Here is a 72,089-nt window from a genome sequence, read left to right as displayed (position 1 = left end):
TTGAAAAATGCTTTTTGTGCATTTTCAATGGATGTGCAAATTACCATCAACTTGAAGCTGAAGGTAATCAGCGTTTTCTAAATGCACAGTTCGCATTTAGGCTACGTGCATCAGCATTAGGGAATGACAAATTGCAATTTCCTGAATGCAAATCCCCAAATAGCAAAGAAAGCTTTGGGGATTTGTGGGTAGGTTAACAATAAAACACTTTAAAATATAAGCTCTTCGTACAGAAGAAAGAACGGAAAGAGGATAAAGGCATTCAAGCGCTGCTCGATCCAGAGCCAATACTCCAGGGGATTTAACTTGACCCTACCAGGTAGGTCGCTCCCCCTCCACACAGCCCCTGCTGTGTCCCTGCCCCAGCCGCCGCTGCTGAGGAAGTTTGAGGCCCCCCTCAACCCGCAGGCTACCACCTGTGCCTCATTCCTGATGGCCAGTGGTAGGCCATAGGTTTGTTCATCTCTGCTATTTTTACGCTATTTATTGTATTGTATTCACTGTATTGCCGTTATTGTCATTGTTGTGCCTGTGACTGATGTTCTCTGTCTTCCCCCGCTGCCAGTACTTGATCTGTGCCGTATTTTCCCTCTGTTCCCCTCGCTGTCCCCGTGTCTCTCTGCTCAGTTTTTCCTTCTGTACCCCTCGCTGTCTCTGTGTCTCTCTGCCCGTCTTTGCCTTTTGGTCCTTAAGCCGCCCCTGTAACCCTCTGCCCTTTTTTGCCTTCTGTTCCATTCATTGCCCCTGCATTTCCGTGCCCTTTTGCCTTATGTTCCACTCGCTGCCCCTCTATTTTGTGCCCTTTGCCTTCTGTTCCCTTAGTCGCCCCGCTCCTGCCGCTGCGCCCCCTGTGGCCCGGCCCCCCTGACTGCCCATTCGCTGCCCCCACCTCTTAGCTGCCTCCTCCCTCCCATCTCCCCATATATGCCGGCCGCTGAATGGCCGCACGCAGCGGGCGCGCCACTGGAGCGCCAAAGGCTGGCCTAAGGCAAGCCCGTCTGTGCCCGTCCGTGCCTGGACAATGCCCAGTGCCAGAACCCCTGGTCCCCGCACCCACCACAAGGAATGCTGCCACTACGATGCCAGCACTTTTCACGCCCTCAACCCCGGACGGACTCACACCTGCCTTAAGGCCGCCCCGAAACGCACATACGGCCCATTCACCTGCCAGAACTACAGCTACACCACCCTCAGACCCAACAAACCACCCGCCAAGAAAGACCTCAACCACCTCTGATGCATTCTACTAAACACCTGCTCTGCACGCAAACACACCGTCGAGCTCTGGGACCTGCTCGACACAACATCCCCGGACATTGACTTCCTGACAGAGACGTGGATGAACGACTCCTCCGCACCCGACATCGCCATAGCCATCCCAGACAGCTACAAGATCACCCGCAGAGACCGCACAAACGGAGTCAAAGGAGGAATTGCCATCATCCACAAGAACACCATCAGCATCTCGACCAGCACTGATGACACTCTCAGCACTGCCAAACACATGCATTTCCAGAACCACACAGACCCCAACTCCACCCTCAGAGGCCCCCTCGTCTACCAACCCCCAGGACTCCGCCCCCAGTTCAGCGACTCCATCACCAACTTCATCAGCACGCACACCCTGACCTCCTCTGACTACATCCTCCTCGGAGACCTGAACTTTCACCTTGAGAACAACAACGACAGCAACTCCACAACCCTGATCGATAACCTCACCAACCTCGGACTGAGATGACTCGTTACAATGCCCACCCACTCCGCCGGCCACACGCTCGACCACGTCTTCTCCTCTAGCCTGCACGTCTCATTCAACCACACCACCGAACTCCTCTGGACCGACCACCGCTGCATCCACTTCACCTTTCAGAAACCCACCACTCACCACCGCATCCAACAGATCCCCCACCGCTGCTGGAGCAATATCACCGAGGACCAACTACATGCAAACCTCGCTCTCAGCCCACCCACTGTACCCTCCAACACCGACGACGCTGCCCACAGCCTCAGACGCTGGATCGAGGACTGTGCCAACACCCTCGTCCCACTGAAGACACCCCCCACAGAGACACCAACAAGAGGGCCAGCTGGTTCGCCCCATAACTCCTTGCCTCCAAGCGAGCTTGCCGGAAACTAGAGAAGAAATGGCACAGTGAACAGACCCTGGACAGCCACTCAGCACACAAGGACGCCATCTGCAACCACCACCATCTCATCAGGGCTGCCAAGAGGACATCCTTCAAAGACCGACTCGACAACAATGCACACAATAGCAAAGAGCTCTTCAACATCGTGAAGGAACTCTTTAGCTCCAGCTCCAACACAAACGACACACCACCGTTGCAAGCCCTGTGCGAATCCCTCGCCACTTTCTTCCACCGCAAGATAGCAGACATCCACGACAGCTTTAACACCCAGACAGCCCCAACAGACAGCAACACAACAGACTCTCAGCACATCATCGACCACGACCCCATGCTAGCCTGGGCCAGCGTGAGCACCGATGACACCATCAAGACCATGAGCACAATCCACTCAGCTCTCCGTTAGACCCACTCCCGCACCACGTCTTCAACAAAGCAAGCAGCTCCATCACACCCCATCTGCGCAACGTCATCAACCTCTCCCTCAAGACCGTGACCTTCCCAGAGAGCTGGAAACATGTCGAGATCAACGCCGTGCTCAAACAACCTAAGGCAGACCCAAGGAACCTCAAGAACTTAAGGCCCATTTCTCTGCTCCCGTCATCGAGAAGATCGTCAACAGACAGCTAACTCGATACCACGAAGAAAACAGAATCCTGGACCCTTCCCAGTCAGGGTTCCGCAGCAACCACAGCACTGAGACCGCCCTTATCGCCGCCACCGACGACATCAGGACCATGCTGGACAACGGTGAGACTGCAGCACTCATCCTCCTAGACATCTCCCCTGCCTTCGACACCGTCTGCCACCGCACACTACGCGCACGCCTCCACGTTGCAGGGATCTGAGACAAGGCTCTAGAATAGACCACCTCCTTCCTCTCCAGCAGAACCCAGAGCGTCTGCCTCCCCCATTCCGATCCGCAGCCTCTGAGATTATCTGCGGCATACCCCAGGAAACCTCCCTCAGCCCGACACTGTTCAACGTTTACATGGCCCCACTCGCAGACGTCGCCCGACAGCACGACCTCAACATGATCTCCTACACCAACAACACTCAGCCAATCCTCTCCCTCACCAAGGACCACATCACCACCAAAGCCAACCTCCACGAAGGAATGAAGGCCGTCGCCGACTGGATGAAGATCAGCCGCCTGAAGCTGAACTCAGACAAAACGGAGGTCCTCATTCTCGGCTCCAACCCTTCAGCCTGGGATGACTCCTGGTGGCCGACGGCACTGGGGGCAGCCCCGACACCCACCGACCATGCACGCAACCTGGGAATCATCCTCGACTCAACGCTCTCAATGATCAAGCAAGTCAACGCAGTCTCCTCCTCCTGATTCAACACCCTCTGCAAGCTCCACAAGATCTACAGATGGATTCCGACAGATACGAGAAAGACAATCACCCTGGCTCTCGTCAGCAGCAGACTCGACTATGGACACACCCTCTATGCAGGAGCCCCCACCATCTCATCAAACGACTACAACGCATCCAAAACACATTGGCACGACTGATCCTCGACATACCATGCCAAGGCCACATCACCACCCACCTGAGAGACCTGCACTGGCTCCCCGTCAACAGGAGGATATCCTTCAAGCTCCTAATCCACGCATGCAGGGCACTCCACAAAACTGGTCCAGCCTACCTCAAAAGACGACTTTCCTTCTACACCCCAAACGCCAGCTACGCTCCGCCAACCTCTCACTCGCCACCGTCCCGCGCGTCCGAAGAGCAACCACCGGCGGGAGATCCTTCTCCCACCTCGCCGCCAAGACATTTAACACCCTCCCACTGAGCCTACATCAGACCCAAGACCTGCTGACCTTCGGGAGGGCACTGGCTGTTCGATCAGTAGCCACCCTCGCAGCGCCTTGAGACCCTCGCGGGTATGTAGTGCGCTTAACTAATGACTGATTGATTGATTGATTGAACTTGCAAGAAAAAGTTGGGCAAATGCCAACCATTAACCAATTGTAGGCTATGATTTTGGAATGACACAGACATAAACCAATCCGAGCCAGTGGGATGGGCCAAAAAATCTCCACGAACACGCGGAATTTCGCGTGCTCTCAGAGATTTCTTTGTGAGTTCACATGCCTCTCTTGTGTTTATAAAAGGTCAGAGACCGATCAGAGCAGCAGATGAGGAGAAAGAAGCTCCTGGATACAGGAACTGCACGTGGATTGTGCTTGTGAAAGTCAAGGATGCAAAGGCCTCCATCAAGCATCACTGCTAATTTTCGAGGGTAGATATGGGGAGAAAGCACACCTGCCCAGACTCGACAAAGCTCACAATTTGTTTGGGCTGATTAATGAGTTACTGAATTTGAGCTTAAACTCTGGCACCTCCTTTTTTTTATATCTGGACTGTAAGTGCTTCCTGTTGACCATTAATTTTTGTGACAGGAGAATCGTGCCAGAATGAATCCTGCCCTGCATATTTATCCAAGAAGACGCCACCGTTTTGTGCGATACCTCTACTCAACTGGAGTACTTTCTACTGGCTAATCAGTAAGTGCTACCTTGGTAAATGTATAGTGCTTTTCCCACACTACAGCTGCATAAGGGCCAGAAGAGTTGTCTCCAGTGACCATGTGTGTGTAACTTTGCCATCGCGCCGAAGGGCGCCGGGGTCCCTTGAGTGAGCTGTCCATCATAATGGGTAAAGGGTCGAAAAATGGTGCACACCGCTAGTGTGTGTGGCGGGGCCAAACGGGCAGGTTTCTTTGCGAGTTCAGTTGCCTCTCTTGTGTTTATAAAAGATCAGAGACTCATCAGAGCAGCAGATGAGGAGAAAGAAGCTCCTGGTGACAGGAACTGTGCGGGGATTGCGCTCATGAAAGTCAAAGATGCAAAGGCCTCCATCAAGCATCACAGCTAATTTTAGAGGGTAGATATGTGGAGAAAGCACACCTACCCAACCTGGACAAAGCTCACGATTATTTTGGGCTGATTAATGAGTTACTGAATTTGAGCTTAAACTCGGGCACCTGCTTTATTTATATCTGTAAGTGCTTCCTGTTGAGTTTTAATTTTTGTGACAGGAGCACTGTGGCAGAAAGAATCTTGCCATTCATATTATCAATGAAGATGCTTCCGTTCCGCTGCGGATCGCGGAAGTTTTGACATTTTCGTGTTCCGCGCGCGGAACGGAATTTGCCGCCCACCCCTACTTTTTTGTACTGATGTGTACGTCTACTCCGTTGCTTCTCATCGGTATTCTAATGGATCACCTGTGACTGCTTGGCTTCCAGGAGAATATTGAATTTGCAGTTTTTCCAAAGAAAATCGGAAAAATACAAGCGCTATAGAAAGACTACTATTGGTTTTTTGAGAGTAAGCAAACTGGGGTGAATATTTTAGACTAATGTGTTACGGAAGAGTTTTGTTATTGTAACAAATACTGCTTTTTGCCATCTTTACACATTGTTTTTATTTAGCCCCATAAAAGGTGTCCAAATCAAGATGGTTCGATTCTTAGGGTGAACCTACTTTCTTTGCACACTTTAAACACGCACCGTTTTGGTTGCTAGCTTTCAGCATCACACTGGCAGGCAGCTCAAAAATATACATTGTTCCATATTCTATTAGGTTATCACCGTATTCACCTGTATACAGTCCTTATAAGAATCAATCTCAGTGCTGTAGATGACTTTTTATCATCGATTGATTCTGCGCAGTGAAGTACGGGCATTGAAATTTGACCCGGTGCATGCCACGTTGTAGTTTGAGAGAGATACAGGAATGTCTTTCGTCTTCCGAACAGGGTTTCTGGAGAGTGGAACACTTTATTGGGCCACAATGACCGGTCTATGCTCAGATTGTTTCACCGGCCTTTAGCTCTTGTATTCGCTGAGAGGTAGCTGGTATGACAAGCAGCTGAGGTAAAATGCGGTGACTCATGGTGGCTATCACTCCATATACCAGAAATGACCTTATCAGGGCAGGTCTGGCATATTGAGGCAGTGTTTTAATTCACACCCAGAAAGCACACGCCCCACCCCCTGCCCCCTCCTTTAGGCTGCTGCTGCTGCTGTGCACTCATGATAGTTTAAGATAGGAGATGCCTTACGAAATCAGTGAAACTTTACACCCCACCCCCACCTGCACTGGAAAAATAAAACCTGTGTCTTTTCCACTTTAGAGAAGTGCGCACAGCATGTACAGTGCTGAGTCTTGTATAAGGTTACAAAGAAACAATAGAGTTGCCAACCTTCACTTCTGTTCTTAAATATGATAGGTCTGGGAGCGGAAACGTATCTGGCGTATTGGAATAATGACAAACAGGATTGGGACTGTATAGGGAAATTGTGAGGATGAATGCTAGAGAGCAATGGAATGGGACGTGGAAGGAGGACAAAAGAGACCCAAGGGAAGTGTATGGGACATCACATGACTGACACACACCTAAAACCAGCCAAGACTTCTGGTTGGTTTAATATAAATTAGTAATAGCAATTATTTTGTTCTCAATAATTAATATTGGAAATATTTTAATCCTGAAATTGTGAGATGAATTAAAGATTACTGAGGACTGTGGAAGGGGTAGCGGTCGTCAGAGTGACTCAGTCTCTTCTGTTCTGTTCACTGTGTGTTGGAGGTGTATGCGCTTTTTCCACCACAGCTCCTTCATCTGCATATCTTACTCCCCATCTATTTCCTTTTCATCACCCTCTTTTCACTCTTAACTAAAGGCACTTCCTCGCATCTTCTTCACTTCACCACCCCAAACACAGCGCACCCACTCACCTGGAAGTACTGCATTTTCTTTTAATTTCTCCATATGCAATATTTTAACAACTGTATACCACCATCACACACATTTGGACTGAATCACAATTACAACTAACATATGTGACCATTGTCTGTGTGACCTGCAGAGGGGCCAAGGATTGGATGACCACGCATTCTGAACACCTGTTTAACCCACTGACGAGCACCGTCAAAACAAGCGCTGCATTCAGCCTCCAATCCAGACTTATCAATTGTTGCCCATTATGAGCACATGGAGAGCTCTGTTTAAAGTAGGAACTATAGAAGAGTAATCTGCTACACTGAAAAAATACAAAAACAACACCCTGGAATTAGATAGCACTCTTACGGAATGCAAGATTAAGTAAAATACATAAAATAAAAGAAGCATTGGCATAGCCAAAAGGTCTTGCCTTTGGAACCTTATAAGTATTTAGTTCCGCAGTACAATATCCTTGGTGCAACAGCATCAACTGTTGCATGGCTAAACACTTATAAGGTCCCAAAGGCGAGACCTATTGGCTATGCCAATGCTTGTTCTCTAGGGCAGCTGTGCCCCCGCGGTGGGCATTCCTTTTCATCGCCCAGTGGTTTCTGGGAGCTGTAGTTCTAGGTCACCTCATTGGAACGCGCTTCGGATGACTTAGTTGGTGATGCTTTGGATGTAGAAACATAGAATAGAGGGGACAGTAGAGAAACTCGTAAGAGGCGTGACCGTAAAGGGACACGTTAACATGTTATAGCAGGAGAGCTGGACAATGGGCATTGGAGGGGAATGAGCTCAGTGGTATGTAGTGAAAGTCGTAAGGTAGCTCGGAGAGGAAGAAAAGTGTACTGTGGGGAGGGAGCCAGAAGGGTGGCAGGGGTGGCCCTTAAAGGAAGCACTGAAAGAGTATAGCAGGCGGGTAAAGAGGATCATGAGGAGGAAACTTAAGAAGAGATTATAAAAGCCGGGGTAACAGGTGGAGCAGTGTCGACTGCAGGCGTCTGAAAAAATGGATGTCAGCAAGAAAGTCGAGTTACGAGAAAGCGGAGATTTGAGCGTAAAGCCCTAGTGGCCTTAGTGGGGATGGTGAGCGGATTGTGTTATGCTTTTGACACTGGAATGAAGACGGGGGCGCAAAGTGGAAGATAAATAAATGAGTGATAAGGGGAGAGGTAGACTTAACAGGGGCATTAAAGTCAGTATAGGTTTTGGAAAGTGGAGAGAGAGTTCCGAAGGGGAATAGGTAAGGAAGTGAGGTGAGAGTATATGGAGGAGGTTTGGTGGACAGAAGAAGTGAAGAGAATGGTAGATAACCACAGCGAGAGTAACTAGGCTTCCACAAACATGAGCATTTACGATATTGGAAGAATCCTTCCTTATAAAGCCAAACTCAAAGTTAAGGGGGAGGAGGTTTTCTGACGCGTCCCTTGACAAAGGGTGCATAATGCTGCCCCCATAGACGAAGGATAGCAGGATGTTCCTCCCAGTACGTACTATCAAGGGAGCAAGCATCAATTACTAGAGAGACCTTAGTCTAAGTTATGCTGTTGATCTCTGGGTCTGGCGCTTCCTTCCAGTCTCTTGCTGTGGAGCTTCAACATGTGGGCTGTTGGCAAAAGGATAGAAGAGAGGCTCGTAATAGCATTCACACGTTTAGGGCCTCATTGTGAGTGTTCCACTTTTTTAACTGTTAATGCCACATCTGGCAAACACTGGTTGTAGGAAGCCATGGGTTCCTCAGTTAAAGCCCTACAAGATTTACCATGAAATATTTCTTTTTGTGTCTGTTGTTTGCCAAAACCATTTGTTTTTAATACTCTGTACATAATGCACAACAAGATAGATAATGTATTTTTTTGTAGGGGCCTCATTAATCCGGCCCTCTTCATCCATTCAAATTCCATATTCCACTATATTAATTCACCACTAATCCTTTATGAGTTCCAGAGTAGCGTGCCACTCACCAATAAAGTGTATCAACGCCCCAACAGGGTTACAAGCGCTATATAAATGCAAACCTTTTTCCCTTTCAACCCCTCCCCAACCTTCTCAATCCATATAACTGACTAACATATCCACCACTCAAACTACTTTCATATTTCACTATACTAATTCAACGCTAATCCTTATAGGTTCCCAAGTAGCGTGCTACTTGACAAAAAAAGTGCTTCAAAATCCCATCACGGGTTTCAGGCGCTATATAAATACAAACCTCTTTCACTCTTCTATCCCACCGCCTTCCCTTCTATAGCCAAAAAACTGAATAACATATCCACCACACAAATTACTGGCACTGTGGAAGGAGGCCGGTTGCCCCAGTTTCCTAACATATATTAGCGTAGCTTTGCTGTGGTTGCAGATGCCTGCACTGCACTTTCTCATTTCGAACATAACACAACCCCCCCCCCCCAACTGGACTGGTCTTAGCAAGCAAAAATTTAGAGGGAACATTGGTTATAAGCTGGAGGCAAACCGGGAGGCATGGCTTTTAACTGGTAAAGCCAGGTTTTTAGGCCTCTACAGAAGGTGTTCTAAGATTTTTATGCACGCAGCAACGGTGGTTGAGTGTTCCAATTAATCCAATCCAAATAAACTTTATTCGGGCACACAAAGGCAGCCATGAAAGTTAAAATTTTACAATACATAGAAAGATTCAGACATTAAAAACAGCATAAAAAAACGAGCCCACTCCAAAATACTACTCGATATAAAGTGCGAGATGCCAAAAATATCAAAATATACAATGCTACTAATTCATAAAGAGGAGACGCCCCATAAAACATCATACAAGTTAAAAAAGTTAAAAATGGGCCTGCTTTTCTTTTACACCTTAAAGAAAGCTAGGTTAACATACCATGAAATGCCCGTGGTCCAACGGCCCACACATTATACATCCATACAAGCCCTTGATTTCATTGTAGATTTTAGAAACTCCACAACAAAGAACTAACAGTCATCATTCAACAGTTGTAGGTACAAGAGGGCTGGGCGAACTTGTCTAAAATTCAACTTTTTCAAGAGAGGTACCAGGAAATGTTTCCGTGGAACAGAGTAAAATTTGCAGAAGAACATAAAGTGCAGCAAATCCTGTGGAGACGAGCCGTTGCACCCACAGGATGCTAACACTTGACCTCTGTGACAGCCCTTGGGTCTAGCCAGCAAAAAATGAAACAAATTCATCCTGAACCTGGTTAGAAGAAACTTCTCGTGAGTGGACAGGGACCCCAGGAGGTCGGGCTCTGTAAGTGGGTTGTTTTGAGCTTTATAAATCTGCGGACACTTACTTTCTTGAGTTCCTGCTCGTGCCTATCTAGTTTCTTTAAAGACAAATAGGATAACTTTACTGACTCCACATCTCTCCTGGTGATTGTTTCAGGCTTATGAAATAGCTCTACACGTCCTATCTCTTCCAAGCTTCCTTTGATGAAATTAAGCCATGGAATCTGGAGGGCTTTATCCAGAGTCAAACACTCCCTCAATATATTGTGAGTGAGATTTAGCTCACGATTCAGCCAGCATTTTAACCAGAATACAACAGGGCGCGAGGCTAGAGTATCACACAAAAACAGAACCCCAAGTTCTTCGCAGGCCGACAAATTAGAAAGGCTTTGTGGGGCGCATATCAGGCGCTTTAAAAATGTGTTCTCTGCCACCTGTAAGGGGCTTACCATAGTGTGACCCCCGATTTCACTCCCGTAACTGGCAATAGCTGTGGTAATTTAGCAATAATTAGATTAAGCATTAGCAGAAGACAGAGTTTAGACGCTATCTTGTCCGTTTACGGAATCCATTTTTTATTTCTGTCGGCCATTTTGGCTGCCATGTGTTTGGTCCTACCTTCCTGTCAACTGCTCTTGAAATCTGCCTAGAGACAAGATATCTTTATCCTGCACTACTTTGCGCATGTCCTGTTCAGTCTGCAACTGTTACTGATATGTAACTGTCAAGATGTGTCCACGAGAATAGGCTAACAGATAGCACTTCCCACTTGTTGCTGGCACACTCTCTGAATGCTACCTCATACTTTACCGAAGGGTGCTGTGTGAATGTAGTTCCACCTCTTGAGGTTTAATTAACGCTGTATTTTCTATTCCAGTTTCTGTGCCAACTTCTTACTATTGGTCAAAAGGACTTTATGCAGAGAAGGGCAAATCCCTTGCATTAGTGGGCCTAGCTGAGGATGGCTACAACATAGCCAGGCTTTTTTCCTGATATACCTTTAACAAGGCACCTATTGGTTTCCTTCCTATCTTTGTGGAAAAATGTAATTGCCGCATTAGCCCTGATCAGAGCCCCCCTGTTCTTAATGATTTGAGGCCCCTATTGTAGCTGATCATCCAGAAAAACCCCTAGGTATGAGAAAACATTCATATGGGGGATGAGCCAACCCTAAATTAAAAGATTTCTTTTGGACGCAGTCGCACTAGCATAACATATGATTTTGAGTGGTAGATAGCCAGATCCCAGTCGGACATAAAGCTAGAAAAAGCCTCCAATAAAGTTTATTGGCCTAATGCCATCCTCGCTATGAGGACGGCATCGACCGCATACAGTAGAACAGGAAGTCCACGGCGCCCTACATATGGGAAATCTACCTCAAGGTTACTTAAGACTTTGTCCAAATCATTTATATGTAAGTTGAATAAGAATGGGGCCATTATACAACCCTGTCTAACTCCCCTTTTAATGCCAGGTCCCTGGTAACCCTGAGGTCCTGCAAGAACCTGACACTGGCCTTAGATGACCTGTGCAGATCTTACAGGCAGAGTGTTCCCACTTTTGTCTGCCGGATAGTCAAATGAGCCTGCACACATCCTTGCCCTATTGATTTTCGGGACTTTGAGCAGATGTGTGTGTGGTGTTGTCATAGTCAGGATGCTAGTGGTTCCTTTGCCATGGCAAACATAATTGGAGAAAGAGGACATCACTGTCGGGTACCTCTTGAAATGGGGCTGCTGTCATTCCCTTAAGGTGTAAGGGTACCATCGGGGACTGATAAAGCAAAGTAATGAGGCGGATGAATTGGGGGCAAAATCCTAATCGCCTGAGGAGACCAAACAGGAATGGCTATTCCAGGGAATGAAAAGCATTGGTGGCGCCTAGGAGGGTGGTGCCCACCGCTAATGTGGGCTTCACACTTTGCATGACTGTGAACTGTGTTCTGAGATTATGTGCTGTCGAATGGTCTGGGACAAAGTCTGATTGGTCGGGGAGAATTATGTCTGGTAAAATGGGCCATATTCGATTGGAAATCAGTTTAACTAGGATTTTTTTATCACTGTTAATTACTGACACGGGTGATAAGAGTCACATAAATGTGGTGATTTCCTGGGTTTTGGTATGGAAATGATCATTGCTTCTCTTAAGGAGGGTGGCAGCATTTGGGCCTCTAATGATCCTTGGTACATAACTATCATATGAGGGACTAGCAGGCTGGCATATTCTTTATAAAAAGAGGCAGTTAGGCCGTCCAGACCAGGGGCTTTGTCGTTCTGGAGACTACGGTTGACTTGCAGGACTTCCTCTTCAGTGAAGGGTGAGTCCAAGTACTGTCACCTCACATCGTCAAGCCACAGCAGTTCAATGGAATCAAAGTATTCTATTAGCATTTCCTCAGGTATCTCTTCCGTAGTATGGTAGAGATTAGAGTAGAAGGAGGTCATCGTGTCGAGTATGGCCTGTGGGGAAGTCTGGTTTGTTGATTGCTCATCTTGGCATTCCGTAATATAGTGTTGCGCTCTAGGCCTGCATAGCATATCTCCCAGGAGTTTGCTGGCACCTTCACCTTCACCTTCCCTGTACTGTCTCGCTTAGGTTTTTTGGATAAATAGTGAAGTTAGCGGTTTGCTTCTTCCTCGTATTCGGTAAGTTTCTCTCGTATTGAAGCTAGTGTAGCAAGGGATCTCATGTCACAGAGTAGCGTTTCGAGTTCCCGCAGATCTTTTTCCAGCAAGCCTGGAATGGATTGCTTTTAGCACCCCAGTCTGCTTTGCGATACAAGCCCCTCTTACCACCGCCTTGAAGGCCTCCCATAGTATCTGGGGGAAGCTGACTGAGCCCTCATTGACTACAAAAAATTCTGTGATGGCCTAGTGTATTTCAGCCTAGAATACCTGATCACGCAGTGCGCCGTGCATGTGGCGCCATGTGAAGGCGCAGTTTGAGGTCGAGAGAAGGGTACGCTCTAGAAGCACTAGAACATGGTCAGACAGTGTCCGATGGTGGCGTGTCATGGCTGTTGCTTTGACCATGTAGTCACGTTTCTGGTGGTCAGCCAGTAGTCTATGCGTGACCAGGCTTTGCGTGCCAATGTCACGCATGTTCCCTCCCCATGGGTCCCGTTCTTATATCTACATACATCATTTATGTTGAAATCTTGCATTAAAGCATGGAGTTGTGCCACTGCTTTAGGGTGGGGCTCGATCAGCTCCCGATCTGTCTAGTTCAGATCTAGGATTACATTAAAATCTCCCCACCAGGTTATAGCTCCGTGGCCCATTTTCACTATTTGGTGCCACAGCTCAGTGTAAAAGTCTGGGTCGTCTATGTTAGGACCATATATGTAAACCAGTATGAGGGATTGCTGTTGGAGTTGTCCTGCCGCTATAACATACCGCCCCTCAGTATCTTTTTTAATCTGAATGAGCATCCATGGGATACCTTTCCTTATAAGTATTGCAGTGCCTCTGGCATAGTTGGGATTCAGGGAGTGGTGTACCTCTGCACACCAGCGCACCTCTAGGCGAGTGGAGGTGGGTGGGGTCAGGTGGATTTCCTGAAGGAAGCAGATATCTGTGTGGTGTCTGTTGAGGTATGAGTGGACAAGGCAAGCTTTCCTTGGGTTGTTGAGCCGTCTAACATTCCACGTTAGGAGCCTAAGTCCTCTGGGTGCCATTGGTATGTTATGAGTATCTGGGTGATGGTATGTAGGGTCATCATCTTTGTGTGCCATCTACTCGGTTGGGGTAAAGGTGAGCTTAGTCTGGTACAGTAGGTCAGTAGTATGGGATCTGTCCTATAGACTGTCTGCTTCAGTGGCTTACCTATGTGTATTTGACAGGGGCCTCCTCTAAAACTTAGACAAAATCTAACACTCTCAAAACAGTAGAATAATGAACCCCCCTACCTCCCCCTACCCCTCAACCTCCCCCTCCAATCCCTGAACTTGGTTGAATAATCCATCCCCACCCCCTCCCCGGTCTGAATAGAAGAGCGTGGGGCTCATTCCGGGGGGCGAAGAGGAGCCTTGCGTACACCCAGCCTTCCTCCAGCTTCGTGGGTGAAACAGTGGCTCATGCCTTGTGGATGGCTCCATTGGCTGTAGATCACAAAAACTGTGTTAAGTTACCCTGAAGTGGGCTCTGCAGAGGTCTTCCCCACCAGTTACAGTGCTGCTTTGTACTGTGGTGATTGTTTGAAGTGGATCAGAGAGGTTTGAGTTGAAAGTTCAGTCACTTTCGTCCAGATTCCATAATCTTGATACCTTGGAGAGTGTCTGCACAACGTTGCAATCAGCCCTTTAGCAAATTTGAGCGCTGCTTTGGCGTCAGTGAACTGATGAGCTCTGCCACCATGTGTTATGCGTCATTTGGATTGGTGGATAGGAGCAGATTTTATCTCAGCTTTTTGGAGTAATTTTTTAGTTGGTAAAAATTCCTTACGGTCAGTCTGAACTATAATCGTAAAGTCCGGGTAAAAGGAGATTGTATTTCCTTGGTATTGTAGGTTGCTACATTCACTTGAAAATCGCAGCACTGTGTCTCAATCCTTGACGTTTAGGATTCACGCTATAATGGGACGGGGCGGTGCGCCTGGGGGTGGTCTGGGGTCCAGTGTTGTGTGAACCCGCTCTATTATGAATCAGGAGAGAACACTTCTCCGAACAGTTCCTTGATCATGTTTGTTACATATTTTTCCTTATTGTCAATGGCCGTGGACTTCTGGACTTCAATAATTCTCAGGTTATTTTGTCTAGATTGTGCCTCTAGGTCTTCAAGTATTTTCTCCATCTTGAGTAGTTGTTCATTCCCCTTTGTTTGGTCATTGTGTACGTCAGAGACTCTAGTTTCAAGGTGCTCTAGTCTATTATTGTATTTTCTCCACCTGTTCCTTTATTCTGTTGAGGTGACTGGCCATGAGGTCTAGTTTGGCGTCTATGTTGCAGAGACTGGACACCTTCTCTGACCTGGTGCAAATTCAGACCACAGCCTGCCCCACAAAAGGGAGCACAGCCCACAGCCACATCGAAGGGCAACAGATGCCATGGAGCCACTGGTCATGCGGCCCAGACACCCAAGAGGGCCACAACACCAACCGCCGCCACCCCAGGAACCCAACGCACACCCGGAACACCCCTCCAGAACACCACAGAGTCAACGTAGACAAAGACAACTGACCCCCAGGAAATGCACCAGCCTCTCAGACCCAACACCTGACAATGTCATTGCCAACTACAGGCCCAAAAGGACAGCCATCCAACGCATCTTGGCCAACAAGGCCCAACAGGCCGGCTGAACCAACACAGCGCACAACCAACATCCCACTCCACACAAAGCTGCTGGCTTTGGTGCACCTGTTGGCCCCTGGTACCCTCCAACCAACACCCGCAAGAGTCGGAGGAGTCACACTGCCAGCCACATCCAAGTACCTCACACCTGTCCTGACATCACCACAGCCAGGTACCCCAGTCCATATAAGTCCAACACAATGCGAAGGATCCGATGGACACCAAGCAGGGACCATACGCCATAGATGGATGCACGCACTTATTGGGGGCAATCCACAGCACACATGTTATACCTGTGCCCCCTGCCAACATAACACACAATCGCCGCAACAGAAAGCACACGTCTCACATCAATGTGCAGGCAATAACAGAACACTGTGGAACCCCCACCAATGTCGCCTCCAACTACCTAGCTAGTGTGCATGATACCTCCATCCTCCGACAGTCCATCAGCAACCAGCGTTCCCAGGATGGCACCAAGGGAAATGCACAGCCCCTTGGCAATTTCCAAATTAACACTCCATTCACCTCAACTCCACAACCATGCAACCCACAACCCTTGCAATGCAAACATCACAAATTCACAACCAACATGCAAAACAACATGCCCACCCACCAGAAGCGGTACAAAAAGGGGTGGTGATGGACGGAGCATCTGAACCAATCAAACACTCACACCCAGTCAAAAGATCTGGGTTTGATCCATACCAGAAATGACCGAACAACTCACAATGGTAACCTGGGCAAGCCCTACAGATGAGCCATCAACGGCATGGCACCTCAGCCTCACAATAGCCAAATATGAGGAGAGGTGGCAACCAGGCATGTGTGAAGGAGACAGGAGAACTATGATTGGGAAAGTACACAATGCCAAGCGTGGGATAGATGTGCTAGACATACTGCAGTATGCAGAACACACCCATATCCATGGCGACATACACCTCTGGTGTATGTAGTGTAGTGGACAGTGGATGCAACTATGTCATCCTGGCCAGTAGGGGAGTACGCAGAAATGTAGCCTGTTATGTCCTCCCCTTAAGCGTGCGCAGAGTGGGATGGCCCGGTGTATGCCAGGTCAGCATAGGGGTGTGAATAAAAAGCACGTAGCCCTGGGAGTGGTCCTCTTCCGGAAAGCCCAATATCTCTGCTGGGGTGGCGCCGCTCCACAAGGCCGATGCCATCCACGTGAGCGGAGTTGCCTGAGATCCTGTGCACCTGCCCTGGCCAGCTGGACTCCAAACCCGTCAGGCCCGCTCCTGTGCAGCCACGCCACACTGATTACCTCCCGACACCAGTGTGTGTCACGTAGGGCCGACCACGTGCAGGTGAAAGCTCCAAGCCCGAGGGTCGCGACCCTTTCAGCCTTTCAGACCATTGCTGGCCTCCCGACGATGGCCCACATTACTCCATCCTCATTCACATACTACACCAGTAGGTACCATATGTGAAACTGTGTCCTGAGGCCTGAATGGCAGTGACCCCAAAGCCGGGGCAGTGGCCACAGCACCAGACCCCCTGATCAGTGAGGCATTGTTCCATATGGGCATCTTGCGATACGTGGTGCCATCAACCCTGTTCATCGCAAGTATGCGTCCCGTGGTGCCACTGAAGCTGAACTACGCTGGCTGGTGGGGCCATCCAACCTATGCTGGTGACACTCGGTGAATTGCCTGTGCTGACCGCTGCCACAGGCCTACACCGCGGTCCATTAGGTCACACATGTGGAACTGTGTCTTGGGTAAGATGTGGAGGACTCCACACCATTGGACACGCCCCATTGCAAGTGGCATCCCCTAACAGTACTGGTGTCACTAACTCTGTGTGCAGAGTCATGGGCATCATATGGTTGGACCTTGGTGGCATCAGAGCCCATGGCCTGGTGGTTTTCTGCATCTTCTTCTGGCTAGACTAGACTTGGTGTCCGACATGTATCTGTTCCATTCATCTCCACCATGTTGACTGTATCAGAGTGGGCCTGCCCTCTGCTTTCTGCCCCCTCCACTGTCCATCGATACACTCTGCGACAAGGCCCCTTGTCATCCCGTGAACCTGCTCTGCACCTGTGAACCTGCCCCAGTGCACCGCAAGTCAGCGGCCCGTGGTGGCAGGCTCATGCAGGACACACTGCATTCATAGCTACTAACTCTGTGCAGCACAAATCATGGGGCCTTTATGGTTGAATGGTTATGTATTTTATGTTGTACACTGTTGTCGGTTTCTTACTGCACCAGGCAGCCCTTGCTGACTGGTGTGCACACACCCCACACACAACCAACACAGGTGTCACTCGGTAAGTGTGCCTGATAATAAATGTGGCCGTACGCACGTGCCCATAGCCATTTTCTCTATCTACAAGGTAGAGGCAGCCACTAACAATAGCTCGCTGGCCAGGGAAAGCGCTACGCTGTCTAGTATTGTTTTAGCTGCTATTTGAATTCTTATTCTTGCTTCTAACGCATGTTGCACAGCGCGATCGCGCACATCTTTTAATCGTTTTTACTTCCTAAATCTGCTTTTAAATACCTTGGGGCTTTGATACACTTCTTGTAACTCCCCGGTCCACCACAGCTTTCAGAGCTGCTTGTTGTGGAGGGAAGCTCACTTTCCTAACTTCCCGACTTCCGGGTGGCCATCAAGCAATGGCCATCTTTGAAATTGGCACTCTAGTCTATCACCGCATTAGGGGGCAGATCACATCAAGCATGGCACCGACGCGCAGCGGGCGTGCCTAAGGCGCGTCTGCACCCGTCTGCGTCCATCCGGGACCAGGGGCCAGCAACCCTGCCCTAATTGCCTCACTCCCTGGAAACTTATTTACCTACACTAACACAGAGCTTCTAGCCTTAAACACAGCAGCCCAGCCACCGTGTAAGCACAACCATTGTGCTGCCCGGCCTGTGGGTTCACGGGAATAACGAGGGAGCACCACGTACAGGGACTGGATGCCAGAACGGCCCAATGTAAAGTCATGAAATAAATTGGGATTAATTAATAGCAGATCCCTACCCAAGCATGCGGTGGAAATCATACTCTTAATAGAAGACGAGGAATTGGAGGTCCTATTTCCTAACCAAAAGCTGGCTTAGGGAAAGTTCAGCCCCTGAAATAGTAGAGGCTTTACCCCTGGGCTATGAAATTTCCCGCCTTGATAGAGCGGGAGCCACAGTGGGAGACATAGCAATTATTCACAAGGCACAGTTAGGATGCACAACACCCCCCTTTAATATCGTCAAATCTGAGGCCCTCAGCTTTAGAATTTCTCTTTCCGTGACATGTTCTTTCTCAGGGGGACTGATTTACAGACCCCCAGGACCATGCCGGTAGTTTCTAGAATCAGCCCCGGACCTGTTGGCAAGCATGTTCATTGAGAAGAGTGCCATTACAGTGTTAGACAACTTTAACATCCACCTGGATGAGCCTAATGATCCTGCAGCCAGGAGATGCCTAGCTGATATGGAAGCTTTACAGCTTTCACAATTTGTACTGTTAGCCACCCATGAGAAAGGCCACCTCTTAGACCCTATTTTCTCTAATGACCTGAGGCTGTAGGTACTAGATCCCATATTGATGCCGTGGACTGATCATGCCCTGATTCCACTGCATCTCCGGATACCTTTGGTAGGGGAACAAAATAAAGAACACACAATAGTAGGAAGAAAATGGCCTAGGACAGTTCTGGAGGCCTGGATCTGCGACCTGGAGTCCTCTGTGCCTCCAGACACAAAAGACCTAGAAGAGGCCCAATGCAACTGGCTAACATGGATCAATAGCTCTACTGACAGGAATTTTAGGAAGCCAGGCCCTCTAACTCACAAAAATTCGAATAGATCCTCTTGGTTCTCACCTATGCTAGTTGCATAAAAAAAACGGTAAAACATTGGAACAAGACTGGAGGAATTCTTATGACCCTGAACTAAAAAGATCTTATAAAATAGCTATGCAGCTCTATCATAAGAGCATTAGGAAAGCTCAGGCTGTTTTCTATGAGGAAAAAATAGCAAAATCTTCCAACTCCTCTAAGGAGCTCTTTAAAAATTATTAAATCACTTACCACTGTAGACCAGGGAGTACACAGCCCCCAATATTCCAAAGAAAGCTGCAATGGGTTGCCCACTTTCTTTAAAAGCAAAGTGGAACATATCTACAACTCTCTCCCTCGTAATCCAATGATGACCTTAGGAGCCCCACAAAACCCTTATAATATGTCACAAAGTGAGCATAGGGAATCAATTCACCTGCTCTCATGTCCACCCGCCATTAAATACAGATCATATATCTTCTCTACTATAGAAAATTAAGTCAGGATCCCCAATGGACATGGCCCCACCGCATATCCTTGCACAGGGGGGAAAACCCATTATCACCCAACTATGCAACCTATTTAACCCCTCTTTTGAAAAAGGCAAGGTACCCAGTGAGTGGAAACATGCAATCATTAACTTTATGGCGGGTGCTGCTTTAAGCAGCAACCGCCGCAATGTTAAATATACAGGATGTGACTGCCAGGGTGGCGGTCACATCCTAATTCCTATGGCAGGAACGCAGGTCCGTCCGCCATCCTAATAGGCTTCATAGTACTGAGTCAGCCCTGTTGGTGGGCACCGAAAAACTCAAATCTATCCTTGACCAAGGAAGAACTGCGGCTGTGGTACTCTTAGATTTGAGTGCTGCTTTTGATACGGTAGACCACTCAGTACTGACTTAGAGGTTGGAAAACGTTGGAACTGGAGGAACAGTGAAGCAATGGGTGCGTCATTCCTGAGCGACAGGACCTTCCAATGTATGGAGGCTGGCTTTGAGTCAGACTCTCTCTCAGCACCATGGGGAGTCCCGCAGGGATCCTCCCTGAGTCCGACTCTTTTTAATATTTACCCCTAGTCCTTTAGACCATATAATACAGGAATTCGGTATCTCCATTGTGTCATATGCAGATGACGCGGAACTAGTGTTTTCAATCTCAGACTCTCTCAACTCAGATCACCGGCAACTTGTTCCCTGCCTCGAAAAAATTGGATCATGGATGTCGAACTGTAGACTCAAGTTGAACGGGGATAAGACAGAACTGATGATTCTGGGTAACAACTTCAATCCTCGATTAGAGATCCTCTGGCCTAGCAAGTTGGGGGCCATCTCCACCCCAAAGCAGCCATAAAAAACCTAGGCTTGTGGCTGGACCAGAATTTAACTACGGAGGTACAGGCCAAAAAATTGTCTGGCACCTGTTTCGCCTGATTAGAAAAATCATATCCCTACTCCCAGAGGACGCAAGGAGGACCATAGTCCAGGCCATAGTTATATCGAGACAGGACTACGGCAACTCTCTCTTTCTGGGCTCTCCTAAATATGTAACAAACAGACTACACATTGTTCAGATTGCTGCTGCCCGACTGCTTCTGAACATACCCTGACGTCAATCAGTCAAATCAGGATTGAGGGAATTGCATTGGCTCCCGATCCAAGCCAGAATCAAATGTAAGTCATTAAGCCTTGCCCATCGAGCCAAGTATGGGACGGGCCCTGCCCGTATCCAAAAGCTGGTTGTCACTATTCGCTCCACCGACATCTCAGATCAAGTTAAAAATTCCTGATGAAAGCGGCTACAACCAAAAGAACCAGATGGGGTGGAAAATCCTACACCCATCTGGTACCCAAGCTGTGGAACAGCCTAGACCCAGAGCTCCGACTCACTGAAAATGAAGCCTCCTTTAGGAAAAGACTTAAGACATGGCTCTTCCCGTGGGACTGAGCGTTGATTGTCTTTTCATCTGAATCTCCCCAGCGCTGAGATGGATGCCCAAGGGTAGTTAGGCGCTTTACAAATCCCATAAACATAAACATCTGAGCAAGTGTGCCCGTGTGTCAGCATGATGGTCACGGACCCTGCAACATCACAGTGTGCTGTCTTCTGTGGACGTTGCCATGTCACCTCAGCGTTGGCAGTGACCTTAGACATGTAGCCCCACACCTGCCCCCTGCATGCACAGGCTGAGTGTGCTGGTTCGGCAGGGGGGGTAGGGTGTGATCCGGACATGTGCCGGTGCATGAAATATGGTAAGTATGTCTTTGTTTTGGGGTATTGTCACCACCAGTGCCACAGTACACGATGTTGCAATGTGGAATGTACCAGGAGGGCGGGCCCGCCGGAACGGGGACATGTAGGAGCGCAAGGATGCTTGGGTTCTTGGCACATGCATGCCAGGTGTCATGTGTATCAGTCTTGCAGATGCATTAGTCTGGTGCCTGGCCTCATTCGCAGCGCGATCCCAGTCAGCCATATGCTGAACACCTGTGTCCGACCTGTCCGGACTATTGGCCTACAGCCAAGTGGGCGTAAAACTTTGAAGTCCAACGTTATTGTTGGCATGGCGCTAGACATGCACGGACGGACATTAGAATGGTGTCCAATAGGAGTGCATGTGATGTGCAACCGTGCATAGCACACAAGTGTGGGTGCCCGTGGCTGGGAGGTGCAGCTGTGTGGCAACGTGACACATAAAGTTTGTTTGGTTTGTTTTGTTTTTTTGTGCACAAGTTGGTGTTTGTACCACATTGTGTTCGATGTTGGTGTGCTCTGCTTCCTATGTGTGTGTGGGATGTATGATTCCACCCTTCTGAAGTGAGCTTTGTGGGGTCCCTGGTCTTCCCGGTACCACCCTTCTCGAACCAGACAGCACAAAATGGTTGCTGCCGACCAGAGACACATTTCTGCCCTCCTGCTGCTCAGCCAAGCTCGAGCAGGGGATGGCAGAACAATAGGCATCCTGTCACAGGGAGTTGTGACCACCTCTCAGACAGGATTTGGTATTGGGGTTGGGTGGGTGCACTTCCAAAGTGTCTGAAAGTCTGCACAAGAGGCACACTTGGTGTCCCTGTTCATAGTCCAGCTCAAACCAGTTCTAGGAGCTGATGGCTCCCACTGTGGCGTGAAACTGGACAAAGGACAGAGGAGTATCCTCCCTACTGTCCAGACCTCCCCTGGGAGGATCCCCAGAATCTGTCCAACCCTCTCCTCTGGGTACAAAGGGGCTTACCTGGCTGTAGGACCCTAGATTCGGATTCTGAACCAGAAACCACTGAACTTCGACCGTCTGGACACTTGGACTTCGCTGGACTTTGTTTGGGCCCGACTTCATCTCCCACTCAGTCTGCTGCATTGTCTGTGCCCGTGCACCATACAGGATCTGTGCAGGACCTGTGGAGCATCAAGGACAGCTGAAGACATCTCCCTTGGAGGGAAGGAGTCACTCCCCTGCATCAACAGGCACAGCATCCCAAAGTACCAGTCTGCTGTTCCTGAGCTCCTGTGGACTCCAAAGATCCCAGCAAAACAGGAGGCAGGTCCCTTCATCTCTCAAGGTCCAAGGTGCCCTTTCACCACTTTTCAGGTCAGACTCCCTTGTTGGGGCTGCAAAACCTGAACCCCTGTGCACTGGATACTTTGGAAGTGCATATACTTGTTGGCTGTTCCAGACAAGTATGTTGGGCTACTGATACAATAGCCCCAATCTCTGGGCACATTTCGTACCAAGATCTTTGTCCTCCTCACACTGAGTGCTCCATGGACTGTCATCTTGTGAATCCACCTGAGGTCCTCTCGAAACTCCTGTGCCTCTGGCCTGTGAATGCACTTGAGGTTCAAATTTGTTTTCCATTGGCTTCCCTAGTTGCTCCAGGCTTGCCCTGACTCCCCTTCCTGTGGTGAATCTCCTGGACTTTGCTGGTCCAAACCGTTACTCTTCTTGACCTTCTGCGTGGGGTGCCATTACCAAGGCTTGTTGGTGCCCATGCAGGACACCGAACCCCCAAGCATTTGACATCCTTTATGGGACATCTTGCATCCAGCTCCTGGTTGTCTTCAACATCTATAAGTCCCCGTGGCTGCTGATTCACAAACACCGTCAACACATCTGAAGCACCTGGCATCGGTGGGCATTTGTCTACTGAGCCCCTGGCCACTCCCAGTGACCCAGACTCTGTCCCCTCTGCTTTCAGGTACACTTCATCCCGAATACACATTTGGATTCCACCGGACGTTCTCCATCCTTCCAGCAGTGACTCTTCTTTGAAGTCTCCCACTGAGATCGACGGGCGGTTTCCGACGCCACTTCAGACCTATGCACCCGGCTTCCCTGGGATAGGTAACTCTGGTACTACAGTATCCATGAATGGGGTAACTCTCCAACCTCCTAACTTCCACTGGGTTTCTTCGAAGCACACTTTAATTCACTCTGTCTGGTGCACAGAGCGGTACACGATCTGGGCTCAGTCCCATTACAGGAAACGTTTTCCTGGTACCTCCCTAAGAGGCAGCTTAGCTCCTCCAGCGCAAGTCTGCTGGTAATTCCTAGATTCAAGCGTTCTAGGATGGGGAAGGGGGAAGGGCTTTCAGCGTGGCTGCTGCTCACCATTGGAAGGAGCTACCTCAGAGTATTAGGCAAATCAACTCTCTAATTGAGTTCAGAAAGAGCCTGAAAACTTGGCTCTTCCCCAAGGCATGATCCCTCCGTCTTCCGTTTCTCTGGACCCTCCGCTTGACGGTTACTTCTTCTAGTCTGAGTGCCAGGATACCCATAGGGTGGCAGTTTGCCCTATATAAGAACTTTTTATCTTACATTGCATTACACACTGGGAAGGGTCCTTAAACTTTAGAACTTCAACCTCAACTTCCCCATAGAATCGTACGGATCACGCAGTCGTGTTCCGACACTGCACCTGTCCTCCGTGGGCGTTCCCACTTACTCACCTTGGGTGGTTCCTTGGGGTCCCAGCGATTCTACTTACTCTAGAGCTTGTCTTGACTCGAGTTGTGGTTCTAATACCCCTATTTAATATATGGTTTGGTCCCTCTCTGAGCTCACTGTCTTTTATTGCTACTTACTATCGTTTCTGTGCTACAGTATTGTTTGCTTTGTGAATATCTTCATGTAGAAGATATTGTGTCATACGAGAGAGTGTTATATAAATAAATACATATTTTTATAACTACTGTATGGTTCTCCTTTCATTTAATTAATACAATACGATTGCATTCTGGTAAAACAAGCTGCTTAACATTCCTTCAAGACTAAGCCTGAAGGCTGCTCTCCACAGCTACCTCTTGGATAGCTTTCTAAGGTTACCTTTGACCTCTTAAATCAGCCTAAGGGCTGTTTGGACTGGTGCGAGGTGCCCACTTTAATCAGTGGACAGCATATACCAGGTCAACTACTCACAGGGAGGCTACTGTATTCACTACAATTGATTTGGCCAGCGCATACCAGACTCTAGGCATTGCACAGCTTTTATAACAACTGAAAGCAGGATCCAGTATAGAAGAATGCCTTTACGGCCGGCAGATGCACCTGCTGATTTTCAGAGGGAGATGTTCAGAGTATTATCAGGCATAACAGGTGGGAAGGTGTTTAGGATTACATTTTAATAGTTGGAAAGGACAAAAAAGAGCATGATGGGACATTGAAGGAGGGTTTACATGCTCTAATGAAAAATGTTCTGAGTGTGAAGGAAAAGAAATGTGATTTTGGAAAACGGCAGGTGGAATACTTGGGGCACATTATATCTAAGGAAGCCGTCAGTCATGTTGAAGCTATTGTGAATGCTCCTGAGCTCAAGCCTAAAGAACAATTAATGTCTTTTTTGGGGCTAACAGAGTTTTATTCCCATTTTGTGAAAAATGATGTCTCGAAGGTGGAAAATTTATGAGCGTTATTAAAGAAAAATGCAACATTTGGTTGTTGGCAAGGAGGAGTTTGTAGCAATCAAGAATGAGGTTGTAAATGCGCCATGGGGTTGGATTTACTATATCTGTGGATGCCAGTGGTTACGGAGTAGGAGCTGTTCTATCACAAAAGAAGGATGGTAATAAGTGGGTGGTTGCCCATGCATCTCGCACCCTTACACAAGTGAGCAGAAATTATTCAGTGATAGAGAAAGAATTACTCTCTCCAACTTGGACTGTAAAGTGTTTCAGGATGCATGTTTGGGGAAGGAAATTGGGAATCTGTGCAGAACATAACACTTTAGTGAATATTTCAAAACCAGGAAGTGGGAAAAATATAACAACACAGTTAGCACGATTGACTTCAAAGTTGTAAATGTATTATTATGATATTGTATGTGTTCCAGACAAAAATACTTGTGTTGCTAATGAATTGTCACAGTTACCAGTGGAATGGTGCAACGCACAGGAAATGGAGGAGAGTGGACGTGATGTGGCGTACATGTATGAAGATGTGATGTGTTGTAGGAACAGAGATGTGGCAAATGGGTTGGAGTTGTCTGAGGTGAAATGGATAGAGGAAATGGAAAAAATGTGGTGCTGTTGGATGTAAAAAAAAATAATTGTAAATGGGTGGCCATTGGAATGGCAATTGCAAGCTGAATTTTGCACATTTTGGAAGGTAAAGGAGGAATTATCCTTTTGTAATGGTATTGTCCTAAGAGGAGATAGATTTGTACCTCCTATTGGGAAGGGCAAGAACATCATCAAGTTAAGACATGAAGACCATTGGAGGATGTCAAGCATGAGGTGGAAAGTTTAAGAAGAAATTTGGAGGTCAGGTTTGGATGGTATGGTGGATCATTGGGTGAGGGAATCTAATGCATGCATGTCAAATGACAAAGTGATTAAACCAGTGGTGGTCCCTTTGCAAACAGTAAATTTATCTGATGGGCCATGGGAGAAAGCAGCAATTGATATTATGGGACCATTTACCACATTACCATCCAAGGAGGCATATGCCATTGTTCTCATTGGGCATTACTCTAAGTGGGCGGAAGTTCATATGGATGCCAGTGTGACCACGGAGGTGGATATTGATTGATTTTTTGGAGGATGTTTTTTTCAGAGACGGTGTACCAGAGTCGTTGGTGTCTGACAATGGGGTGGTGCTTAAATCAAGTAAGATGCAGTCGCTTTTGTAAAAGTGTGGTGTTAATCATGTAAGCGTGTCATTGGATTATTCCAAAAGTAATGGCCAGGTTGAGCGGTTCAATGGAATTGTCAAAGAGTCAATACAATTGCACTTAAGTTTGGGTTATCATGGAAGAAAGCTCTTCAAAGTATGTTGTTATCAAACACGATTACACATCATTCAGTAAAAGGTAGAATGCCATTTGAGGGGTGAAGAGGAAGGAAACCTTCTTCAAAACTTGTACCTTGCTTGTTGAGGATTAAGAAGGAAGAGAAAGGGAAGTCAGAGGCTGAGTTTCTGATGAAGAGGAATGCGGAACAGAGTCAACCGAAGGTCATTAACAGAATCAACATTATTATTATTATTATTATTTGAAGCTTGTAAAGCGCACAGCTACCCCCAGCTGGCGTTTCCCGGCTCTAAGACAGGCGGCAGGCGCGGCTACTCATAGAGGGCTAAAAGTTGGAAAACAGCCAGGTCTTCAAGTGGCATCGGAAAATAGATTCAGATTCAGCCATCTGCAAGGACATTGGCAGGCTGTTCCAGGCTTTGGCCGTGATCACTGGGAAAGCTCTGACATCCATTCTGGAGCGGCGAAAACAGGGAGTCACCAAAAGGCGGAGTTGGTTTGATCTGAGTGAGCGGTTAGACAGAGCATGCTTAAGTCGGGCTCTAAGGTAGGTCGGTCCCTGACCCTGCATTGCTCTAAAAGCCAAAACCAGTGACTTAAACTGAATGCGCCTGGTCACTGAAAGCCAGTGAAGCTTCTTCAGGTGGGTAGAAATAGAGTGGCGATATGGGATGTTATCAATCAACCTGGCCGCCGCGTTCTAAACAATCTGTAAGCGTTTGATCAGGTAGGCAGGAGCCCCAGCGTAGATACAGGTTGCATAGTCCAGATGTGAGGTCATCAGGGCGTGAACAATGGTCCGGCGAAATTCCCAAAGGGGAAAAAGGAGAATTTTGCGAATCATGTGCAATTTACCGAAACACGCTGATGAAACCTGGTTGAATTGAGATTTACAGGATAACTCGTTGTTGAACCAGAATCCGAGATTCCTGGCTGAGTCCACAGGTTCCGGAGGGGGTTTAACTCCAATGGCCACCATCATAAATCATGGACGCGCTGACACTGGGATGCAGCAATAATGTTTTAATGGTTCGTTTTTGAGCACTTTGTAATTTGTTAGTCAGAGCGGCTAACAAGTGGCATTTTTAAATAGAAAATCTTTTTTACTTATTCAGTTCTATTCTTCTGCTCCAAACTCCCCGGTCCATCACGAGCATTGCTCGATTGTTGTGGAGGGAGTCTCTCCTTCTTTTCTATTGCTCCTCAGTGGCATTTTACACACTTCCGGTAGGAAGAGATGAGCGTTCTAGCGTTCTAACATCTTTCTCTTTAAAAGCAGATGCTAGGGGCGCCGTGCAGCGGACGCGCGCAGCGGGCGCGCCAGCAGCGCTCCAAATGCAAGCCCGTCTGCGCGCGCCCGCGCCATTTCGTCACCCGGAGCCAAATCGGGCTCTCCAATATATTTATTACCCACCAAAGAAGCCTATCTGCTCCATCCTCAATTGCTCCATTAAATAGGGCCATCTCCCTAAAGAATGGAGGGATGCGAAGATCATGCCCATTAGGAAAAATCTAAAACTATCTGCTAGTGAGGTGTCCAACTACCGCCCTATCTCTTTACTTCCTCTATGTAGCAAACTATTGGAAAAGCATATTAACGTCCATCTCTCTACTTTTATAGAAGCTTCAAACTGCCTTGATCATTCCCAGTTAGGTTTTCGCCCCTTGCACAGCACTGAACTAGCATTGGTGAACGTAACTGATGATATTCGTATGCTGGCGGAGGATGGTCAAGTAGTGATTCTTATACTGCTTGACCTGTCCGCCGCTTTTGATACCATTTCTCATCAAATCCTGCTGGACAGATTGAGCTCTAAAGGCATCCACAATTCTGCTTTGGCCTGGCTTCAGGACGCAAACAGTCAAACTTGGACCTTTTTTTTCTAAGACCACCCAAGTCACCAAAGGGGTACCGCAGGGGTCCTGCTTGAGCCCATCCCTGTTTAATGTATATATTGCTCCTCTCCCAGCTCTGCTTAGGAAGATTGGGTTTATCCCAATCTCCCACGCGGATGACACTCAACTCATCCTATCTTACAAGAAAGATACTCCTGACATCCAAAACATGTTCAGAGAAGGGATGAGAGCCACAACTTCTTGGACGAGCAGCAACTTCCTGCAGCTGAATGCAGGAAAGACTGAAGTCATACTCTTCAAAGACGCGATCACCAGTAGGTCCCCTAGTTGGTGGCCTGATGACTTGGGACCATCGCCTCTGCCAAAGAAAGTTGTCAAAAACTTAGGGGTGTTAATGGACAAAGATCTTAACATGGATGAAAACATAGCTGCAATAATAAAAGCTTGTTTCTATGCACTTAGCCTCCTCCGTAAGGTTTTTTATTTTTTACCCGTATCCACAAGTAAAACCCTTGTTCATGCTCTGGTACTCAGCCGTCTGGACTTCAGCAATGCTTTGCTGATTGCCGCTAAGGAATCAGCATTGCAAGGTCTTCAGGTGGTCCAGAATACTGCTGCTCGCCTGGTAACTGGCGCCCCCAACCGTGCCCCTTCACTTCCCCTGTTGCGTAAGCTTCACTGGCTGCCGGTTCGCAAAAGAATACATTTTAAAATCTGTTGCATCGTTTTTAAAGGCATAAACCAGATGGGCCCTGCCTATCTCGCACATAAGCTAGTGGAATATTTACCGCCCCGCTCCCTTCGTTCTGAAGGGAAGGACCTGCTCACGGTCCCGCGCATAAGGCTAACCAGGTTGGGAGGAAAATCTTTCTTCTACCTCGCTCCTAAACTCTGGAATCCACTACCTCTTGAGATTTGTCTCACCACCAATTACTTACACTTCAGAAAGAAGCTCAAAACGATACTCTTCTAATTTTGTTACCCAGCGCATCAGCTGTCCTTAGCGCTGAGATACCCCATTCGGGGTGATTCAGGCGCTTTATAAATGACATAAATAAAAATAAATAAAAGTAGAGGTGCAGGAGGGTTTTTTGATGAAAAAACCGCATCTCGGTATAAGAAAACTGATTACCTAACCAACGGTAAACTTGGTGGAAGTTACAGCCAACTCGGGCCGGGCTAGGACCGGGCAGCGGCTGTACAGATGGTGAGAGCAAAAGCACCATAGTAGCGTAATCATTGGACCCTGGGGAAAAAAAAACCCCAGTAAATTCACTGCTCCCATGACAACAAATACCAGAATGCCCTTTTATTCTGGTTGCCAAACCTAGCCAGATCCATTTGCGAGGTCTGCAAGACGGATGACTGCCAGTCATTGAAAGAGGGAGGAAAGGGATCCTTCCATTTCTTGCAGATCTCCCTTCTGGCCAAAAGCACAGCGTAGAACACCAGATTTTTCACTGAACTCTGAACGCCATCTAGGATCCCAAAGATCGCAAGAGGGAGCTCCATGGTTACCTGAAAACCCAGCGATGCTGTGAGAGTGTTGCTGATTGCTTCCCAAAATGTATCCAAACGGGGGCATTCGAAGAACATATGGGCATCCGAGGCTGCCACTAGCCCGCACTTGGCACACGCTACCGAGTTGCCCTCTGTGAATTTAGAAAGTCTAAGGGGGGAATAATATGCCCTATGGAGGGTGTAGAGATGATTTCTACGTAGCCATGAAGGCTTCACAATGTTCCATAAAAGCCCAAATGAGGCAGTCCAGAGCTCTTGCAGGTTGTGGCCAGTAAGTGAAGATCCCCACAACAAGTCCGGTAAGCTAAAGTTACAGTCCATTTCTTCAAGTATAAGTTTATACCACTGGGAGATCTCTTTTTTTGCCGGTGCGCTGTCCACTAGGTCAGCAATTAGTAGGCTGTAGCCTCCAAGTGGAAACCTATTCCCCCATGGGGCAAAAAGCTGTAGGAGTGGGCCCAGCTGGCCATTTGCAAATATTTAAACCTTGAGAAGTTGGGGCCAATTTTGTTTTGGAGATGTTCCCATGAAAGCAGTTCCCCTTCGAAAAAAAGGTCGCCCCAGACTTCAAGACCTGCTTCTCTTAGTGGGACCGCTAAGCTATCACCTAGCCAGGCGGGATTTTCAGGTAAACCCCATAGCGGTGTTCTGTTACAGAAATACCCCAGCTTTATAGATTTTGTTACTTCAGACCACTTTTTTGCCAATCCTTGTCGGACCTTCAATTACAATTTTTTTTTTAATTTCGGGTTGCCAAATTTGAATAAAAAGCCCGACTGACTAACACCTTCCCCATCCAGCATAGCTGAAAACATAGAGCCGACCCCGTAAGCCGTGGGCATTTTCAGCAACATTCGGGTGTGTGATAGCTGTAAAGCCCATGCATATAACTTTAGGTCAGGGGCGACCAAACCCCCCTTATCCCTACGCCGTCTAAGCTTCTTCCAAGCAATTCTTGGCAGATGCTTGTTCCAAATAAAAGATGTGATTTCTGATTGTAATTTAGCTAACAGTGATTGGTCAAAATGTAGGGGGATGGTATTAAATAAAAAAGAAATTTTGGGTAAAATCGACATTTTTATCAAATTAACCCTCCCAATTGATGAGAGCGGAAGATGGGACCATACTTGCAGAAGCTTACGACACTCTTTTGCTACTTTTGAAAAATTGACTGCAGCAAGTCTATTGATATCTTTTCCGATGTTCAGACCCAGATACCGCATTGAGGAGCTAGCCTGTGGTGCTCCCATTGTCGTTCCAGACAAGCATCTCAGTCTTTGCATCGTTAATCTCGTAACCAGATACTTGGCCAAATTCGTGGGCAATTTTTAAAATTGCAGGGAGTGCAGTGCTGACCTCTGATGTAAGAATGAGCACATCATCGGCATATAGGGCTACCTTCCTCTCCCATCCTCCGGAAGAAAAAGGTTTGATATTAACCTCAGTTGTTGCGCAAAGGGTTCAATATAAAAATCGAATAGGAGAGCGGAGAGAGAGGGCAGCCCTGCCGCGTCCCCCTTGAGATGGTAAAGGGGTCCGAAAGGTCTCCATTCACCAGCAGGCACGCAGTTGGGTTTCGATATAGGAGACCAACAGCCCGGCAGAAACCCGCACCCACGCCAAACTTGGCCAAAGCCCCCAACAGATATAACCAATTGACCCTGTCGAAGGCCTTGGTTGCGTCCAACGTAAGGGCGGCCAATGGAAGGGTCTCGGCCGATGCCATGTCAATGGCACCTATCAGATCAAAAGTTAGCTCATATAGTTGGCGCCCCTTCACAAATCCCTTTTGATCTTGATGGAGGACCAAGGGCGCAACCGAGGCCAGCCTAGATGCAAGAACTGTGGTAAAGATCTTATAGTCCACATTCAAGATTGATATTGGCCTATATGATCCGCACGCATCCATTGGTTTAACAGGTTAATAAGGGTAATAGAAGCATTATCCCAAGATGCTGGGGGCAGCTGACCTTCGAGTAAGATTTGATTAAACAAACTAGTAAGATAGGGGACTATTTCTATTTCCAGAGCTCTATAGATTTCGGCTGGCAGCCTATCAGGTCCGGCAGCCTTCCCTTTCTTGCTCTTTTTAATGGCTGACCTTACCTCTTCCTCGGTAATAGTGCTGTCCAAAAATTTAAATTGCTCAGTGGAAAGTGAAGGTAGAACAATACCCCTCAGCCAGCCGTTAATAAACTCTAAGTCAATCTTGTTTTCCTCCTTATAGATAGTTTGAAAAAACTCTCTAAAGGCCCTCCTTATATCGTCATCCGTTGAAAAAGTGTTATTGTCCACTGTGATAACAGCTATGTTATTGCGGACCAGGTCTATTTCGGTCTTCCACGCCAATAGTTTCCCTGCCCCTTCACCATATTCAAAATGGGCTAATTTACTGGCCTCCCATTTCTGTTGGATTCTAAGATTTAAAACGGAGCCAAGGTTGCCTTTCAGGACCAACAATTGGTTTCGAAGCTGGTTTAGAACAGACTCGGGAGATGTATAATTAGTGTCTATGTCATGTTGTATTTTGACTATATTAGCTTCAATAGAAGTAATTTCCTCCCTATGTTGCTTCCTACGGTAGGAAACTTTACCAGTAATAAGTCCTCTCAAGAAGGCCTTAAACAAGTCCCAGATAATCCTACTGGCCGCCGAGCCACTGTTGGATATCATAAAATTATGGGCCTCAGTTTTAAAATCAGCAAAAACAACAAGTGATGGACTGAATGTGGATCAATGTCACACACTCCCCCAGTCAAAAGATCTGGGCCCAAATCCATCGTTTTTTTGCACTCCACACCACCCTGGGTTAGACAATGGCGATATGCAAATCAGCTCTGACCCTGTTGCCCCATGGGAACAGTCCAGTCCGAACTACAAAAGCCATGTCCTTCCCAGAACGGAACCAAGCATCCGAGGACCGGACCGGTTTCGAGGTAACACCTCTCTTCAGCCCGGCTAGCTTGACTCCAAGTGGTGTGGAGTGCCTGGGACCCACGTCTGGGCATCCCCAGCGCACTTAGGGCGGCAATTGCAAAAACAACAAGTGATGGACTGAATGTGGATCAATGTCACACACTCCCCCAGTCAAAAGATCTGGGCCCAAATCCATCGTTTTTTTGCACTCCACACCACCCTGGGTTAGACAATGGCGATATGCAAATCAGCTCTGACCCTGTTGCCCCATGGGAACAGTCCAGTCCGAACTACAAAAGCCATGTCCTTCCCAGAACGGAACCAAGCATCCGAGGACCGGACCGGTTTCGAGGTAACACCTCTCTTCAGCCCGGCTAGCTTGACTCCAAGTGGTGTGGAGTGCCTGGGACCCACGTCTGGGCATCCCCAGCGCACTTAGGGCGGCAATTGCAAAAACAACAAGTGATGGACTGAATGTGGATCAATGTCACACACTCCCCCAGTCAAAAGATCTGGGCCCAAATCCATCGTTTTTTTGCACTCCACACCACCCTGGGTTAGACAATGGCGATATGCAAATCAGCTCTGACCCTGTTGCCCCATGGGAACAGTCCAGTCCGAACTACAAAAGCCATGTCCTTCCCAGAACGGAACCAAGCATCCGAGGACCGGACCGGTTTCGAGGTAACACCTCTCTTCAGCCCGGCTAGCTTGACTCCAAGTGGTGTGGAGTGCCTGGGACCCACGTCTGGGCATCCCCAGCGCACTTAGGGCGGCAATTGCAAAAACAACAAGTGATGGACTGAATGTGGATCAATGTCACACACTCCCCCAGTCAAAAGATCTGGGCCCAAATCCATCGTTTTTTTGCACTCCACACCACCCTGGGTTAGACAATGGCGATATGCAAATCAGCTCTGACCCTGTTGCCCCATGGGAACAGTCCAGTCTGAACTACAAAAGCCATGTCCTTCCCAGAACGGAACCAAGCATCCGAGGACCGGACCGGTTTCGAGGTAACACCTCTCTTCAGCCCGGCTAGCTTGACTCCAAGTGGTGTGGAGTGCCTGGGACCCACGTCTGGGCATCCCCAGCGCACTTAGGGCGGCAATTGCAAAAACAACAAGTGATGGACTGAATGTGGATCAATGTCACACACTCCCCCAGTCAAAAGATCTGGGCCCAAATCCATAGTTTTTTTGCACTCCACACCACCCTGGGTTAGACAATGGCGATATGCAAATCAGCTCTGACCCTGTTGCCCCATGGGAACAGTCCAGTCCGAACTACAAAAGCCATGTCCTTCCCAGAACGGAACCAAGCATCCGAGGACCGGACCGGTTTCGAGGTAACACCTCTCTTCAGCCCGGCTAGCTTGACTCCAAGTGGTGTGGAGTGCCTGGGACCCACGTCTGGGCATCCCCAGCGCACTTAGGGCGGCAATTGCAAAAACAACAAGTGATGGACTGAATGTGGATCAATGTCACACACTCCCCCAGTCAAAAGATCTGGGCCCAAATCCATCGTTTTTTTGCACTCCACACCACCCTGGGTTAGACAATGGCGATATGCAAATCAGCTCTGACCCTGTTGCCCCATGGGAACAGTCCAGTCCGAACTACAAAAGCCATGTCCTTCCCAGAACGGAACCAAGCATCCGAGGACCGGACCGGTTTCGAGGTAACACCTCTCTTCAGCCCGGCTAGCTTGACTCCAAGTGGTGTGGAGTGCCTGGGACCCACGTCTGGGCATCCCCAGCGCACTTAGGGCGGCAATTGCAAAAACAACAAGTGATGGACTGAATGTGGATCAATGTCACACACTCCCCCAGTCAAAAGATCTGGGCCCAAATCCATCGTTTTTTTGCACTCCACACCACCCTGGGTTAGACAATGGCGATATGCAAATCAGCTCTGACCCTGTTGCCCCATGGGAACAGTCCAGTCTGAACTACAAAAGCCATGTCCTTCCCAGAACGGAACCAAGCATCCGAGGACCGGACCGGTTTCGAGGTAACACCTCTCTTCAGCCCGGCTAGCTTGACTCCAAGTGGTGTGGAGTGCCTGGGACCCACGTCTGGGCATCCCCAGCGCACTTAGGGCGGCAATTGCAAAAACAACAAGTGATGGACTGAATGTGGATCAATGTCACACACTCCCCCAGTCAAAAGATCTGGGCCCAAATCCATCGTTTTTTTGCACTCCACACCACCCTGGGTTAGACAATGGCGATATGCAAATCAGCTCTGACCCTGTTGCCCCATGGGAACAGTCCAGTCCGAACTACAAAAGCCATGTCCTTCCCAGAACGGAACCAAGCATCCGAGGACCGGACCGGTTTCGAGGTAACACCTCTCTTCAGCCCGGCTAGCTTGACTCCAAGTGGTGTGGAGTGCCTGGGACCCACGTCTGGGCATCCCCAGCGCACTTAGGGCGGCAATTGCAAAAACAACAAGTGATGGACTGAATGTGGATCAATGTCACACACTCCCCCAGTCAAAAGATCTGGGCCCAAATCCATCGTTTTTTTGCACTCCACACCACCCTGGGTTAGACAATGGCGATATGCAAATCAGCTCTGACCCTGTTGCCCCATGGGAACAGTCCAGTCCGAACTACAAAAGCCATGTCCTTCCCAGAACGGAACCAAGCATCCGAGGACCGGACCGGTTTCGAGGTAACACCTCTCTTCAGCCCGGCTAGCTTGACTCCAAGTGGTGTGGAGTGCCTGGGACCCACGTCTGGGCATCCCCAGCGCACTTAGGGCGGCAATTGCAAAAACAACAAGTGATGGACTGAATGTGGATCAATGTCACACACTCCCCCAGTCAAAAGATCTGGGCCCAAATCCATCGTTTTTTTGCACTCCACACCACCCTGGGTTAGACAATGGCGATATGCAAATCAGCTCTGACCCTGTTGCCCCATGGGAACAGTCCAGTCCGAACTACAAAAGCCATGTCCTTCCCAGAACGGAACCAAGCATCCGAGGACCGGACCGGTTTCGAGGTAACACCTCTCTTCAGCCCGGCTAGCTTGACTCCAAGTGGTGTGGAGTGCCTGGGACCCACGTCTGGGCATCCCCAGCGCACTTAGGGCGGCAATTGCAAAAACAACAAGTGATGGACTGAATGTGGATCAATGTCACACACTCCCCCAGTCAAAAGATCTGGGCCCAAATCCATCGTTTTTTTGCACTCCACACCACCCTGGGTTAGACAATGGCGATATGCAAATCAGCTCTGACCCTGTTGCCCCATGGGAACAGTCCAGTCCGAACTACAAAAGCCATGTCCTTCCCAGAACGGAACCAAGCATCCGAGGACCGGACCGGTTTCGAGGTAACACCTCTCTTCAGCCCGGCTAGCTTGACTCCAAGTGGTGTGGAGTGCCTGGGACCCACGTCTGGGCATCCCCAGCGCACTTAGGGCGGCAATTGCAAAAACAACAAGTGATGGACTGAATGTGGATCAATGTCACACACTCCCCCAGTCAAAAGATCTGGGCCCAAATCCATCGTTTTTTTGCACTCCACACCACCCTGGGTTAGACAATGGCGATATGCAAATCAGCTCTGACCCTGTTGCCCCATGGGAACAGTCCAGTCCGAACTACAAAAGCCATGTCCTTCCCAGAACGGAACCAAGCATCCGAGGACCGGACCGGTTTCGAGGTAACACCTCTCTTCAGCCCGGCTAGCTTGACTCCAAGTGGTGTGGAGTGCCTGGGACCCACGTCTGGGCATCCCCAGCGCACTTAGGGCGGCAATTGCAAAAACAACAAGTGATGGACTGAATGTGGATCAATGTCACACACTCCCCCAGTCAAAAGATCTGGGCCCAAATCCATCGTTTTTTTGCACTCCACACCACCCTGGGTTAGACAATGGCGATATGCAAATCAGCTCTGACCCTGTTGCCCCATGGGAACAGTCCAGTCCGAACTACAAAAGCCATGTCCTTCCCAGAACGGAACCAAGCATCCGAGGACCGGACCGGTTTCGAGGTAACACCTCTCTTCAGCCCGGCTAGCTTGACTCCAAGTGGTGTGGAGTGCCTGGGACCCACGTCTGGGCATCCCCAGCGCACTTAGGGCGGCAATTGCAAAAACAACAAGTGATGGACTGAATGTGGATCAATGTCACACACTCCCCCAGTCAAAAGATCTGGGCCCAAATCCATCGTTTTTTTGCACTCCACACCACCCTGGGTTAGACAATGGCGATATGCAAATCAGCTCTGACCCTGTTGCCCCATGGGAACAGTCCAGTCCGAACTACAAAAGCCATGTCCTTCCCAGAACGGAACCAAGCATCCGAGGACCGGACCGGTTTCGAGGTAACACCTCTCTTCAGCCCGGCTAGCTTGACTCCAAGTGGTGTGGAGTGCCTGGGACCCACGTCTGGGCATCCCCAGCGCACTTAGGGCGGCAATTGCAAAAACAACAAGTGATGGACTGAATGTGGATCAATGTCACACACTCCCCCAGTCAAAAGATCTGGGCCCAAATCCATCGTTTTTTTGCACTCCACACCACCCTGGGTTAGACAATGGCGATATGCAAATCAGCTCTGACCCTGTTGCCCCATGGGAACAGTCCAGTCCGAACTACAAAAGCCATGTCCTTCCCAGAACGGAACCAAGCATCCGAGGACCGGACCGGTTTCGAGGTAACACCTCTCTTCAGCCCGGCTAGCTTGACTCCAAGTGGTGTGGAGTGCCTGGGACCCACGTCTGGGCATCCCCAGCGCACTTAGGGCGGCAATTGCAAAAACAACAAGTGATGGACTGAATGTGGATCAATGTCACACACTCCCCCAGTCAAAAGATCTGGGCCCAAATCCATCGTTTTTTTGCACTCCACACCACCCTGGGTTAGACAATGGCGATATGCAAATCAGCTCTGACCCTGTTGCCCCATGGGAACAGTCCAGTCCGAACTACAAAAGCCATGTCCTTCCCAGAACGGAACCAAGCATCCGAGGACCGGACCGGTTTCGAGGTAACACCTCTCTTCAGCCCGGCTAGCTTGACTCCAAGTGGTGTGGAGTGCCTGGGACCCACGTCTGGGCATCCCCAGCGCACTTAGGGCGGCAATTGCAAAAACAACAAGTGATGGACTGAATGTGGATCAATGTCACACACTCCCCCAGTCAAAAGATCTGGGCCTAAATCCATCGTTTTTTTGCACTCCACACCACCCTGGGTTAGACAATGGCGATATGCAAATCAGCTCTGACCCTGTTGCCCCATGGGAACAGTCCAGTCCGAACTACAAAAGCCATGTCCTTCCCAGAACGGAACCAAGCATCCGAGGACCGGACCGGTTTCGAGGTAACACCTCTCTTCAGCCCGGCTAGCTTGACTCCAAGTGGTGTGGAGTGCCTGGGACCCACGTCTGGGCATCCCCAGCGCACTTAGGGCGGCAATTGCAAAAACAACAAGTGATGGACTGAATGTGGATCAATGTCACACACTCCCCCAGTCAAAAGATCTGGGCCCAAATCCATCGTTTTTTTGCACTCCACACCACCCTGGGTTAGACAATGGCGATATGCAAATCAGCTCTGACCCTGTTGCCCCATGGGAACAGTCCAGTCCGAACTACAAAAGCCATGTCCTTCCCAGAACGGAACCAAGCATCCGAGGACCGGACCGGTTTCGAGGTAACACCTCTCTTCAGCCCGGCTAGCTTGACTCCAAGTGGTGTGGAGTGCCTGGGACCCACGTCTGGGCATCCCCAGCGCACTTAGGGCGGCAATTGCAAAAACAACAAGTGATGGACTGAATGTGGATCAATGTCACACACTCCCCCAGTCAAAAGATCTGGGCCCAAATCCATCGTTTTTTTGCACTCCACACCACCCTGGGTTAGACAATGGCGATATGCAAATCAGCTCTGACCCTGTTGCCCCATGGGAACAGTCCAGTCCGAACTACAAAAGCCATGTCCTTCCCAGAACGGAACCAAGCATCCGAGGACCGGACCGGTTTCGAGGTAACACCTCTCTTCAGCCCGGCTAGCTTGACTCCAAGTGGTGTGGAGTGCCTGGGACCCACGTCTGGGCATCCCCAGCGCACTTAGGGCGGCAATTGCAAAAACAACAAGTGATGGACTGAATGTGGATCAATGTCACACACTCCCCCAGTCAAAAGATCTGGGCCCAAATCCATCGTTTTTTTGCACTCCACACCACCCTGGGTTAGACAATGGCGATATGCAAATCAGCTCTGACCCTGTTGCCCCATGGGAACAGTCCAGTCCGAACTACAAAAGCCATGTCCTTCCCAGAACGGAACCAAGCATCCGAGGACCGGACCGGTTTCGAGGTAACACCTCTCTTCAGCCCGGCTAGCTTGACTCCAAGTGGTGTGGAGTGCCTGGGACCCACGTCTGGGCATCCCCAGCGCACTTAGGGCGGCAATTGCAAAAACAACAAGTGATGGACTGAATGTGGATCAATGTCACACACTCCCCCAGTCAAAAGATCTGGGCCCAAATCCATCGTTTTTTTGCACTCCACACCACCCTGGGTTAGACAATGGCGATATGCAAATCAGCTCTGACCCTGTTGCCCCATGGGAACAGTCCAGTCCGAACTACAAAAGCCATCACGTGTTGTTTTTGCAATTGCCGCCCTAAGTGCGCTGGGGATGCCCAGACGTGGGTCCCAGGCACTCCACACCACTTGGAGTCAAGCTAGCCGGGCTGAAGAGAGGTGTTACCTCGAAACCGGTCCGGTCCTCGGATGCTTGATTCCGTTCTGGGAAGGACATGGCTTTTGTAGTTCGGACTGGACTGTTCCCATGGGGCAACAGGGTCAGAGCTGAATTGCATATCGCCATTGTCTAACCCAGGGTGGTGTGGAGTGCAAAAAAACGATGGATTTGGGCCCAGATCTTTTGACTGGGGGAGTGTGTGACATTGATCCACATTCAGTCCATCACTTGTTGTTTTTGCAATTGCCGCCCTAAGTGCGCTGGGGATGCCCAGACGTGGGTCCCAGGCACTCCACACCACTTGGAGTCAAGCTAGCCGGGCTGAAGAGAGGTGTTACCTCGAAACCGGTCCGGTCCTCGGATGCTTGATTCCGTTCTGGGAAGGACATGGCTTTTGTAGTTCGGACTGGACTGTTCCCATGGGGCAACAGGGTCAGAGCTGATTTGCATATCGCCATTGTCTAACCCAGGGTGGTGTGGAGTGCAAAAAAACGATGGATTTGGGCCCAGATCTTTTGACTGGGGGAGTGTGTGACATTGATCCACATTCAGTCCATCACTTGTTGTTTTTGCAATTGCCGCCCTAAGTGCGCTGGGGATGCCCAGACGTGGGTCCCAGGCACTCCACACCACTTGGAGTCAAGCTAGCCGGGCTGAAGAGAGGTGTTACCTCGAAACCGGTCCGGTCCTCGGATGCTTGATTCCGTTCTGGGAAGGACATGGCTTTTGTAGTTCGGACTGGACTGTTCCCATGGGGCAACAGGGTCAGAGCTGAATTGCATATCGCCATTGTCTAACCCAGGGTGGTGTGGAGTGCAAAAAAACGATGGATTTGGGCCCAGATCTTTTGACTGGGGGAGTGTGTGACATTGATCCACATTCAGTCCATCACTTGTTGTTTTTGCAATTGCCGCCCTAAGTGCGCTGGGGATGCCCAGACGTGGGTCCCAGGCACTCCACACCACTTGGAGTCAAGCTAGCCGGGCTGAAGAGAGGTGTTACCTCGAAACCGGTCCGGTCCTCGGATGCTTGATTCCGTTCTGGGAAGGACATGGCTTTTGTAGTTCGGACTGGACTGTTCCCATGGGGCAACAGGGTCAGAGCTGATTTGCATATCGCCATTGTCTAACCCAGGGTGGTGTGGAGTGCAAAAAAACGATGGATTTGGGCCCAGATCTTTTGACTGGGGGAGTGTGTGACATTGATCCACATTCAGTCCATCACTTGTTGTTTTTGCAATTGCCGCCCTAAGTGCGCTGGGGATGCCCAGACGTGGGTCCCAGGCACTCCACACCACTTGGAGTCAAGCTAGCCGGGCTGAAGAGAGGTGTTACCTCGAAACCGGTCCGGTCCTCGGATGCTTGATTCCGTTCTGGGAAGGACATGGCTTTTGTATTTCGGACTGGACTGTTCCCATGGGGCAACAGGGTCAGAGCTGAATTGCATATCGCCATTGTCTAACCCAGGGTGGTGTGGAGTGCAAAAAAACGATGGATTTGGGCCCAGATCTTTTGACTGGGGGAGTGTGTGACATTGATCCACATTCAGTCCATCACTTGTTGTTTTTGCAATTGCCGCCCTAAGTGCGCTGGGGATGCCCAGACGTGGGTCCCAGGCACTCCACACCACTTGGAGTCAAGCTAGCCGGGCTGAAGAGAGGTGTTACCTCGAAACCGGTCCGGTCCTCGGATGCTTGATTCCGTTCTGGGAAGGACATGGCTTTTGTAGTTCGGACTGGACTGTTCCCATGGGGCAACAGGGTCAGAGCTGATTTGCATATCGCCATTGTCTAACCCAGGGTGGTGTGGAGTGCAAAAAAACGATGGATTTGGGCCCAGATCTTTTGACTGGGGGAGTGTGTGACATTGATCCACATTCAGTCCATCACTTGTTGTTTTTGCAATTGCCGCCCTAAGTGCGCTGGGGATGCCCAGACGTGGGTCCCAGGCACTCCACACCACTTGGAGTCAAGCTAGCCGGGCTGAAGAGAGGTGTTACCTCGAAACCGGTCCGGTCCTCGGATGCTTGATTCCGTTCTGGGAAGGACATGGCTTTTGTAGTTCGGACTGGACTGTTCCCATGGGGCAACAGGGTCAGAGCTGATTTGCATATCGCCATTGTCTAACCCAGGGTGGTGTGGAGTGCAAAAAAACGATGGATTTGGGCCCAGATCTTTTGACTGGGGGAGTGTGTGACATTGATCCACATTCAGTCCATCACTTGTTGTTTTTGCAATTGCCGCCCTAAGTGCGCTGGGGATGCCCAGACGTGGGTCCCAGGCACTCCACACCACTTGGAGTCAAGCTAGCCGGGCTGAAGAGAGGTGTTACCTCGAAACCGGTCCGGTCCTCGGATGCTTGATTCCGTTCTGGGAAGGACATGGCTTTTGTAGTTCGGACTGGACTGTTCCCATGGGGCAACAGGGTCAGAGCTGATTTGCATATCGCCATTGTCTAACCCAGGGTGGTGTGGAGTGCAAAAAAACGATGGATTTGGGCCCAGATCTTTTGACTGGGGGAGTGTGTGACATTGATCCACATTCAGTCCATCACTTGTTGTTTTTTCAGTTTTAAAATCAGCCGTGTCCTCTGGATGAGAGAGAAGAGAACGATCAAAAGACCACATATTAAAAGATTTCTTAATGGGCCAAACCAGTTCCATTGCTACCGCAGAATGATCCGATAGATGCAGAGGGAGGTAATTAATACTCCTGACAGAATCTACCAGTCTCTGGCTATTTAAAATAAAATCTATCCTAGACTGGTGATGATATTTGTAGTCCCGAAAGGAAACACCTTGTTGTTGTCCTGACCTCGCTCTCCAGATGTCAACAAACCCATATTGCTTCATTGAGCTATGTAACAAAGACCTAGACTTAGAAAGAACCAGGGGGCGACTATTAGCAGATTTATCCAGCAGGGGATCCAATACAACATTAAAGTCACCTGCAAAGATAATAGGTTCGGGAATAGACAGCAAGTGCGAAAAAATCGACTCTAAAGTAACCCTGGGCGTAGTTCGCGGAGCCGCACTCCGCGGAGCTCCGCGAAGACGCACTTGCACTCCGTGACCTACGCGTAGCTCCGCGGACATGCGTAGTTGCTTGCTAGACCCGTTCGCGCGCCGTTTTTCATCTTCGGGAGCGCGGTGCGCGTGTTCGGGGCACTGCCTGCATGCTCAGTATGGCTAGCGCGCTAAGTTACCCAAGAGGTTTGTCCCGCCCGCTTGCGTTCCCTTATTTCCTGTCCCGGGTCACAAGTCACGTGTTCGGGTTGTGCAAGACATGTTCGGGAACTCATCTACTCGTTCGCACTACAAAAGTGCGTGATCGCGGTAAATATCGTGCGAACCTACCCACGCGGTCGCGACAGGCGCAGCCATCTTGGATTGCACACTCTGGCTATGGTTTTGGGCCTACTTTAGCATCTAGCTCATATCTCTTCAAACCTGGTCTTTTTACCCACTTTTTCAAAGTTTCTTTAGTTATTACCTATCTCTCTCTGTGCCTAGGTTTATATTTTTCATTTTATTTCTACTTTTACAACTTTTTTTCAACTTTTCTATTGTTTTATTTTACTTCCTTCTTTTACCTTGCTTCTTCTTTCCCCTACCTTTTTGTCTTGAACTTTTCTTCTCCCCTCCACCCAGAACCATGGTGAAGGGCGCCAGCAGCATCGGCGGCTCAAAGGGCAAGGCGCCTGTGCCCAAAAAAAACCGGCTGCCTTGCGGCAGAATGCGCCCCTCAGGGGTGACGGCCCGCCAACTTTTTGGGGAGGAGGAGGTGGCTGCCCTGGTCTTTTTTCTCCAGCGCCACCTCCCCTTGACCTTGGCAGCAGGCGGCAGGCCCGGCTCCGGCTACCAGATTGAAGAGCATCTCCGGCGGTGGGCGAAGGTGCGCCGGGCAGTCTTCCGCTGCTCCGGTATCCGGCATACCCACCATCAGCTGTCCCACCGCTGGGCAGACATTTTGGACCGGGAGCAGGACCTGTTGGACCTGCTTGGTGTCGAGGTCGTGGGTCTTGGTGAGTGGCTACCCAAAAAAAAAAGTGTGTATATATATATATATATATATATATATATATATATATATATATATATATGTAGTAGTATAAGTATTGTTATTGTTATTGTTATTGTATCTTTCTAAATCTTGGCTGAATAAGTAACGCGATGACTGGTGCTCCTAGTTACATTTCCAATGTATTCCGTTATATCTACTGTAATTGTATGATACTGGTCTGTGCTGCTCTTCTTCACTGACTCTTGCATGTTGCTTTTGCTGTTTATTGATGTGAGATTTTCTTTATTGTAGAGAACTGAAGTTAGTTAATGCTATTAATAGAGTCTTGTCCTTCCTTTGTCCGTCAGTGAAATAGCGGTGGATGGATAATTGTACGTAGTTTGCATATTGTATCATTTTTTTCACGCCCTTCTCTTCTGCATGAATCCTCCTCTGGCAATGAATGCTAAAGTTACTTTGTTCTTCTTACCTCAGCCAGGGCCGGCTTTCGCATGTGCAAGCCATCACACCAATATATATCCTTAATTTAATAATCCTCTGAGGATGGATACATATTTGCGTGGAGGCCCCTGGCAGGGATTTGGTGCATCCGGCTCTGTTCCACTTCCAAACACCCTGACTCCCACCACTTCACTGGCCTCCGTGCTCCGCCCCGACCTCCTCTTCCGGGGCCCACTACCTACGCTCCCTGCCCAGGACCACCATGAGCCTAGAGCCGCCCCTGCCTCAGCCCTCCATAGAACTGATGTAGTTTGTTTAGTGAGTGGGTAGGCTTAGCAGCAGTAGCATTCAGTCAGTAGCAGAACAAAATATGATGCAACGAACGTACAATTTCGTGTATGCACAAAGTTAAGCATGTCTCCTCCTTGTGATCTATGCATTTTGCTGGCAAAAATAAAAAAGAAATGCCTACTTACAGATAATTGCTTACCCCATTCTTGAATCGGTGGTGTTGTTCAGGTGTTACTGCCTCTGTGTTACTTAGTAATCTGCAATCAGAATGTTTATGGAACATTTGATTTGTTTTCTCCAAGTATACAGTCAGTGAATCCTGCAAGGCAGTAGTCATTTGGTAGATCAATGTTTGTTTTTTAATGTTCTAGCAGTGGTTTTTGAAATGATGTCTATGTTTCACAGCACTCAATGTTTTTCTCTTTCTTTATTATTTCTTACATGAACCACAGAACCCAGGGGCAAGCAGAAGGCTGGGACCGAGTCTGCGGGTGAATCACAGGCACAGAGCTCCTCTACTGAGGATCCTGCTGCTGTCCCCAGTAAGTCCAACAGTGCTTTCTTTTGGAACAATGATATTTCCCTAACTTTCTAACGGAGCTTTTTTTTCCAACCGATTAATGACATTTCCTTCCTAAATAAATTTTGACAAATGCTTTTTTGATTTTCATTATGTTTTCAAAATTTGGGGTATCTGATTCTGTCCCTGCCTTTCTGTTCCTTCAAAGAGCCTCTGCTATGACTCTCTGTGCTACTACTAGTATTAGACTGTCTGTAGGTAAGCTTGCCCTGTTGCCCAGTCTTTAGTTAAGGTATTAATCTTTTCAAAAAATCTGTGATAGAATAGCTGTAGGCACAGGGTCCACTCCTGTCTTATGCTTTTTCCTCTGTAATGTCTCTGCTTTGCCAATTGACACCAACCAAGTATGCATCCAGATGTTAGTCTAGTATTTTGTAAACGTTAGTATACCACTACTACTCTTGTGGGTATTCTTCTATGCAGTCACATACATAACTATGTATGCACCAGAAAATTGGATGTTGGTGATAGGCAGGTTGGACCTTACTTACACCTCAGTCACAGAACTCTGAGGAACCCACAATTCACTGAACGACAACCTATATGGGCTCAGTCATTGGTCAATTATTCAATTATCCCACTCCTGAACCCCAATACCAAGATGCCCAATGCTTTTATTACACAATCCATAACCTAAGTAACCCCCTTTTGCTCACTCACTCGTGTAAGTCTACAAGACAACAGACACTGAAAATATACTTCAGAGTCAATGTGGTACTTCAAAAGCTTTATTTTGTTAGAAGTAAGTAAGTAACATCAATGTTTTAAGTTGTTCCGTGAAATACGTCAAGGGGCCCACCAGAAAAAATCCAGAGTTAAAAAAGGCTGAATAAAGTAATCTACATTTGTACAGCTACTAGTGCACGATAGGGAAATGTGGGAAATGTCAGAGACCCCTCACCATTGAACGTATACTGGTTACATATGCCTCTTTTTGGTAAGCTCTGGAAATCTCTGCTTCGTAGAAGGAAATCTTCTCATCTGCTGAAAAATAATGACAAAAGTGGTGCACGTTAGACAGTATGAAATACATTTATGCAAGTTTGTTGCAGTCATGCTAAAAAAAGGTGTAACCTGTAAGCAAACTCGATTCCACAATCCACATACAAAAAGTAAATACGGGCCTTTTTATTTTCCAACCTCTTCAGGTGTATGCATTGAACAATCATGTGGCCTCAAAGGCGTCTTCTCGTACTGCGCAACAAGCTGCGAGGTAGCATGTGCAAAACTGTATACATTGATGTACAAAGGTTACATGGTTCAGTTCAAATTTCCAAGGACTAGAGTAGCAGTAGAGATGAGATGAGCTTGGGTACCATACCATAACAAATGAATGCTAATATGTGTAGTGACTCTGCTGTACTATGCAATGTGGACTACTACTGATTACGTTGTACTTAACTGTTTTGCAGAACTCCATTCTTGGTGAACAAGTACAATGGGGGCTGTGCATCCATCTAAAAAGGTGTACTTATTTTTATAGGTGCAGAACCCGTACCATCCACCAGTGCCGACGGGGACAGCGGCGCAGCGTCAGTAGAGGCGATCCCGGAGGGTCAGTACCAGAGGCACCTACACCAGCACCAGCAGCAGTGGGGGGGGAGCCAACAGCGGCGGGCGATGGTAAGTTACATTCAATAGTGATCCGCATTACTTGGTGGGAGGGGAAAACTTCCTCACTGTACTCTGAGATTTATAATGAACTTGAAGTTCTACTGGACAATATATGACGCCACCTTTATTTGTCATTACCATGCTTAGCATTACCACCGGCGAGAATTGATAAAATAACAGGCCTCTTCTATCTGACTACAACTCAGCTGTGAAACGTTGGTGGCAGACTAAAAGTCTTATCCACAACATGACTGCGATGGATTAACACTAAGGAGATCGGTTTTAAGTATGATGAAAGGAGCAAGGAAAAAGCACCAATCATCTAATATAGAAGGATACTTTGGAATCAGCAATGCAGGTGGCTGATAGCAGTCGGATGCATGGGTTGTTGTGGAAGCATGGAAAGGGGAAAACACAGCTGCCTGCGTGGTTGGGAGACACACCCAATATTGGTGGGTAGTGGATAGTCTCAGCAGCGGTGTTTTGGTCAAACCCAAAGGCAAGGGAAGGAGGGGACGACTGGATGCATGGGTCGTTGCTGGTGAAACACAAACCACCTAAGGTTTGGTGCGCGATATAAAGAATGATAGTCTCTACTAGACATTTACTACTATCTGGCCCCTGTTAATTAATGTTAGTTTGAGACTGTTCCCGGAAGCAGAGTATATGATATAAAACGAGATATGAAAAAGACAGGTGTTCGTATGTGTGTGACCGTTGAAATACACCCATGCTACTAGGGCAGGCATAATGCCGTGCCAAAAAGTCTAACAAATTAATTATATAGGCCGTAGAATGTTCAAGATAGATGCAACACAATTTTTTGTACTCAGCTTGCTTGCTAGTGCTACTGTGCCACTATGTGTTGAATACATTTTGTGTTCTTGATTTGCTGGGATTTTGGATTACAACAATTTTGTCTCTTTCTTTATAGTTACTCCTTCAAAACCAACAAGAAAGGAGTTGGCAGTCCGGGCCCGGCAGCGGAAACTGCAGGCCATCGTTGAGGCCTACCGCCGGCTGGTGGCTCAGGCTGAGGAGGAGGAGGAGGAGGCGGCGGCAGCAGCTGCTGCCTCTTCCAATGCCCCGGACCCCAAGCCTGCAGGAGTACGTCGCCGTGGTCAGGCAGCCGCCCGCCGCCGGATTTTTTCATCATCGGCCGCCCCTCCACAACATGCATACCAATGTAGGTGCCGTCAATTTCAAAAAAAGATTCTCCTCCGGATAGCGAGGCTCGAGGATGAAATAGAGGAGCGGGTGAAGCTCATTGTGGACAAACACTTGAAAGCCCGCCGGCTTTGAGATGTACCCTGTTTGTTTGCCCCTTTTTCAATCCTTTTGTTGGTGGGTGGGAATTGGGTGTTGGGGTTTACATTGAACTTGGAAATTTGGTTGGGGTTAGGGGAGGGTAGGGACAGCTGTGGGGTAAGATTTCATATATATTTTATTTTTGTATGATCTTTCTTTATATTATGGTAAAATAAATGAGACACAAAGTTATTTTCAAAAGAAAACATTTGAAGTTCATTTGTGTTTGTTGGGTGGGTGGGGGGGGACTGTTTCACCAAATAATGTACGTTGTGCAACATCGCAAGGTTTAATTGGCCATGCAGGTCAGGGGACAGTGCTTTCGAATAAAAAAATATATTGGCCACATCTTTAACATGCAGACAGATAGATGCGGTAAACCCTCACCGAGTTATATTTGTAGTATTAGAAGAACTACCAGTCTGTCTTGCGTTATACCTAACAGCAAACTTATCTTACCTGTGATTGCTGATGATGATTGATGATGAAGTGTGGCACTGCAAGGGCTGCATTTGTTTCCCAAGACAATGGAGAAGAATCTGTGGTTCTGAACTTCTGTGATAGTAGTAGTAGACAGACCCTGCCAGTAGCATTTTGAGACAAAAAGAAAGAGGCAGTCATTTGCGTGATAGTCAATGTGGGGGTAGTATAAGTATTAAGTACAGTACATTACACAATTGACCCAAAACAATATTGCAACTGCTAAACTGAAACAAAACAATGGTTTTGGGGACTGGAAACTAAGTGCAAGAGAAGATAAGAAGTTCAACTGTAGTTGTAGTACTCACGTCAACGTCAAACTTTTCTAAATCATAATGCTGTAAACTTAAACCCAAACAATGACGCCAATTCATTAGATGTATTCGTTGTTTGATGGTAATGGTAAATTATTTGGCATTATACACAGAGCTTGAGTTGGGAAGCAGAAGAAGATCCTGGCCATGCCTTGTTGAAATTTCACTATTGTTGCTTACACCACATCTGCCCCAGCAAGCGCGTGATCAAATTGTTGGTGTATATTTAATGTAACAAACATCACACCTCAATGAAACCACGCAGCCCGGGGGAAGAGGGTTAGGGTTTGTTGAATGGATGGGTACGGGGGTTTTGGGAAAGGTTTGAGAAAGAAAACCAGTACGCATGGAGACAACAAAAGCAAAACAATGAAGACGATGATTTATGATGTTGATCCACTAGCCAATGAATGTAAGGAATAAACGTAGGAAAAGGACACGCTGAATATCATTCTTGGTTTCCCGCCATCCAATTGCTTGATGATGAGGATTAGTGGTAAGGGTGAGTTGATGCTCATAGTATAATAGCAGTGGGTGAAAAACGTCCAGCCTGTGTGGATTGAAAAAGAAAAGGCAAATACAAAAGAATGTGAATGACCTAAACAAATTGTATTTGTAATACAGTGAAGATCAAAAAAATAATACAAGAGGAGTAGTCGTAAGAGAGGACTTTCAGACTGAGGCGGCTTCGATACAATATGTATAAGTCTACTAGTTGCACATCATTATTAATCTAGAAGTACAAGAAAAGACAGGAGCCAGCACAGAACAGACCCACGACACAGGGTCGCCCGTAACACAAACTGCATTTCCCTAAAAATTTGACTGAGCCAGAGAAAGGGGCATAAAAAAGCAAACTAGCATTTTCAAAATTAATCAACAAAATCAATGCGTCATTCTCAGTCATTAATCATACAACTATTGTACTCTACCACTGCACAGTGCACACACATGTAGTAGCCTGGGTCTACTGTGCTGTGCCTCTTATTTGTATTTACCTTGTATTCCACTCCAAGAAACATCGTACATCAATCAGCTCAGATCCAACTGCCTGACAGCGTGCAAAGATATGGTGGTCACCATCATTATCAGGTGTGGCACGTCTAGTCCAACAGCAACAGCAACTCAGTCTGTAGTGAGTGACTACGATAAATTAAGTCCTAACTGTACCTGTAGTAGTAGGAACACAAGTGCGTAAATAATTTATATTATTAAATAACATGGAAAAATTGGCTATCACGTGAGTCTGAAGTTACTAGTATACTTCAATTCCATGCACATTTGCTCAGAGTCAGCAAAACATCCAATGCAATGCATAGCATCATTCATTTAATATACCTGTCTTGCTCTTCTCTTTCACTGTCAGATGATTGATCACAGATGCTGCCGAGCCTTTTAAAACTTAAAAGTAATGACGAGTCACAACAAGTTGACTTCAGTTGTGGATGCCTGCTCAAGTTTTGACACTGAAGAGTCGTCTATGAATGCCTGCAGACAGAGGTGGTAGCCTTAAGAGTAAGACAGTGATGAGTTGCAGATTTCAAATGAAATAGAGGATGGCTGTAGTCATGACTGTACGGTTCACTTGTTATGGAGGGACTGTTAGAGGCTACATTATTGTACTATACTCCATCTACAACATCCAATGTATGGCTGGCAAGATGGAATTGTATTGACTTGAGAGGGAGTCAAGAAGATGGAGCAAGACTCTGAGGAGTGCAGTCAACAAATGCACAGGCGTGCAACTCCAGTAGGTAAATAAAAAGATACAGTGAAAATAAATGCACAGGCGTGCAACTCCAGTAGGTACATAAAAAGAATCAGTGGTGGGGATGGATTTGGTTGTGGTTTTTATTTGCAGTTTTGCACCAGAAAGCCATTGTTAATAAGAAAATAACACAAATAAAGGAAGGGAGAAAGTAACAATTTAAAAGCCTAGTTGTCAGGGGAAAGGAGCTCGTCCTCAAACTCTGGGGGTTCAGACAGAAGTAGGTCATGTAACCCAGTACTGATGTCTTCGGACTCGCTTTCTTCATCCTGCTCTGATTCACGTACTTTATAGTCTGGTGGTATGAAGTGTTGATTAATTTTTATCATTGTCAGCCTCTCCACGCTTTTGGGGGAAGAGACTGGTCCTTTTCGCTGTCACAATGGCACCAGCAGCACTGAAAACCCGCTCAGAAGAGACACTGGCTACAGGACAAGCCAGATACTTTATCGCCAGCCTGCTCAGCACTGGCCACTGTCTCCTTCTTTCATACCAATAGACCAATGGGCTTTGCTCCATGAACACCTCTGTTGTGTCATCCAGATAGGCCTGAACCATCCGCTCAGTGTTCATTGGTGCTCGGCTTTGCTGGTCCTCTTTCCCCTTTGCAACAGCAATGGACTTACCCATCCCTTTCTGTAGAAAAAAAGCAGTTATGCTTTTGGTTGTGTCTGCTGAATCAGATCGTGTAGGTGCTGCTTTTGGTACTGTTGGTGCCTGCTGGGAAGCAGACACACTGCTCTCATGCTCTGAAGAACTTGCCTCAGGAGGATGGCCTGGAGTACTTTGACTGGCCTGGGCTGGCACTGGCAGGCCTTTAAGTAACAGCCGTTCAGTTTCTAAATCATTAGCTTCTGCAGCTATGGAAGTTTTGTACTTGGCAACATCCCCATCTGAAAAAGGAATTACTGCGCTACTGCTGACAAATAATTTGTACTGTGGATCCAACATTGTTGCAGTTATGTAATGTTGACCTGACACAATCATTTGAAGCCTTGCATTTAGAGATAAGCGGTTGGCTAAGGCCTTGGCCAAGGTATATGCATCAACTTTTTCTTCGTCACCTTCATATGTTTCACAGACCTCCTTCAGCTGTTGCTCAAGCATGTACAACAATGGGATGGCTTGGCCCATAGTACAGTCCTCCCTGCTAACTGCACGTGTGAAGACCTCAAAAGGTAGTAGCATCTCTGAAGCATTTAATGAGGTCCCACTGCCACATCTCAATGGTCAGGGCTTTAAGATTAACAGTAGGATCCCCTAATCTTCTTGACATGACATAAGCATTCAGTGGTATGTACTGCTCAAAGAGACGCTCAAGCATGAAATAAGTAGAGTTCCAACGTGTTGGGACCTCCTGGATCAGTGCTTTCACTGGCAATTTATGCTCACGCTGAATAACCCGTAGCAGCTTCCGTGCTTTAAAAGAATGGTTAAAATGCGTGCATATTCTTCTGCAGATGGTCAGTATGTTGCTGACTTTGGCTTCAGTTTTCAGAAACTCTTGCACGACTAAGTTAATGCAGTGTGCCAAACAGGGTACCCTGAAATAATGTCCTTCTCTCATTGCCTTCACTACATTACTGCCATTGTCGGTGGCAACAAAACCAATCTTAAGGCCTCTTGGTTGCAGCTATTCAAAGACCTTGCTGTTCAACTCAGACAAAATGTTTTTAGCAGTATGACTTTTCTCCATAGCAAACATGGCTACAGTTGCATGTCTGCAAGTATCATTAAAAATCCCAGCAACGTCAAGGCCTGAAGTTAACTTGTCTTTAACACCTGCAAAAGAGATCCAGTGTGCGGTGATGTACATGTAATCTGTAGCATCGCAACTGCTCCACATGTCTGTTGTCAGGTGGATACAATGGACAACACTCTGTTGTAAGGCTTTCCCAATCAATTCCAGCACGTCGTGGTGTAGTGCTGGAACAGCAACTCTGGCAAAATAGTAGCGACTGGGAACGTTCCATTTTGGGCAGAGGGTTGCCACTAATTCCCGAAATCCCACAGCCTCAACAAATGAAAATGGGAGAAGGTCCAGTGGCAACATTTTTGCAAGTTTCGCAATGTACAAACGTGCTATTGGGTGGTTCCGCTCGTACTTTCCCTCCTGACTAAACATGCTAGTAATGGTACGCTGCTTAGTATTTCTTTCAGTTATGCTAGACGGACCACCTTGCATCGCAGACTTTGCACTCCTTGGTGTCTCCGGCTGACTCTGGTGCCACTGAGAAGTTGCTGATGCGGAGGATGTGGACTTTACCACTCCAGTGCTGGCGACAGGGCTCATTTGTGTACCACTCCCAGATAGAAGGTCATCGTCTCCCTCTTCTTCTGCCTCCTGGTCAACCATGAGTGGACCTTGTAGTACTGTATCCCCACCAACACCAGTGCTTACATTTTCTAAGCTTGCAAGGTGGTTCTCCCACCTGATTAAGTGTGTGTTTTTTCAAATAGGTTGTTTGGCCTCCAGTACCATAGTTTGTACCAATCTTACTACGACTAACATTGACATGACAAATGGTGCATATAGCAATGTTCTCCTGACCTGGGTGAACCGTAAAGAAGTCCCACACTGGGGAGGTAAACTTTTGTCTCCTGCCATAGGAAGAGGAGGACCCACTTCCAATGCCGGATGGACTGGAGGATTTTTGTTGAATTTCCCTATGTGACAGCTCAGTCCTAGTACTGCCACTACCTCCTTCTATTGAGGTGGCGCTTGTGCTGGATGTCGGACGCTGCCGGGCCTTCGCTGATGAAAAAATGGGAGCTGGTGTTACTTTGGGTGTTGAGTGTGTAGGAGTTATGCGTGCTACCTGCTCATCACTAATCGCAGCCTTTCTGGATAGGGTGAAAATGTTGGTCTCTACATCCTCTGCACCAGGAATAACGCTCGTGAGGATGACAGTGTCAGACCCGTCTTTATCACCAGCAATATCCTGCTCACCTACATCGACCTCCATAAGTTCAAGCCTTGCTGTATACTTCCTTTTTCCTAGCCTGGTCTTGGGATGTCTCTCCTTTGAATGCTCAGATAGTTGTGGCTGCCAATCCTTATCAAGGTCATCGGAAGGGATGCTTGGCGAAGAACTCGATGCACTAACCCTCCTTTCCCTTGGTGAATTGAAAGACAATAGATCACCTCCAGAAGTGGCTTCCTCTTCTTCTTGCTCGGAATGAGGCTCTACTTCCTGAACTGCCCCGACTTCGGGAGGAACAACTACTACTATTGCGTGCGGAGATGGTGGTTGTTGTTCTTGAGGAAGTACTATTGCGGGCTGTGGTTCTTCAACAACTACTATTGTGGGATTTGGTTGTTGTTGTTGTTGAACAACTCCAATTGCGGGCGGTGGTTGTGGTTGTTCAACAACTGTTGCGGGAAGTGGTTGTGGTTGAACAACTCCTATTGCGGGCGGTGGTTGTGGTTGTTGAACATCTACTGCTGGCGGTGGTTGTTGAGCACTTCCATCTTGCGTGGATTGTGTACTACTTTGAGACAGCGATAAGTTTAGTTCAGGCTCAGTATCACTGCTTCCAAACATTAGGCTGGCTACCTCTTTGACCCTCATCATGTGCTTGGCCCTGGGTTGGTGGCTTGCCTCCACTAATGCGGATGTGCTGGCCCCAGCTTGCACCCCGGACACCGCTGCTGCAGGCGTACCTTTTGGGGGCCCAAAAAAGGTTTTGGGGTCCATACCAGACTTAAGTGACACTTCCTTCTTCTGTTCCTTCTTCTCAGCAACTTTCTTGGTGGTGGAGGACCTGGTACCTGCTTTCTTAGGGCCCATCTTCTTCTGATGACAGCACACAGCAGCACTCAGTAGCACAAATTGCAGAGATGTCTGGTCAGAAGAGTCACACACCACACGTGGCGTACAACTGAAGGACGTCCGTCTGGCAGTAGAACGGGCGATGGATGGAAACAACCAGCACCTCCTCAGTCTTTTTTGTGCACCTACAAGCAAAGAAGGCAGAACAACATCAGTCAAACAAGCAGTAAGCCAACATGAACAATTGAAAGACACACAGGCCAATGTATAAAAGACAAAACAGAAGACTAATACTACCAGCACCACAGCTCCCAGCCACATGAAGTCCAGAAAGAACCAATAAAGTCAAGCAGGCCTATATATATACCAATATGGACAGAAAAAGGAGGATGCCTGCTACACATGACAGGTTAATGCAAGGAATAAAAATACCCCATGGCGAAGAGGTTGTAAACCTACACCGCAAAAACACATACAAAGGCATAAAATTATTAAACACACAAAAAGTTACCTACACCCCTGCCCATACAACAGATTTGGGAATGCAATGCCATACACACATGCCCTAATGATGTTAATTGAATAGACCGAATGGAAACAGCTACATAAAGCACCCCCGCTAACTACTACCTCTGGGACTCTGGCCTACTGTCAGATCAGACCAAAAGCTGGGAGGCCAATGATAAATGCACAAAGGAAGTACCTACAAAATGACCGCCACCACATGGCCTGGCCACCCACAGCAACATGAAAAGAAAGAGAAAAGAGAAGACAGACAATAAATGCCTATGGGAAAGGGGCAATGCTTTGCTTTGCTTCACAAAGTAGCTGCACCGCTGCCAACGTGGTCAGCCCACCCAGAAACCAGAAGACAGACACAGGAATTGTTCCAAGCTCCAAAAACTACAACCAAATGACAACTTCAGTTTTTTGGGTGCACAAGAAACACATTCAACATTTTCGAGAAACTTTTATGCAACTCGGGACATATTGTTCGCGAGATTGCAAAATCGGCGTTTTCGGCAGCGCGAAGGGAATAAAACGTCGTTATCGCGTTCCCGAGCAAGTACATTGAGCGCGCGAACAAGACAAAAAATGTAATGTCGCGTGTACACACTGTGCGAAGTTACCAAAAGTACGCGAGCTGTATTCCTATGGTTACCTACTGGCAGGAAGTGCCATATTAGTTACACACACCCAAAAGCTGAAAAGTACCCACATAAAAAAAAAAATTTGAAGCAATCCAAAGCCATACACGATGTACAAATTAAAGATACACCACAAAAAGAGTTGATTAACTTTAATGCACCTATGGCTATGAGTAGTAGTACCTTTGCCCTACTGCCAGAATAGTCAAAAACCTTGGATGCCTATGGCAAAAGCACAAAGGAACGACACACAAAATGGCCGCCACCATAGGGCCTGGCCACCAACAACAACATGGAAAAATCACAAAGGATGTTTACACAAAATGGCCTCCACCACATGGCCTGGCCACCAACAACAACATGGCAAAATCACAAAGGAAGCATACACAAAATGGCCGCCACCACATGGCCTGGCCACCAACAACAACATGGCAAAATCATCACAAAGGAAGTACACACAAAATGGCCGCCACCACATGGCCTGGCCACCCACAACAACATGGCAAAATCACAAAGGAAGCATACACAAAATGGCTGCCACCACATGGCCTGGCCACCAACAACAACATGGCAAAATCATCACAAAGGAAGTACACACAAAATGGCCCCCACCACATGGCCTGGCCACCCACAACAACATGAAAAGAAAGAGAAGACAGACAATAAATGCCTATGGCAAAGGGACAATGCTTTGCTTCACAAAATGGACACACCACCGCCCAAATTGGTCACCCCACCCATAAACAAGAAATCATTACATAGAGGACAGAAACTGGAAGTGGTCCATGCTCCAAAAAGAGAAAACTACAACCAAATGACAACATAAATGAGGACTTTTTGTAGCACAAGAAACACATTAAACATTTTCGAGAAACTTTTATGCAACTCGGGACATATTGTTCGAGAGATTGCAAAATCGGCGTTTTCGGCAGCGCGAATTGAATAAAATGTCGTTATCGCGTTCCCGAGCAAGTACATTGAGCGCGCGAACAAGACAAAAAATGTAAGGTCACGTTCTCACACTGTGCGAAGTTACCAAAACTACCCAAGCTGTATTCCTAGGGTTACCTAATGGCAGAAATTGACAGATTAGTTAAACACACCCAAAACCTGAAATACCCCACACATAAAAATAAGATTTTCTAAATCAATCCAAGCCATCCATGATTTTCAAATTAAGGGTACACCACAAAAACAGTTGATTAACTTTCATGACCCTATGAGTAGTACCTCTGGCCTACTGGCAGAGTAGGCCACAAGGTTGTAGGCCTATGGCAAGAGCAAAGTGGCTGGAAACATAAAATGGCCGCCAACACATGGCCAGGCCAACCACAGAAAGTTAATACAATGAACTCAAGCCTGCCTACACACTAACTACATGGAGTACTAGGGTTAGCTATTGGCTTAAAAAAAATAAAAACATTTAAATTACACAAAAAGAAATTCCACAACAGACATTGCTATTGCATAATGACGACAATCCAATGCCATCCATGATGTTTGTTTACAAACTGGAATAAAAATTTAAACACAGACCACAGAAACATGATTGGACCCATGGGTACCTCTCTATGTAGCCTAGATGAAATGTAAAAAAAAATACAAGTTGGGACCTCATAAAAGTACAGGCCTCCATCAATAATTTAAATCCAGGATTGAATACTGTAGTTAAAAAAAATCTCAAATCAAACAAACACAAGTCTACATCATACTCACTCATACATTACTCAAACTTACTTGAAAAAGAGAATTCCAAATCCAAAAGTCCTCAATAAATCCAAGAAAAAGCAGTAATGCAGCCAACACACACAGAAAGTGATAATTCCAGCTTAAAATCCAAATGAAAGTGAGCACCACATGGCCAAAGCACTGGGAGGAGCCTGGTGGACAGGAACAGGAAGTTGTAAACTCAAGGGCCCTTCCTCCTTACTCTTCAAAAAAAGAGTAGAAACAAAAAGAGGACTCCTACCCCCCAAAAAATACAGCCAAAGGTACAACTTTAAGGGGTTTTTCACTTTTTTTGCTAACCAAAATGGTAATTTATTATGGTTTTAACATGCTCGCGAGTTATTCTGTGCAAGATTGCAGTTTCTGTGTGTTCGGCAACTTGATCTTACCAACAAGCATCCTCGCGCGTCCTTATGACGCTATCGCGCATCCAAATGACGTTATCGCGTTCGCACAGTCGCACGGGATTGTGCGGGAGGGTTTACAAACATGGTGGCACACGCGACCGGGAAAAAGCGAACGCAGAACCAAGGTAAGCCATTGCCGCGCACGCGATAATGTTATTCAGCGCGTGAGAACTACGCTACGCACCGGATCGCGGAGTAATCGACAGCTACGCGTTCTCCGCGGAACGCGGAGTTGCCGAAACTCCGCAAGCTCCGCGAACGGAGCATAGTTCTTCGCCCAGGGTTATACTAAACCTGGAAATATTTGGCAGCCACCGGCAAACCCAGAACACGGCCTAATCCCTGCTGATGAGGGGTAAATACCCCGAAACACGTACCAGGGATGGCGAAGATAGCAGAGAATCGAAAGAAGATGCAACGCGGAACACGAACTACACTTACCACAGTCCTTAGGGGTGTTCCCGCTGGTGTGTGAGTAGTGTGCGACCCCACCCCCAATTGTAATGTTAAAGCTCCCTCCAGCAGTTGGCTGACGAGCCTGGGACCCCACACCTGCGCGCCTGAGTGGTACTAAACCTGGCAATATTTGGCAGCCACCGGCAACCCCAGAACACGGCCTAATCCCTGCTGATGAGGGGTAAATACCTCGAAACACACGTCCAGGGATGGCGAAGATAGCGAAGATAGCAGAGAATCGAAAGAAGATGCAGCGCGGAACACAAACTACATTTACAACAGTCCTTAGGGGTGATCCCGCTGGTGTGTGAGTAGTGTGCCACCCTACCCCCAATTGTAATGTTAAAGCTCCCTCGAGCAGTTGGCTGACGAGCCTGGGACCCTGCACCTGCGCACCTGAGTGGTACTAAACCTGGCAATATTTGGCAGCCACCGGCAACCCTAGAACACGGCCTAATCCCTGCTGATGAGGGGTAAATACCCCGAAACACGTGTCCAGGGATGGCGAAGATAGCGAAGATAGCAGAGAATCGAAAGAAGATGCAGCGCGGAACACAAACTACACTTACCACAGTCCTTAGGGGAGATCCCGCTGGTGTGTGAGTAGTGTGCCACCCTACCCCCAATTGTAATGTTAAAGCTCCCTCTAGCAGTTGGCTGACGAGCCTGGGACCCTGCACCTGCGCGCCTGAGTGGTACTAAACCTGGCAATATTTGGCAGCCACCGGCAACCCTAGAACACGGCCTAATCCCTACGATGAGGGGTAAATACCCCGAAACATGTGTCCAGGGATGGCGAAGATAGCGAAGATAGCAGAGAATCGTAAAAAGATGCATCGCGGAACACGAACTACACTTACCACAGTCCTTAGGAGTGATCCTGCTGGTGTTTGAGTAGTGTGCGACCCCACCCCCAATTGTAATGTTAAAGCTCCCTCGAGCAGTTGGCTGACGAGCCTGGGACCCTGCACCTGCGCGCCTGAGTGGTACTAAACCTGGCAATATTTGGCAGCCAGCGGCAACCCCAGAACACGGCCTAATCCCTGCTGATGAGGGGTAAATACCCCGAAACACGTGTCCAGGGATGGCTAAGATTGCAAAAATAGCAGAGAATCGAAAGAAGATGCATCGCGGAACACAAACTACACTTTCCACAGTCCTTAGGGGTGATCCCGCTGGTGTGTGAGTAGTGTGCGACCCCACCCCCAATTGTAATATTAAAGCTCCCTCGAGCAGTTGGCTGACGAGCCTGGGACCCAGCACCTGCGCGCCTGAGTGGTACTAAACCTGGCAATATTTGGCAGCCACCGGCAACCCCAGAACCCGGCCTAATACCTGCTGATGAGGGGTAAATACCCCAAAACACGTGTCCAGGGATGGCGAAGATAGCGAAGATAGCAAAGAATCGAAAGAAGATGCATCGCGGAACACAAACTACACTTATCACAGTCCTTAGGGGTGATCCCGCTGGTGTGTGAGTAGTGTGCGACCCCACCCCGAATTGTAATGTTAAAGCTCCCTCGAGCAGTTGGCTGACGAGCCTGGGACCCCACACCTGTGTGCCTGAGTGGTACTAAACCTGGCAATATTTGGCAGCCACGGCAACCCCGGAACACGGCCTAATCCCAGCTGATGAGGGGTAAATACCCCAAAACACGTGTCCAGGGATGGGGAAGATAGCGAAGATAGCAGAGAATCGAAAGAAGATGCATTGCGGAACTCAAACTACACTTACCACAGTCCTTAGGGGTGATCCCGCTGGTGTGTGAGTAGTGTGCGACCCCACCCCCAATTGTAATGTTAAAGCTCCCTCGAGCAGTTGGCTGACGAGCCTGGGACCCCGCACCTGAGTGGTACTAAACCTGGCAATATTTAGCAGCCACCGGCAACCCCAGAAAACGGCCTAATCCCTGCTGATGAGGGGTAAATACCCAGAAACACGTGTCCAGGGATGGCGATGATAGCGGAGATAGCAGAGATTCTAAAGAAGAGGCATCGCAGAACACGAACTACACTTACCACCGTCCTTAGGGGTGATCCCGCTGGTGTGTGAGTAGTGTGCGACCCCACCCCCAATTGTAATGTTAAAGCTCCCTTGAGCAGTTGGCTGAGGAGCCTGGGACCCTGCACCTGCGCGCATGAGTGGTACTAAAACTGGCAATATTTGGCAGCCACCGGCAACCCCAGAACACGGCCTAATCTCTGCTGACGAGGGGTAAATACCCCGAAACACGTGTCCAGGGATGGTGAAGATAGCGAAAATAGCAGAGAATCGAAAGAAGATGCATCATGGAACACAAACTACACTTACCACAGTCCTTAGGGGTGATCCCGCAGGTGTGTGAGTAGTGTGCGACCCCACCCCCAATTGTAATGTTAAAGCTCCGTCGAGCAGTTGGCTGATGAGCCTGGGACCCCGCACCTGCGCGCCTGAGTGGTACTAAACCTGGCAATATTTGGCAGCCACTGGCAACGCCAGAACACGGCCTAATCCCTGCTGATGAGGGGTAAATACCCCGAAACACGTATCGAGGGATGGCAAAGATAGCGAAGATAGCAGAGAATCGAAAGAAGATGCATCGCGGAACACAAACTACACTTTCCACAGTCCTTAGGGGTGATCCCGCTGGTGTGTGAGTAGTGTGCGACCCCACCCCCAATTGTAATATTAAAGCTCCCTCGAGCAGTTGGCTGACGAGCCTGGGACCCCACACCTGTGTGCCTGAGTGGTACTAAACCTGGCAATATTTGGCAGCCACGGCAACCCCGGAACACGGCCTAATCCCAGCTGATGAGGGGTAAATACCCCAAAACACGTGTCCAGGGATGGGGAAGATAGCGAAGATAGCAGAGAATCGAAAGAAGATGCATTGCGGAACTCAAACTACACTTACCACAGTCCTTAGGGGTGATCCCGCTGGTGTGTGAGTAGTGTGCGACCCCACCCCCAATTGTAATGTTAAAGCTCCCTCGAGCAGTTGGCTGACGAGCCTGGGACCCCGCACCTGAGTGGTACTAAACCTGGCAATATTTGGCAGCCACCGGCAACCCCAGAACACGGCCTAATCCCTGCTGATGAGGGGTAAATACCCAGAAACACGTGTCCAGGGATGGCGATGATAGCGGAGATAGCAGAGATTCTAAAGAAGAGGCATCGCAGAACACGAACTACACTTACCACCGTCCTTAGGGGTGATCCCGCTGGTGTGTGAGTAGTGTGCGACCCCACCCCCAATTGTAATGTTAAAGCTCCCTTGAGCAGTTGGCTGAGGAGCCTGGGACCCTGCACCTGCGCGCATGAGTGGTACTAAAACTGGCAATATTTGGCAGCCACCGGCAACCCCAGAACACGGCCTAATCTCTGCTGACGAGGGGTAAATACCCCGAAACACGTGTCCAGGGATGGCGAAGATAGCGAAAATAGTAGAGAATCGAAAGAAGATGCATCATGGAACACAAACTACACTTACCACAGTCCTTAGGGGTGATCCCGCAGGTGTGTGAGTAGTGTGCGACCCCACCCCCAATTGTAATGTTAAAGCTCCGTCGAGCAGTTGGCTGATGAGCCTGGGACCCCGCACCTGCGCGCCTGAGTGGTACTAAACCTGGCAATATTTGGCAGCCACTGGCAACGCCAGAACACGGCCTAATCCCTGCTGATGAGGGGTAAATACCCCGAAACACGTATCGAGGGATGGCAAAGATAGCGAAGATAGCAGAGAATCGAAAGAAGATGCATCGCGGAACACAAACTACACTTACCACAGTCCTTAGGCGTGATCCTGCTGGTGTGTGAGTAGTGTGCGACCCCCATCCCCAATTTTAATGTGAAAGCTCCCTCGAGCAGTTGGCTGACAAGCCTTGGACCCCGCACCTGCGCGCCTGAGTGGTACTAAACCTGGCAATATTTGGCAGCCACTGGCAACCCCAGAACACGGCCTAATCCCTGCTGATGAGGGTTAAATACCTAGAAACACGTGTCCAGGGATGGCGAAGATAGCGAAGATAGCAGAGAATCGAAAGCAGCTGCATCGCGGAACACGAACTACATTTACCACAGTCCTTAGGGGTGATCCCGCTGGTGTGTGAGGAGTGTGCGACCCCACCCCAATTGTAATGTTAAAGCTCCCTTGAGCAGTTGGCTGAGGAGCCTGGGACCCTGCACCTGCGCGCATGAGTGGTACTAAAACTGGCAATATTTGGCAGCCACCGGCAACCCCAGAACACGGCCTAATCTCTGCTGACGAGGGGTAAATACCCCGAAACACGTGTCCAGGGATGGTGAAGATAGCGAAAATAGCAGAGAATCGAAAGAAGATGCATCATGGAACACAAACTACACTTACCACAGTCCTTAGGGGTGATCCCGCAGGTGTGTGAGTAGTGTGCGACCCCACCCCCAATTGTAATGTTAAAGCTCCGTCGAGCAGTTGGCTGATGAGCCTGGGACCCCGCACCTGCGCGCCTGAGTGGTACTAAACCTGGCAATATTTGGCAGCCACTGGCAACGCCAGAACACGGCCTAATCCCTGCTGATGAGGGGTAAATACCCCGAAACACGTATCGAGGGATGGCAAAGATAGCGAAGATAGCAGAGAATCGAAAGAAGATGCATCGCGGAACACAAACTACACTTTCCACAGTCCTTAGGGGTGATCCCGCTGGTGTGTGAGTAGTGTGCGACCCCACCCCCAATTGTAATATTAAAGCTCCCTCGAGCAGTTGGCTGACGAGCCTGGGACCCAGCACCTGCGCGCCTGAGTGGTACTAAACCTGGCAATATTTGGCAGCCACCGGCAACCCCAGAACCCGGCCTAATACCTGCTGATGAGGGGTAAATACCCCGAAACACGTGTCCAGGGATGGCGAAGATAGCGAAGATAGCAGAGAATCGAAAGAAGATGCATCGCGGAACACAAACTACACTTATCACAGTCCTTAGGGGTGATCCCGCTGGTGTGTGAGTAGTGTGCGACCCCACCCCGAATTGTAATGTTAAAGCTCCCTCGAGCAGTTGGCTGACGAGCCTGGGACCCCACACCTGTGTGCCTGAGTGGTACTAAACCTGGCAATATTTGGCAGCCACGGCAACCCCGGAACACGGCCTAATCCCAGCTGATGAGGGGTAAATACCCCAAAACACGTGTCCAGGGATGGGGAAGATAGCGAAGATAGCAGAGAATCGAAAGAAGATGCATTGCGGAACTCAAACTACACTTACCACAGTCCTTAGGGGTGATCCCGCTGGTGTGTGAGTAGTGTGCGACCCCACCCCCAATTGTAATGTTAAAGCTCCCTCGAGCAGTTGGCTGACGAGCCTGGGACCCCGCACCTGAGTGGTACTAAACCTGGCAATATTTGGCAGCCACCGGCAACCCCAGAACACGGCCTAATCCCTGCTGATGAGGGGTAAATACCCAGAAACACGTGTCCAGGGATGGCGATGATAGCGGAGATAGCAGAGATTCTAAAGAAGAGGCATCGCAGAACACGAACTACACTTACCACCGTCCTTAGGGGTGATCCCGCTGGTGTGTGAGTAGTGTGCGACCCCACCCCCAATTGTAATGTTAAAGCTCCCTTGAGCAGTTGGCTGAGGAGCCTGGGACCCTGCACCTGCGCGCATGAGTGGTACTAAAACTGGCAATATTTGGCAGCCACCGGCAACCCCAGAACACGGCCTAATCTCTGCTGACGAGGGGTAAATACCCCGAAACACGTGTCCAGGGATGGCGAAGATAGCGAAAATAGCAGAGAATCGAAAGAAGATGCATCATGGAACACAAACTACACTTACCACAGTCCTTAGGGGTGATCCCGCAGGTGTGTGAGTAGTGTGCGACCCCACCCCCAATTGTAATGTTAAAGCTCCGTCGAGCAGTTGGCTGATGAGCCTGGGACCCCGCACCTGCGCGCCTGAGTGGTACTAAACCTGGCAATATTTGGCAGCCACTGGCAACGCCAGAACACGGCCTAATCCCTGCTGATGAGGGGTAAATACCCCGAAACACGTATCGAGGGATGGCAAAGATAGCGAAGATAGCAGAGAATCGAAAGAAGATGCATCGCGGAACACAAACTACACTTACCACAGTCCTTAGGCGTGATCCTGCTGGTGTGTGAGTAGTGTGCGACCCCCATCCCCAATTTTAATGTGAAAGCTCCCTCGAGCAGTTGGCTGACAAGCCTTGGACCCCGCACCTGCGCGCCTGAGTGGTACTAAACCTGGCAATATTTGGCAGCCACTGGCAACCCCAGAACACGGCCTAATCCCTGCTGATGAGGGTTAAATACCTAGAAACACGTGTCCAGGGATGGCGAAGATAGCGAAGATAGCAGAGAATCGAAAGCAGCTGCATCGCGGAACACGAACTACATTTACCACAGTCCTTAGGGGTGATCCCGCTGGTGTGTGAGGAGTGTGCGACCCCACCCCAATTGTAATGTTAAAGCTCCCTTGAGCAGTTGGCTGACGAGCCTGGGACCCCGCACCTGCGCGCCTGAGTGGTACTAAACCTGGCAATATTTGGCAGCCACCGGCAACCCCAGAACACGGCCTAATCCCTGCTGATGAGGGGTAAATACCCCGAAACACATGTCCAGGGATGGCGAAGAGAGCGAAGATAGCAGGGAATCGAAAGAAGATGCAGCGCGGAACACAAACTACATTTACAACAGTCCTTAGGGGTGATCCCGCTGGTGTGTGAGTAGTGTGCCACCCTAGTCCCAATTGTAATGTTAAAGCTCCCTCGAGCAGTTGGCTGACGAGCCTGGGACTCTGCACCTGCGCGCCTGAGTGGTACTAAACCTGGCAATATTTGGCAGCCACCGGCAACCCCAGAACACGGCCTAATCCCTGCGATGAGGGGTAAATACCCCGAAACACGTGTCCAGGGATGGCGAAGATAGCGAAGATAGCAGAGAATCGAAAGAAAATGCATTGCGGAACACAAACTACACTTGCCACAGTCCTATGGGGTGATCCCGCTGGTGTGTGAGTAGTGTGCGACCTCACCCCCAATTGTAATGTTAAAGCTCCCTCGAGCAGTTGGCTGACGAGCCTGGGACCCAGCACCTGCGCGCCTGAGTGGTACTAAACCTGGCAATATTTGGCAGCCACCGGCAACCCCAGAACACGGCCTAATACCTGCTGATGAGTGGTAAATACCCCGAAACACGTGTCCAGGGATGGCGAAGATAGCGAAGATAGCAGAGAATCGAAAGAATATGCATCGCGGAACACGAACTACACTTACCTCTGTCCTTAGGGGTGATCCCGCTGGTGTGTGACTAGTGTGCGACCCCACCCCCAATTGTAATGTTAAAGCTCCCTCGAGCAGTTGGCTGACGAGCCTGGGACCCCGCACCTGCGCGCCTGAGTGGTTCTAAACCAGGCAATATTTGGCAGCCACCGGCAACCCCAGAACACGGCCTAATCCCTGCTGATGAGGGGTAAATACCCCGAAACATGTGTCCAGGGATGGCGAAGATAGCGAAGATAGCAGAGAATCGAAAGAAGATGCATCGCGGAACACAAACTACACTTACCACAGTACTTAGGGGTGATCCCGCTGGTGTGTGAGTAGTGTGCGACCCCACCCCCAATTGTAATGTTAAAGCTCCCTCGAGCAGTTGGCTGACGAGCCTGGGACCCCGCACCTGCGCGCCTGAGTGGTACTAAACCGGGAAATATTTGGCAGCCACCAGCAACCCCAGAACACAGCCTAATCCCTGCTGATGAGGGGTAAATACCCCAAACCACGTGTCCAGGGATGGCGAAGATAATGAAGATAGCAGAGAATCGAAAGAAGATGCATCGCGGAACACGAACTACACTTACCACAGTCCTTCGGGGTGATCCCGCTGGTGTGGGAGTAGTGTGCGACCCCACCCCCAATTGTAATGTTGAAGCTCCCTCAAGCAGTTGGCTGACGAGTCTGGGACCCCGCACCTGCGCGCCTGAGTGGTACTAAACCTGGCAATATTTGGCAGCCACCTGCAACCCCAGAGCACAGCCTAATCCCTGCTGATGAGGGGTAAATACCCCGAAACACGTGTCCAGGGATGGCGAAGATAGCGAAGACAGCAGAGAATCGAAAGAAGATGCAGCGCTGAACACAAACTACAATTACCACAGTCCTTAAGAGTGATCCCGCTGGTGTGTGAGTAGTGTGCGACCCCACCCCCAATTGTAATGTTAAAGCTCCCTCCAGCAGTTGGCTGACGAGCCTGGGACCCCGCACCTGCGCGCCTGAGTGGTACTAAACCTGGTAATATTTGGCAGCCACCGGCAACCACAGAACACGGCCTAATCCCTGCTGATGAGGGATAAATACCCCGAAACACGTGTCCAGGGATGGCGAAGATAGCGAAGATAGCAGAGAATCGAAAGAAGATGCAGCGCGGAACACAAACTACACTTACCGCAGTCCTGAGGGGTGATCCCGCTGGTGTGTGAGTAGTGTGCCACCCTACCCCCAATTGTAATGTTAAAGCTCCCTCGAGCAGTTGGCTGACGAGCCTGGGACCCTGCACCTACGCGCCTGAGTGGTACTAAACCTGGCAATTTTTGGCAGCCACCGGCAACCCCAGAACACGGCCTAATCCCTACGATGAGGGGTAAATACCCCAAAACACTTGTCCAGGGATGGCGATGGTAGCAGAGAATCGAAAGAAGATGCATTGCGGAACACGAACTACACTTACCACAGTCCTTAGGGGTGATCCCGCTGGTGTGTGAGTAGTGTGCGACCCCACCCCCAATTGTAATGTTAAAGCTCCCTCGAGCAGTTGGCTGACGAGCCTGGGACCCTGCACCTACGCGCCTGAGTGGTACTAAACCTGGCAATATTTGGCAGCCACCGGCAACCCCAGAACACGGCCTAATCCCTACGATGAGGGGTAAATACCCCGAAACACGTGTCCAGGGATGGCAAAGATAGCGAAGATAGCAGAGAATCGAAAGAAGATGCATTGCGGAACACGAACTACACTTAACACAGTCCTTAGGGGTGATCCCGCTGGTGTTTGAGTAGTGTGCGACCCCACCCCCAATTGTAATGTTAAAGCTCCCTCGAGCAGTTGGCTGACGAGCCTGGGACCCTGCACCTGCGCGCCTGAGTGGTACTAAACCTGGCAATATTTGGCAGCCACCGGCAACCCCAGAACACGGCCTAATCCCTGCTGATGAGGGGTAAATACCCCGAAACACGTGTCCAGGGATGGCGAAGATTGCGAAAATAGCAGAGAATCGAAAGAAGATGCATCGCGGAACACAAACTACACTTTCCACAGTCCTTAGGGGTGATCCCGCTGGTGTGTGAGTAGTGTGCGACCCCACCCCGAATTGTAATGTTAAAGCTCCCTCGAGCAGTTGGCTGACAACCTGGGACCCCACACCTGCGTGCCTGAGTGGTACTAAACCTGGCAATATTTGGCAGCCACGGCAACCCCAGAACAAGGCCTAATCCCTGCTGATGAGGGGTAAATACCCCGAAACACGTGTCCAGGGATGGGGAAGATAGCGAAGATAGCAGAGAATCGAAAGAAGATGCATTGCAGAACACAAACTACACTTACCACAGTCCTTAGGGGTGATCCCGCTGGTGTGTGAGTAGTGTGCGACCCCACCCCCAACTGTAAAGTAGCGATATTTATCGCTAAATAGGCTTAGCGACAATTTTTTTTATCGCTGGATATGTTAGCGGAGAAAACATGCTATTAGCAATGTTTTTCTCCATTGTGCTAAAATATCCAGCGATAGCGGCGAAATGCATGAATATCGCTGTATTCTCCGCGATATTCACGCAATTCGCCGCATTAGCGACAAAATGCTCTTAGCCATGTTATCCACCTCCCATTGGATAACATGGCTAAGAACTGGTCTGGGCAGGTGTTAGTATTTGGAGATATTCGCGCTTACCTCGAATACTTCCAACGCTATGCCTGCCTTGCTAATAGGCGATAGCGACGTTAGCGGCTGCTTTCAGTCGCTAACTGGTTGGGTACACCCACTTTGCAAGTTATTAGCGATAAACATCGCTGACATGCAAAGCGGGCCCCAAACCACTCCCTATCGCATAAAAGCTGTTGCTAACATCAGTTAGCGACAGCTTGCTAATAGGGCGATAGAATTATGTGCAATATGGGCGATATGATTTGTGCTGGTGCACAGTGAAAAGTTCTCAATAAACATACAAAGATGAGAGAAGTTGTTCAGAGGTTTATTCATTGACACCCCATCCATCAGCTACCTCAGGAGTAGCTGACTCTTGAAGAACATCCATAACCACAGCATTCTAGGTTCCACAGAACCTTCACAAATGTAGAAGATAGAGAGAGGACACTACACATCTTCTTTCTTATAACAAACGCTCAATCTCAAAATTAAATACAACAAACAAAAATGAAATACAGAACAAGAAAATGATTGAACAATGCAGTAGATACAACTTAACTTATAAAGGGGCCGATTAGGATGGCGGTTTTTCCGCATCCTCCGGGCCGGCGGAAGTGTCCGCCGGCCTGGAGGATGCGGAAAAACCGCGGCGGAGACTCCAAAGACCCACCGCCAAATTAGGATGGCTGGTGGGTCTGGAATTCCGTCCGCCGCTTTTCCGCCGCGGTCGGCTTCCGACCGCGGCGGAAAAGCTATAACATGGCAGGCGGTGTCTATGAGACACCGTCCGCCATATTATGATGTGTGTGTAAATATGCTTTTCCACGGCGGCATTGCCGCCATGGAAAAGCATACGGACCTTCACTTCGGGGGCCCGTTGCGGGCCCCCTGGGTGAAGGGGTGGTGGTGGGTGCACATGGGGGGTACCTATGGTACCCCCCTGCATTTGCATGCACAATGCAGCAGGCACCGCGCGGTGCCTGCCGCTTTGTGCACCCAAATGCTGTGCATGCATTTTTTACATTGGGGCGGGTGCAGCTTGAAGCTGCACCCGCCACAATGTTAGAGATAGAGGATGTGACCGCCACCCTGGCGGTCACATCCTAATCAGATCGGAGGGAACGCCGCAGCCCATGCGGACGTTCCCTCCTCCTCAGGGGTCGCGGACGGACTCAAGTCCGTCCGCGATCCTAATCGACCCCAAAGTCTTTAACCGCATGCGTGAGGGCGGAATTCCGCCCGTACGCTGAGATTTTTCAAAGCGCACTTTACGTGACGAGCTGGGCTCCTCATCAGCGTGCGAGGAGGCTACCTGATGACGAGCCCAGCTCGTCATCAGTGTGGAAGGGGTTAAGATAGTTAAGAGTTTTCTTGACACGAGTGCTACTCCTGATTTGAGATTCTTCAGATTCATTAGAACAGGATGAATTACAATTGAACAGATTCTTATTCAAAGTGCATTGTTTAACAATGGCTACACGATTTAAATTCCAAATCTTGCCATTCTCTAATTTTACAGAATTCTTAAAACATTTAATGACATGCATAGGAGCAGAACATTTTGACCAAGATGAAGCTCCAACAGGTGCTCTGACCCTAACCAAATCACCAACCATTACTTTCCCTTCCTTTACTCTTTTCCTTTCATCAAAACAAATTTTGGGGCATATTATCAAGGGCCTGAATTCATGTGTTAGAGACCTTTTCCGATTGCTAACGCATGAATTAATTATCGCCCTATTATCAATGCGTCGCTAACTCCGGTTAGCGACGCATTTCATGCGTTTTTCATCGCCCCCACACTGGGGACGATGAATAACGGTAATGAGATGCAGGGTGGGCGTTCCCACATCCAACCACATGTAAAATGTGGTTGGAGGTGGGATTGCCTTATTCACAAGGCAGGCGTTGGGAGAAGGAGACTTGCGATAAACGCGTCTATCACAGGTCTGCAAACGCCTGCTTTTGGTACGTGTTAGGCATTGCTAACATGAGGGGGTGGATCATAAAGCTGAATCCACCCCCCTATATTATCAAGGCACACATTAGCTCATGAAAACAGCGCTTGTTTTGATGCGCTAATGCGACTTATCGACGATTTCACATCGCCTGTTGGCTTTAGTGTTGAGAATACGCTGCTAACAGGTGATGTGAAATCGGCGATAGATTTTCCACGTTATCAACGCTGTGCGATATTTTTTGCACAGCGTTGATAATATGCCCCTCTGTTTTTAAAACGGAGTCTCTCTTCTCTGACTCTCCAATCTCCAACACTATTATCTTTAACCACTTTACCCCAAACATCCATCATGGACATAAACTAGTATTTGGAGTTCTTTTTTTTTTTTTTTTTTTTTTATTATTGAAGCACAAAAAACACATGAAAACACACATTGCAGAATTGGTTCTTAAAACCAAAAAGGAAAAACAAACTTTACAAAAAAGTAACATTGCACATCCCTATAGACAGTCTAATAATAGGCACTTATGTAGCGGTTTACAAAATAAAAGTAAATATCAACAACAATAACAACAGCACACAAATCCATCAATACCCCATAATACAATAAATCTCTTTAACTGACCCATTCAGCCACCGGCGCCCAAATCCTGGTTGCTAATTGCCGGCTCCTCCCCCCTTTACAAGAAAATACAGAGAATTCTAACCTATGCAGGGCTAACAATCTTGCTCGCCATTGTACAAAAGTTGGGGCTTCCACGGACAGCCACTGAAATGTAATACATAGACGTGCCTGGGACATGGCAATGAAAAGAAAAGCGGATTTATAAAAAGAGTGAGTACTAACCAAGCTATTGCCCACATCAACCCCGAATATTACCAATGCTGGAGTCAATAAGCAATTTATCTTAAGTACGGAGTTGATAAAATGCTCGATGTCAACAAAAAACCCTGCCAATACTGGACAAGCATAGAGCATATGTATTATCTCCGCGGTTGTTGAATTACAACGAGCACAAGTATTACCCTTCCTAGCACCCCATTTTGCAATTTTCATTGGCGTGTAGTAAAGATCTAACATGGCATATAGCTTTGGGTCTTCAATGAGCCTGATACAATGACCTTACTAGCAAATTCCATTACCGGGACTAAGTCAATACCTGTCCGTCCTAATTTAGTTTCCCACTTGGCATTTTGTACTGCCAAATCATCGGGGAAAGTTGATACTATATATTGATAAAGTACCCCTATTCTACTCCTTTTCCCAATTATCTCAATAATTGATAACTTGGTAAATATAACTGGTAAGGTCTTCGATTGTTTATAAACATAGCTTTGTATTTGCAAATATTTAAAAAACTCGCGCTGAGGTAGTTTATATTTATTCCTGATATCACTGTATGTTAAAAGTTGCCCATCCTCCTCTAGGTCTGCCAGCATATAGGCACCCTTCCTTTGGCAACCAAGCATTACTTGGTCTTGAAAAATGCTAGGAAACACTCTACTGCTTTTAAATGGTGTATAAAGATTCAAATTTGGGATATCCAAATGTTTCCTGATTTTCCGCCAAATAGAGCATGCAGTAATCAGAACTTTGAAGCGTGTCCTTTTATAATAGCTAGGCTCCAAAACTTCCAACAGTATACCCTTGGCCGCTTCACCCAGTCCTAACTCATATATAGAAGGTTGATTGGCCATCGGAACAATCGCCCTATCTCCACATATCAGCACTCCCATAATTTGGAGCATTGCTGCCCAATAAAACATAACCAGACTGGGAACCGCCCAGCCCCCCCTATCTCGGGGAAGATCCATCCACTTAGCCGCTCTTCGCGATCGCCTATAACCCCACAAAAACCTGCTACACACCCTCTCTGCCTTTATCAAACTATCTTGAGAAAATAACAACGGAATAGTTCTAAACAAATATAAAAATTTTGGGAGGACCATCATTTTGAGAACACTACAGCGTCCATACAAAGATAAATGTAGATTGTCGAGTCTCTCGAGTTTAGTGTTGACTGCTTCTATCATTGGGAGGATATTTAGATCCGGGATCCTATCGACTATGGAACTTATCCATACTCCTAAATACGTAGCTTCAGATACAACTGGGGCATCAGATATAGGCATATCGGGAGTCTGAACCACCTGCGTTTTTGAAACATTCAGCTTATAACCCGACACCGCTCCAAACTGATTGGATCATTCCTTCAATGCCAAAAACGCAGATGGAACATCGGATGTTATCACAACTATATCATCTGCGTATGCTAGCAGATTGTAGCAGATGCCACCAGCCCTAATAGGAACTATAGCCTGATTGGCCATAATTTTAGAGAGAAACGGATCTATATATAGGGCAAACAGCAGGGGTGAGCAGGGACACCCCTGCCGTGTGCCCCTAGTAATAGAGAAGAAATTAGTATGCTGCCCTGAGATACGCAGTTGGGCC

Source organism: Lissotriton helveticus (assembly GCF_964261635.1).
Source record: "Lissotriton helveticus chromosome 1_1 unlocalized genomic scaffold, aLisHel1.1 SUPER_1_unloc_18, whole genome shotgun sequence".
Taxonomy (NCBI): Eukaryota; Metazoa; Chordata; class Amphibia; order Caudata; family Salamandridae; genus Lissotriton; species Lissotriton helveticus.
Note: the sequence above shows the minus strand (reverse complement) of the source record.